This window comes from Vulpes lagopus, chromosome 3 (genome assembly GCF_018345385.1).
Source record: "Vulpes lagopus strain Blue_001 chromosome 3, ASM1834538v1, whole genome shotgun sequence".
Taxonomy (NCBI): Eukaryota; Metazoa; Chordata; class Mammalia; order Carnivora; family Canidae; genus Vulpes; species Vulpes lagopus.
In genome coordinates, this window is record NC_054826.1 from 35,851,452 (window position 1) to 35,923,540 (window position 72,089).

Here is a 72,089-nt window from a genome sequence, read left to right on the forward strand (position 1 = left end):
GCGAAGTGTTGAAAAGTGACTAGCACCTACTCTTGACATGTAAGCATACTTACATAAAATAAAAAAGGGAGGCACAAATAGTGTGCTTATGTCACTGCCAGATCTGACACATTACTTATCCAAAACTTCCAGATTTTAAGTTCATTTTAGAAAAAATGTATTAGTGCTCAGAGAAATCAGGTAAACTGATCAAGGTGTCACACAGATATGCATGCTTGAAACGGGCATAGACCTGCTTCCAAGTCCATGCTCTTTCCACAGTGCAATGCTGTCGAAACACAAGAGTTGACACACAAAGCCAGTTTATCTCAGAAATTTACTGGGTGTGCTCTGTGCTGAGGACAGCTAGCTTTATTCTACCAATGTATTTCATAAATGAGAAAAAAACATTACTTCTCCCCTTCAAACAAAATAACTATAGGTCACAACTTACTACCTCAAACCCAAAGCATTATAGGTATCATTCAGGCCACTTCTTATAAACAAAAAGAAGACCCAAAGTCGCATACAAGAACATTTAGGATTCCTTTAGATTTTATTAGAGTGGTTAAAAAAATTTTTTTGCAAAAGGGAAAAAAGTGAAATCTGGAGTTGGAGTGGAGACCCACCTGTAGATTTTGAGAACAGTAACTACTTGCCTCTCCCCCAGAAAAAAAAAAAAAAAAAAATTAGGCAGAAGCCGTTTGAAAAGGTGAAGGGATTTGGGTTGGGCAGAAGGGAGCCCAGATGACTATTTAAAGAGTACTTTCCTGCCTACTCCAATTTGGGTATTCAGACTTTTCTTTGAAGTATCACTTGGTAATAACCCTTTCAGAAACAAATCATTACATGGTATGGATCCCTTAATGAGGCAATTTTTTTCCTTTCATGGGCTCTGAAACAAAATCCTGGTAAGACAGCAAATTGTATGTTGAGGTGCCATAATACAGGAGATGGGGCTGGTTCCCTTCTGTCTTCAGAGATGTAATATAGGAAGGATGCGGCATAGTACAGAAAATGCTTTAAGATAAATCTTAATTTTATTAGAAAAGAATTAAAAAAGAATTTTTAATCATAAAAGTTTAGAAACAAAGTATTTTTTCCTCCAAGAATCATATGTATTTGAAAATGTGATGCTATACCTCTCAGTTTAATGAAAAAATTCACTTAAGATTACGGGTTTTAAGTATTAGTGAAGATATTCTCTATGCTGCCACCAGAGCCTGGCTTGATTGCTCTGAAGTAACAACACTTGAAAGCTCCTATTCTTTGAAACTAATTTAAACACACTGAATTGTTGAAAGATTAAAAACCACAGTCAGCTAATTACACTCTCTCTCATCTCTTATTCAGCAAATGAATCACTTTTCATTACCACTTAGCTGAAGTACATGAATTTCTGCCTAATTAGAAATGTTGTAGATGGAACATTAGCAAGAATGGAGCAGGTCAGGATATCTTTGCTGCTTCATTTTTAATTCCTAACAGTAGAGTCTGAGACGAAAGAATAGAGAAGTCATTAAATAATTTTAAATTATTTATAAAAATTACTTTGCCCAAATTATAATTATTTTTCCCCCAAATGGTCTCAAATGTCTAACAAAATGAAAGAAAAAGCAGTTCAACATTGATTTTAATGAACATTTTAATGTTATGTATAACAGAACATTATGAATACAATGGAAACAAAGTTTTATCAATTTAATAAAAAAAATTTCAACACAAAGCGGGGAGGTAATAATTTGATACCTATATTATAGTATTTATTTTTAAAAATATTCCCAGCTTGAGGGTGAAACAATTAATTTTGCATTCCAAACTCTAGAATCATGATTTTCATGTGAGCTTAATGCAGAATTACAGCAGGAAAAATGAAAACATTTTAATTAATTTCCTTTATTTGCCATTAAATCAATAAAATCTTTGACTGCTACAGGTCTCCTTTAATAATATATATTTAACTCCTCTCTATTGGAACCATATTGCTAATGCCATATTATATACACTCAAAACCGAAACAAAACAAATACTGTATAAAATCTAAAAGCCAACATTGCTGAGTTCTAACATTTATATTTAACTTAAGGTTTTAACGAATTTTTACTTTTCAATTTTTTGAAAAGACACCAAAAAAATAAAAATAAATATTTTCCTCTTTTAACTGTTCCTGACTGATAAATGGTGACTACAGGGATAAACACAGAAGGAAGCCTTGCCAAGTTAACCATTGCAAATTGTAAATAATGACTGCTAAAAACAAAAATACTGGAGGGGTTTTTTTTTTTTTTTTTCTTTCTTTTAAAGGAAACCATAGAGCAGTCCTGAAAAAAAAATTTTTTTTCCTAGCTCTGCAAAGGATAATTATAGCAGAAGATACGGGAAAAATCCCATAGCTATCACCAATCGCTTGAAGAGGTTCCATTACAATAAAAATTTGGATAGTATAATAGTAATAGCAGTGTTGCTGGAACATTAGCAAAAGTATATACATTCCAGTTACCTTTGATTTAGCCATAATCACATATGTATGCCTTTTTTGGACAAAAATATATATTTTTATAAAAAACTGATCATCCAACTTTAATGATTTCATTTATGGACTCGAGAGTGGTAGTAAAAGGAACAGACCCAATTATGACAAGGCGATTCAGGGACAGAAAAATCAAGTTCCTCAGGAAAAGAAAAGTATAAAATTAGAGATTCAAACACATTTATTCAGCCCTATTTCAGTCTTCCCACAAATCATGATGTTAAATGGGCTCTTCAATTTATAAAGGCTTTCAAGGTCTCATTACCCCACTTGTGGCCTATTCTCACTGGGAAAAATGATTTTGACTGCCTCATCTGAAGTGCCCTTGCCTGGCCATCGGAAATACTAGATATTTCACTTTTATAAAACAGCCTTTTTGGTTCTTTATGTAGGTTTATTTTAATTAATTGATAAAAGAAAGGGGAGTTCATTAGCATTTTCCATCCCAACATCACCTATCTTTACCGCTAAAAATCCTTCATTCAATCTGCTCCTTTACAATCTCTCATTTGCTAAAGTTGGCGAAATTTGCAAAGGCATCTTGCTTGGGTTGTACAGTTCCAGAAGCCATGGCTAAGTTGGGCATGCCCATTCCCATTGTGCCTGTGAGGCCCATCCCAGCAGTTGACATCCCTATGTTCATGTTCATGCCCATCATGCTCTGGTTCATCATTGGAGTATTTCCAAGAGGGGCCATTCCCATGGAGCCAGTCATCACACTGGGCATGCTCATAGGCATGGGGCTCCCCATCAAAGGGTTAGTTTGGGGCCGGACAGGAATTATGTTTGATGGAGAACTGAGGTTCACAGCTCCAAAACTTTGGGTCATCACATTCATAGGCTGTTGCATATCTACCAGAAGAAAAGAGACAAAAGAACTTCATGTAAGATTCATCAAGCAGAAGAATACAATCTTCCTGACTATTAACACTTGCAAGCCCTAATAAAGTTCCTTTATAGTAATTTTACAAGGTAAGTCAGTTAACTTGCACTATTTGCTCTAGAAAAATACTCTGGGGCTGTTAACTCTGGTTTCCCAAAGATGTAGAAACAGTTAAAAGTGGGCTGGGGGAAAACACGAAGCACTTTAAAATCATTCCAACAAAATTTATTGTTGAATCCAACCTAAGAAGTTGTCAGGAACTATTGTGTATCAAAAGCCTTGAACAACTTTATACCCTTTGACTTGCTCTATTTTTATAACATTACATTAAGGAAAAAATCATAAGTAACAAAGATTTATATAAAATCCCGGAGTTATTTATAATAGCAAAAACCTGGAAACAACAAAAATAAGCAACAATAAAGAGGTTGTACACTGATACAATGGATAACTATAACTGTCTAAAAATCATTTTTCCCTAAGAATATTAAATATAGTAAATATGGTAATTTAATACAGAATGACAACTGCAAGAAACAAAACAATATAAACAGAGTGATTTCAAATATTAAAAATATGGTTAGAAAAAACAGAAAGAAATATGAATTAATGGTGATTATCCTTGGATTATGGAGTTAAGATGATCTTTCTTTCCTGGTCATATTTACCTATATATAAACATTTTCTACAACAAATACATATATTTTTAAAGATTTTATTTTATTTATTCATGAGAGACACAGAATGAGAGAGGCAGAGACACAGGCAGAGGGAGAAGCAGGCTCCATGCAGGGAGCCCGATGTGGGACTCGATCCCAGGTCTCAAGGATCAGGCCCTGGGCTGCAGGCGGCGCTACACCGCTGTGCCACGGGGGCTGCCCATACAACAAATATTTTTAATTATGGGAAAAAAATCATAAGCAATCACATAGTTGCCTTCTTTAGTACAGTCTGTCATGTATTCTTATTTCAAGGCTTAAACTAGTCCTGGCATCAGGGTAAAGATTTCAAAAATACAAAGAAGCAGGATGTCTTGGGGTAACTTACTCTGCTGTTGAATCATGGTATTGAGCGATGGCTGTTGGGGCTTGGAAGGCTGCATACCAGGTAATAAGTTGTCTAGGCTGATGTTTACACTGGGGTCAGACCAAGTAGACGGCAGGGTTTTGCTGACTGGCTTCTGGACCATATCTGTATTCTGATTATAGAGAGGATTAGGCTTCTGCAGCACTGTGCTAACATTTTGCAAAGGCTGGAAAATAGAAAAATGCTCTAAAAATTAAGCATTTGATCTACAAAGGTTATCAAATGGCAATTTAACCACAGTAATTCCAGATATACACTAGACTTAGTAACAAACTCCTGAAATCAAAAAGAACCAAAAATGTTCTAGGCTAAGTTATTTAAGCTGAAGCTGAATCACTACCTTCCCTGAAAGGTTCCTCTGAATCCCAAATCATATTTGGGGTTAAAAAACCAATATATTTACACGAACAATTACCCTCCCATCACCCAAAGCCTAGAAGCCACCATCCCAGGGCAACTAACAACTTCAGATTAGTATAGCTTTAAGGAAATATACAAGTGGGACTTATTACAAAATGGAATCAAGGTATGATTTCTCATGTTATAAAAAGCAAAACTATCAAAGCCACAAATTATATTGCACAAATCCTGACATTTCCTGCTCCATGTAGACTTCTATTGCCTAAAATGAGAAATATTAGTGGAACTTGATATATGTGGAGCAATTCAGGAGAAAGGAGAAATTCAGGAGAAAGAAGCAGTTTATGCCTCATAGTTACTAAGGATAACCATGAAAAGATAGAAAAGGGGAAAGGAATAGAAATTGGAAAAATAATTTAAAATGTACCACTGTAAAGAATTACAACATAGCTGCAATTAAGACTGCAAATACATAGACTGACTTTATGTTTAGACCATATGAAAGAAACTCAAAAGAATAAATTGGCTTGGGCTTGTTTGGTGGGGCACAGCTCCATTTAATGGTACTTGTGTGCCTTTCAATGTCCTTTTTTCTTAATGTTAGGTCCAACTTCTATTATACAGAACAGTCACTTTTCTGCTTCTTTCTTCTCTTCCTCCATCCTAACACCCAAAAGAGGAGAATCTACACATTAAAATGAGTAATCAGCATCATAAAAAATATTCTAAATTGCTTGAATCAAAAACAGCAAGTCCCTGGTACAACTCAGACACATATATTCTAAGCCTGTGTTATCTGAATTCAAAATTAGTATTAGGTAATTTAGATTTAACTGTAAAAAAGGTGAATTTAAAAATTCCCATTTAGTTGTTTTCCTTTATGAAAATGAGAGTTGAAAGAACAGCCTATATAAAAATTACATAACATAGAGCAGCCCCAAATTGGGAATAAAAGCATTTGTCATTTTAGAGAATGATTTTCTATATTGTTACCGATTGCTTGCAACCAGTATGTGACACTTCTTTAAGGATCAGAGATTTTACTAAATAAATACAGGCCACGGAAGCAGTATCTCTATTCCTTCTTAAAAACAGGTTTTAAAAAAACTGCTAAGTACCAAATTGTTTATGAATTCAATAAATTCTTAGCAAGTGCCGCCTCTGTCCAAAGCATCATGCTTGGCTTTGCATGGACTACAAGATGGGTGAGAAGTCCTTGCTCTCAAGACCCAAATGACTACACCATGGGAAAGAGTTTAAGTAAGGTAAATGCAATGTGCAAAAATAAACTATGTATGGCTTATTTTTCTTTCTCACGCTAATCTACCATTACGTTAGTTACACAATCTCAAAGATTTGGCATTGGAGTTTCCAAGGGAGGCAGACAACTTACCTGCGATCTTGACATGGGCAATCCGAGGCCTACAGCATTAGTGCTCATCATAGAGAAATTCATGCTCTGGGAAGATGTCATGGTTGCTTGGGATGAACCCATAAGATCAAATAGGTCTGAAGAATTTGAGGCAGCTGGAGCTGGGCCTAAAGCTGGTTGTGAGCCACTGACAAGTTCTACAGCTGGCTGTGAGGCACTGCCAAAGAGCTCACCACTGGAGGCAACAGGGCCTGAAGGGGCTTGGTTGAAGGCACTCCAGTCACCAAAATCTCCGTTCCCACTTGTTGCTGTAACTAAGAAAGACGAGTAAGGTTAAGAAACTTTCTGAAATGTGCAAAACAAATCCAACAATCTACGAACTGAAACAAATTAGAGCTGATCTATGTCCATCCAGATTAGCATCTGCAGGTACCATCTCCATCTGGACATTATTTTTTTCTCATGAATATTCCACAAATGTTAACAAAGTGGCAAAGGAAAAAAATCTACATGTAAAGTAAAATCCACTTCTTAGCAAGTCTGAAGTGATATACAGAAACTACAATCAAAACTTTCCTTCACATTTCTTCTCCCTAACTCTGGGAAACGAACTAGGGGTGGTGGAAGGGGAGGAGGGCGGGGGGTGGGGGTGAATGGGTGACGGGCACTGAGGGGGGCACTTGACGGGATGAGCACTGGGTGTTATTCTGTATGTTGGCAAATTGAACACCAATAAAAAATAAATTTATTATTAAAAAAAAAAAAACTTTCCTTCAACCTAAGATTGTGGATCCATCAAATATGCTGCCAGCTAAACAAATATGAGTTAGCCTAAGACCCTGAAAAGCAAGAAAGCTTAACAGGTTAAACTTTTTGTTGGGAGATCGAGAATCCTCACGCAAGGAGACACTCCATAAAATCAGAGAATACAACTCATTTCACCCATTCATTATTTGGAAAGGCTCAAAGAGAAATCAAACTACGATTTATATGGTCTCATGTAAATAAAATTCCAAATTCATGAGATTAAATTTATAAAGAAATAAAAAAGCATGGAGAAAAAACTCTGTAAAATTAAGAGTAGGGTTAGTAAATTTCTGTAAAAAGTTCATTCTCACCCTTTTGGCCATGCGTTCATTGACTGCACAAGGGCTGTAGCTAGTCACGGTATAACCTTAGTACGGTGCTTGCTTTAAATGGGACTGTTCAATTTATTTATTTAAACAAAAAAGTGGAGTATATTTTTAAGAGACGAATTCAATGCTAATATTAAAAAAGGGGGAGGAGGAACTCATCACTACATTAAAAGATAATTATAACAAGTTTAAGATTTAATGCATTCAATAAACTAAAAAATTGATTATAGGTTAATTATATAGTGTTTAAGAGCATGGATTTTGTACCTTACTAGCTGAATGATCCTGGGAAAGCTATATATATAGCCCTTTCTCTGTGTCTCACTTTTAAAAAAAATCTAAGTTGTGAAGATTAATATAGAATAAGTGCCATTTAGGGTTTATTATTGTTACTATGGATTAACTGTGGAAACAATTCCTCTCCTGTGAGGACCAATGGCGCCAAAATCTCTTTAGGTATGCCACAAAAAAGTGTTAAGTTTCTAAAATTCTGCACATATACTATTTAGAACATAAATATAAAGGCAATTGATACCGAAGAAAAATTTTTTTAACTAGGCTATGCATGACTGTAAGTAAATAAACCTTTCTTTAAGAAGGGGACAAACAGATAAATAGGAATTAATGGAAGTTGAAAAAGCAAAGGTGAAGAAGGAGCTACACATAAAGTGTCATCTGAAAGAGAACAGTATATATTTCGAAGTTAATTAACACCATCTCTTTGTACTCCCAAGTTCACTTACAACTTGGAAATATATTTTGTCTAGCCTAAAAAGAAACCAACCACTCCAATACTGTGTCTCATTATGCTAAATATCTAAAGAGAACAGTAACATTAAATCTGTAAAATTATATTTCTCTGTTACCATATTAAAATGTGAGCCCCTTCAAAAGAAAATAATTTAGAAATAACATAGAAAACCTATGCTTTACCAACAATTTAATACAAAAACTGGGCTCATATTCATTACCTCAGGGTTTAACTAAAACAGGTCTTTGATCTTTACAAAAAAGACTGAATTAAGAGTTTCAGTATTAGTTCTATATATTAAACAATTTAAACTAATTTAAGAAAGACTTGCTGGATAAAGATAAACTTTATGCTGATCTCCTATATGCCTTGATCTATAAAAGAGAGTAAGAATGGAAACTGGGGCAAAATGTGTTGCCCCATCTGAAAACTTTATCTGAGATGATTAATCATAGAAGGAAGAGATTTCTAGTGGGGCATATATTGTTCAGAAATGATTAATCATTGTTGCAACAGTTTCAGCCCCTTGCGTAATGGTGATCAGGTTATATTAATCACACGCATACAGATGAAGAGATGTATCACTTAGCAACATTATGATATTCAAATTATTTGCATAGTAGGCAACTTTATATACATAAAACTTTGAGAATCACACAGGCGGTCTATAAAATTAGGGCAATGTTTATCTTCCACTTGATTTGCCTAAAGTAAGGTATTAACCCTGAGAAGACATAACTACACTTTTAAAATGAAGTTCATTACTCCACAATTCTGGTTTCTGGGAATTTACACAAGTAGGCTATCAAAATAACCCCAGATGATTAAAGCCTACGTATCTTTGTTTCTAAATCCTCACAAAACTAATCAGACATTACTAAACAGAAATTTTAATTCAATGAATCTATAGGCAGTAACTCTGCTTGAAATGAGTAAGACTAATTCAACTAAATTACTTTTTTCCCTCATGTTTAAAATTTATAACTAAATTTTCATGTTGTTTCTCAAACTTCAGAGTGACAAGACTTTATACAAAAATACCCACTACAGCCAACCTTTACAACTTAACAACACTTAATAATGAACTTAGTCTCTATTTTACACACCTTTATAGACATGAGTGCTTCTATCCTTATAAGAACATTGTCAGATGGTGTTTCTGATTTTACAAAGTGGGAGGCCCAGCAGCCTTCCCAAAGTTAAACAGCTACCAAACTATATGGCAGAGGCAGTAAGGTAAAAATATTCATAAAGAAAGGGGAAAAAAGACAAGAGCCTCACCTCAATCCTTGATGTTTAAATGTATGTTTCAAGTCTCCAATATCAAAACTTGGTATCTGTATATACGGCAAAGTCATCACTACAATAAATCAAGGGCATTTAAAATTTCTAATCTAACATGGAGGAAAGTTTTGCCTGAGGTTCAGCTGCTCACTCTTTAAGGATGTGTCAAAATGAAGTTGTTTTTACAGAAATGCTCGTAATATATCTAAATTACAAAGAATGGTTTTATGAAGATAGCTTGCCTAATCCGTGTATCCTTGGGATTGCACCACACAAGCTAAACATAGACTGAAACATTCTTCTTGCTAAACTGAGATTATTTATGCTTAATTACACTCTCCATAGTGCTGTCTCACCCCCCCCCCCCCCAAAAAAAAGCTAAACAAGAGTTGTTTATGAATAAGGCCAATTTTATTTAGGTGTGCCTGCTTGAGTAGTCTGCAACTAAATTAATTCATTTGACACATTTAAGACAATGACCCAATAAAATACCTTTGTGAGTAAATTCTTTAGGATTTAGGAATTATAAATACTAGAAGGAGTAAGACACCAAAAAGAAGCTGATTTGGTGAAGGGAATTGTTTGGTCTTGATAACCTTTTCATTGTCCCTAGACTTCTGGCCAAATTGTATCATACCTTGGGAAGGGAAATTGCCTGATGCAGCAGCTGAGCCAAAGTCAGCAAATCCTCCAAATAAATCAGCTGATCCTCCTAGAAATTAGCATGAAGAAAAGTTAAACTGTTAAAACCATAGAATAACCAGTAGCAATTTCAGAAAGCCAGTTTAGCACCACACTTTAAAACTACCTAATATTAGAGGCTCCAGACCCATCATAGAAGCTAGTTTATTGATCTAAGTTTTCCTGCCCCCATGTTCCTTTTAAGCTACCACCTCTTACATTCCTCAGTTCTTTATCTTCTAAGTAATTAACACTACATTGTGGTTAAAGTTATCCCTCACTTACATTGCCCAAACACAGTGTGGACCTGTGGTTTATCTATCAATTACGTTCTTTATAAGAATCTTCGGTGGATGCTAAAACCTGGGTAATATGTTGCTAGGGAATAAGATACTCACATAATCGCTAAACATCACCCCACAGATTACTTAGTAAATATGAAGAAATGAAGCTACTTTTACAATGGAGAAACTGAATAGATATCAACCTAAACAACTGATCAAAATTAATAACACTGATAATCAGAGAAAATAGCATTTATGGGCCTTTTTATGCTGAAGGACTGAAAAGGAGGTCATCACTGTGTTAAGAATTCCAAATATTTAACCTGAATGTAATCATGAGGAATGAATCTGAACAATTACAAATTGAGGGACATTTTGCAAAACAACTCTCAAGACTCCTCAGAAGATGTCAACATCATAAAAGACAAAGAAGACTGGGACTGCTACAGATTAGAGGAGCCTAAAGAAAAATAACAAGTAAATGAAATACATGATCCTTGACTGGATTCCGGATTTTTAAAAAGTGCTATCCTGAAATGACATAATTGAGACATCAGGGAAATCTGAAAATGGCCCGTATATTTGACAATACTGTTTAAAATTTAAATTTCCCAAGTATGACAATTATATTGTGATTATAAAGGAGAATTGTCCCTGTTTTAAGAAGATATATACTGAAGTATTTGGTGGGCAAAATGCCCTGTTTTTTCCAATTTTCTCTCAAATGGTATACAATAAACAAACAACAAAAATGATCTAGAGAGAGATGAAGAAAATGTGGCAAATTTTTGTAGGTTTAAAATTTTTTTAAATAAAAAGGGAAAAATATTTGAGGTTGATTTGCATAAAAATCGGTTTTAATAGCTATACAGGAAGAAAAATGAATGCAATGATTTTGGTGAACTATTCGTTTTCTATTGTCTATTCCATGAACAGGCAAATACTTGCATTTTTAATACATGAAAAAATAACAGCTTTTTACTACTTCTAGAATGGCATTTTTAAAGAGGTGAGATCCAAAGGCTGCAAATCAATTTCTGTGCACATAACAGCACATTCTCCTACAAATTTTTATTTGTAAACACTATGTGGATAATAATATTTACTCTTACCTATAATTTGAACAATATTACACTAAATATTAATATTCCATTTCTGTCCAATTTGGTTATCAATGAAACAGCAATAGCCAAAGGATCTAATAAAACTTTAAATAGCTATCCTTATTTTTCTTTGTCCTTAAAGATTTCACCTCATAAGAGTCACAACCTTAGAAGTTTAGAGCAGCAGTTCAATTATGGTGCTTTTAGTGTTATGCGAACATTATATAGGTTACATCACAGCTGCTTAGCCTGCAGTGCTTAGAAACTAGCCAGGTGGGACTGGAACATCTGGGCTGCACTCAAATACCACCAGGGACGGCTTCCAACATCTGGTGCCATTTCTGAATTGTCTTATCGCTGCAAGACACTCTGCCCCATCTGCTACACTCAACTGGGTTAATTAAACTAGAACCATCTTCCCCTCCTAATAAATGGCCAGCAGTAATAAAAGGAACAAATCAGTTTCTGATACATGTATACCTGGTATTTCTATTTAATGCACATCTACTGTTATCAGCAAGCATAACAAATTTCTAATTTCTTTACCTCACTTCAGATGCATATATTCACATATGTCCTTACTCACCATGCACTATCTCCCACCAAGGCCAAGGTTCTCCACACTCCTACCAAAACTAGAGCTCATCTCACTACTTTCACTTTATCCAAAGGATAATATCACAGTGATTTGTTTTTCTCTTTTTCTCTTTATACATAATCCTGATAAAATGTGGTGAGGGACATAAAAGATCAATGACCTATATTTTTAAACTATATAAACAAACACATACATTAATAAAAAACTAGCAGGGAAATGAACATTGCAAACGGTGCTTTATATTCATAAGTTTGTCTTCTGTATTGTTCCTTCATGTTAAAAATATTGATCAAAGTATACTGCTAGGTAACAGAATGACAGTTAATCATTTACTAAAACATTAAGGGATTTGAAAATTGGGGATTATTTTAATTTGCTTCATCCAGCAGTGAATAAACATCAATATGCAATTTATTATGCTAAACAAGCAAATATTACACCTCTCCATTCACACTGTAGGGAGTTTCATTTCAACATAACCAATTTAAGAATACTGCAAGTAAAGAATAAAAGCACACATAAGTATTTTACAATAGAAGCCACCTTTTCTGAAAAGGACTTAAGTTTTCTCTCATCTTTTGAAGTGCCACAGATTATGCTTCTACTTGGGTTTTGCACAGAGTTTTTAACTCTGAAAACTATCTTAACAATTTAAACTTTCTATTTTTCTCTTTTAGGAAAAGTTGCTCTCTCCTAGGAGGGACTATCATTACCTGTATGTGTGATGTTATTCATACCAATGCCGTAAGTCCAACAGAAATTTTCAATACTGAAGCATTTTACCAGATAACCTCTATCTAATGGAATTTAAATAAAAGAGTGTACCAAAAATTGCTGCATGTGGAAGACGGCTAAATTTCACAAGAGCTATCCTTCAAGATTCCCACATGAGAGCTGTCATTATAAATGAACCATTTCCATCTGCCTTTTCAGGAATAGCAAGGAGGTTATTTACAATCACCAGCTGGGAACATGTATTTTCCAAAGCAATACTGCAAACAGGAAAAATACAGCTGAACTTCAAATGAAAATTTTCTTCAACAAAGAATTTAATCTAGATTACATTATAAAAAGCTGCTGCAAGAATTTTAGTAAATATAAAAGAAATGACAAAATGCAAAAAATTATAATGTATGATAAAGATTAATATATATAAGAAGTTTAAATATAAAATAATAAGGATAAATACCCCCACTAAAAGAAATGGACAAAAAAACATGAATAGACAAGTTACGACTGGCCTATAAAAACATGAAAAGTATTCAAATTCAGGCATCAGACGAATGCAAAATAAAATGAAATATTATTTTCTCCTTACCAACTGGATGGTTTTCAAAGATGCTATTCCAGTACTCTAATAGAGAAAAATTTGGAAAACAAAACAAAACCTAATCTCCACCCCGCCCCCAAATAAGAAACTGGTTAAATAAATTATAGTATATCTATACAATGTTAAGATATAAAGCAATTACAAGTCTGTGAAAAAAATATCAGTGATCATAGGAAAATGGTCATGAGAACTTGGATGAAAGGTAATTCACAGAAAAATAAAAGCCTTATCAAAAGCCTGAAAAAGATCTGCCACGTAATAAATACTTAATATACTGACTGAATATATAGAAAGAGTAATTAAAAAAAAAGAATATTCACCCAAATTATTACTCATCCAAGTCATGGTGAATCACTTGCTTTCCATCAAATTTCTAAAATGAGCATGCATGACTTTTAATTAGTGAAGAGAATATGTTAAAAAATATTTATTTTTAGTAAACTTGGCCTAAACTGAGACAACTTTATGGAAATTCTAATCTGTAAATCAGTGTACTGAATATGTAACAACATGGTTCATACTCATATAAATATCCTCAACAAACTTGTGTGAGTACTGTGTACAACGTAACAGGTTCAAATACAAATGTAATCAACATTTTGGATTTGACATACCTTAATCTTTAAAACTATTTTTAAACTAAAAAAGAAATTCAAAACATATTGCAAGTCACACGTAATACCCTCTGTTTGTACTGACTTATGGTGTATTTTTCTCTTCAACCTCATTTATTGCTATTAGAGAGAACTTACAGAATGTATGTTAATCAAGACCTAAATTCCTTAATGAGAAAGGGACAAAGGAGACAATGTAGATTTTTACAAAGGTGAGAAACAATAAAAAAATGAAATGGGATGTTTTTGGCATTCTAGTTTTAACTGGCTTATTTTCTAAATACTGTAATTTATTTTTAGAATGTTTACTTAGAAATGTACTATGTGTAAAAGCCACCAAAATATCTTTAGAGTACAGATCTTAAAAGAACATCACCATAGTAGTGATGAATTCTTGGTGAATGGGTTTCACACATATATTTAAAAGTTGGAAAAGACTCTACAGTGATTTTACCACACATACTTTTGAAGATGTTAGCAAAAAAGGATGTAGTAACATACACACACAAAAAAATCTGAGCATATCCTCAGAGGAAGTATTTATCTGGTGAGAGGTACAGATGCTGTCGTATCTCCTTAGGTTTACAGTTCATGCCCATATTACATGCATGATGGTAATATTATAAGGATAGGCACATCTGGTAAATGACACCCAAATGGCATACCAAATAGCAACACTTAATATGGTAGATTCTCAGACTTTTTCATGTGTAGGTTCTAAAGATTTAATATCCAATATTTTTCCACTGCTGAAGTCAATTTAAAATACATCGCTAAAGTATTTAAACAGAGATTTGGGATAACAAAATTTATGTACTGATAGAGGGGTTCTACATAAACTAGTTAAACATACTGTTTCAAATAGAAGATAACTTTAAAAGATAATTCTGATGTAGACTCGTTTGTTTTTACAGAAAATTATGATAAAACAAACATTAAGGCAAGAAACCTCCCAAATTTCATGTTAGACTTTGTCTCAATTACTGTATTAATATTAATTGCTACTTCTATTTAATTAGTCAATCTACTGTTTGCACTGGAGAAGAAAAAGCACTCAATGGTTCTTGCCAAGCAAAGGAAGCATGCTGGTATTTAATAATTCTCTCTGTTCAAAGTAATCTTGATATCACTGAAGAAAAAAGTTACATCACTCATCTGACCTTCCTAGTTAATTCTTCTCTGATTGCTCCATTAAAACTTTCCACAGATGCATGAAAGGGCTCCTTAATATTTCATGTCAGGAATTCCAAAGTAGTTGATATTCTGTGACACTATATCTGTATTATATGACTACATGCTAACTAACAGTTAACACTACAGTTAGGATTTTAAGCATACAAAAGGATGGTGCATAAATTGTTTTTGGTTTTTGTTTAGGTTTTATTTATTTGATGGAGAGAGAGAGAGTGGGCACAAGCAGGGGCAGGGGCAGGCAGAGTGAGAAGCATGCTCTCCGCTGAGCAGGGAGCCAGATGTGGGGCTTCATCCCAGGACCCAAGGATCATGATCTGAACTCAAGGCAGATGCTTAACTGACTGAGCCACCCAGGCACGCCAAAGACGGCAAATCAATTGTTAAACAACTGATGCAGTTGTGGCAGTGGGCATGACAGTTTAATGAACAATTATTCTGTTAACAGAATAATTTTAGGAACCGTACGAGTTATAGAAAAAAGGGAAAATAGGAACTGAAGAAGCTCAGAAACTTTGTTGAACCAGATGCCCCATGAAATTCAATCCCAGTCTAAGAATTTTATGATAGTGGGTAAGAAGGAGAAAACAGAAGACTTTCTTTAATTACATGTACTATCAATGAGAAATAATTTCCATCACAGACTTAAGCACTAACGTAATTTTTTTTCAAGATTTTATTTATTTATTCATGAGAGACAGAGAGAGAGAGGGAGGCAGAGACAGGCAGAGGGAGAAGCAGCATCCCTGCAAGGAGCCCGATGTGGGACTTGATCCCAGATTCCGGGATTACACCCCAAGCCAAAGGCAGACGCTCAACTACTGAGCCACTCAGGCGTCCCATCACTAATGTAAATTTTAAAACAATTGTTTTGAAAAATCATTACACATATCTAGGAACAATAGATTTACTTTGCATATTACTTATGTATCAATCTTGTTATCTACATTTTAATGTGAAATAAACTTTGAATAGGTTGGGAAAGTTCATCTTTAAACAGAAATTATATTTCTTAAGCTGTTTTGACTTGTAGCATAGGACTTTATTAGAACTCCATAATCATCAAATGCAACCTCAAATACCAATTACCTTGAAAACAATATATAGGGAATTACTTAAATCAAATCCGGCATATACTAAAAATCTAACTGAAGAAATCATTAATCCTATCTCTAAAATAATCTTGGTAAAGCGACTATTCTTTTGCTATAGCCTCCTTAAAATATGTCAGATAGATGGTTACATACTTTCATAGAATGCCCCTTTCCTCCAAAGCTCTCAGCATGTTTATAACCAGGTAACTATTTGTGACTCCTGATTAATGATTACTTCTTCCGCCTGACCTTCCTATGAGGGCAAGAACTTTGTTTCACTAAATATTATACCTTGAGCACCCACCCAGACCAGTGTCTGATTCAGTAAATACTTGCTGAATAACTGAATGAAAAGTTTATATAAACTCTACCATAGCTGATGTTGAGAGCCAGAAATTAAGATTTAAGAAAAGACAATAAAATGGGCAGAGCACAGTACATTTTGCTTTTAAGAAAGCAAAGGACTCCATATACTCAGTACTAAGAAGTTAAGGAGACAGAGAGCTATTACTAAATTACTGGTCAAATATTTAAGCACTCTTCTTTATTTCAGGCAATTAAACAATTTTTCCCAAATAATGCTCAAGGCTCACTAATTTCACATTAAAAATAAATCCAATGCAAAAAATTATTTTTCATTGTATCCTTTATTTGGCATTTTGAAAAATTACTCTGAAATCAAGGTTACTGAAAAGAAAAAAGCCAATGTGGAAGCTTACCTGTTGATTGGCTGGTGCCATCAAACAGGTCAACAAGGTCACCAGACGACTTGCTGCTAGGCACTGAAGTCTGAAAACACAGAGAAATTAATAAGCTTATTCTACTATTTTTCCTAAATCTGCTCTAGTCATCTCTGATTCTCAGCTGAGACCCAAATACTTGTAATATAATAAGAGTACATTTAGTTTTCTGAAAAAAGAGAAATGACCTTGAAGTTTTATGGAAAGAGCACCATTTTCAAGTAATTCTATCCTTAGCACTGTTAAAATCGCTAACATCTACACTGTTTTCCCCATTTCTTTTCCTACTGCATTTCACTCTGGAAAGCATACCTTCCAGATGCCACTCAAATCTTAGTGTTATATATCAGAATCATATGAGACCAAGATCCTATCCAGCTCTAAAATTCCATGATTTAATGACTCTTTGATTACTGTTTGTACATCACACAAGTCATTCCATGTTGTTTGATATACCTTCACATCTAATTGCTTCACATTTACTCCCCAAACTAAAATGTGGGGCTGGAGTTTACAATGATTTTTCTCTTCCCCATAGTCCTAAGCGCCTTGGTGCAAATGTCCTGTATGTTCAATACATATACAATAAATTACAACAGAATTGCTAGGCAATAGGGAAACACCTGCTCCTACGCATGTTAATTTGAGCCCTAAAGATGAAAACCTATATGCTGGTTCAAAAAGGTGTTGAGATTGAAAGAGATTAAGCAGTTGACAAACTTTCCAAAAACTCTGGCCTTTTTTTTCTTTTTGGAGGAAAAAAAAATTGCAAAGCTTACACTATAAACTGTTTATGGCAGAGTGAAATGTATTTAGGCTATACTACAAATTGATATTTAAAATCTTTTAATATACAAAAATATTAATTAATCATTAAAAAAAAGTTATACAGTGTGGCTGATTTTCCTGTGCAACCTTATATGAGTTCTCTCTTTAACAGTTATATGTACTGAGGCTTTAATTGTGACTATCTACCAGACCCTGTACAGTCGTCAGTAAGCTAACTATCTACAGCAGGGGAAATCTAGGACCACAAAGGACAGAGTCATTTCCCCTCTTTAATAACTACGATTAAAGTTGAGTTTTAATTGAAGTTTTCATCAAAACTAAAAAGATGGGTACAATTATACACAGATGATATCTGGCAAATCTTGACAGAGGAATTGTTCTTGCCACTAAGTATGACTAGCTTTATTTTTAGAGTTAACTATAATTTGTAGGACACATACATTAGAAAAACATTTTCCCTAGTTTTTTGCTACTTCTGACGCAAAGACACAAGTTGGGTAAACACTAGTGGGGAAGACTGACAAAACACTAGCTTGTGGCCAGGTATCTAGTAGGTGGATTTCATTTCTGTGGGTGAATAAAAAACAAATGAAGAAGGTAGAAGGCAGTGCTGCTACTAATCAGTAGTGACCATCAGGCAAATAAGCCTCCCTTCATAGGCAACATCTCTATATAAAAATGAGACCATTTCCCCTATATATATATCAATACTTGGTCCTCTTTTGTCATTTCTTACATCTTCTAAATACTCCTCTATTTTCCTTAGTAAATCTCATCATGTTTGGCAACCAGTAATAGTGTCTTTAAGGAAATAAATGCACCATATTCCAACTCGCCACCTTTCCCAAATGAACCGAAAATGTCATTTCTACTTTCATAGAAAGTGCATACACAATCGTGCAGCAACTGGACAGGTTTCTTCCCCCAAAGAGATTTCTTATTATTAATGACTCTCAGTAATACAGGCCAGATGATCTATAATTAATATGATTGCCTAGGAATGCCCAACCCTATTAATGCAGTAATTCTAGAAGTAATCTGTAAGAATAAAACTGTGTAGAGTGTGTAAACTTGTGCCATTCCCACCTTCAGTGAAGACTGAGGGGTATGAGTTGAAGCATTCTGATCCGGACTTGCTTTGTCCCCTGTGTAATGTGCCGCTGCTCCAAGATCAATGGTTTTGGAAGGATTTGCTGTGCGCTTGTGTCTGGTTGTGGTGGTCTCTGTGGCCTGTGTGATATGGATATGCTTTGTCGTCACAGTTTCCTCTTCATCTTTGAATTCACCTTTGGGAGATCTGCCTCTTCTTGCTTTCTTTTCCTCATCACTGTCGCTAAAAGATATTAAAAATGAAGCAAAATAATAAGACTAGGGATTATTTTAAAATGGAGCCCTCAGTGATTTGAGCTAAAGAATTTCAAATGCAGTAACTCCAAAATTCCATACTCTATTTGACAGGGATCAACAGAATGTTATCTAAGTTATCTGAATAATGATATGTGATGGGGAGAGGAAATGAGAACCCGTTCAATTCCCTAGGTAAGTCTAAAACACTGCTACAAAAACAGATTTACATAAATGTGTACAAATAAAAAAAGTCTGAAGTAATTCAAGTGTTTATGTATTATAGATTTAAAGTTTAATTAAAAAATAAAATGACATTATCATGTCAGAATCAACTGAAGAGATCCTGTGAGCTCAAACATCTGCATTTGATGACCATTTTCTTGAAATGGATGGTGTGCAAACTACAGTCCCATTTAAATAACAATTCTGTCACTGACTTATACACAAATACATCATAAAATATTACAATTTCAGTGGACATATTTTCAACACTATCCTAATTAAATTTAAATGATTAAATGCTCACCTGTAAATGCAAAAAAATATAAAGTATTGCACTTTACAAGATTAGTGCTCTATTTTACTATAGTGTAGGGAGATGAAACTTTTACCTAACTATGAAAATTGTTTTACAGGAAGCAAGTATACTTGAAATGTTTTGAAATAATTCCTTTTTAAGGCATATTCAAAACAATTTTCCCCCTTTTTTAATAATGCAAAAGAAAAACATACATAATAAAAACTGAGTTTTTCACATGCCACAAATTAAAAACGTCAGCACTAATTTGTTCTTCAGTAATATAGGACTGAGGTTCTTTTCTGGTACAAGTAAGGCAGAGAGAAATTACCTGAAATATGTTCCATTGCCTACATTACTTAATTTTAGAGTAGATGACTTAATTTATAAATATTCTAAAACAAAATGCTTAAAATTCTCCTTAAAACTCTACTAATTTATCCCAGACAAATCTAAAGCAATTTCTACTTAAATATAAATCAATTTGGAACCTCTATAAATCAAGGATCAAGAATACTTCCCACACAGAGCAAAAGGGCTAAATGTATTTTTATCTATTAGCATTTTAGGGAATCTACAAGTTCTGATTAGGTGTTCAAAAGCCCTTGTCTCTTACCAATTTCTCAGCAACAAATGACTTAAAGGTTCCCATCATCAGCCCTGTAAGTAAAGCTAAATTTCTTATCTTCCGGAGGTCCAATTTGATTTCACTGTAAGTTAATTTCTTTATATGTTGAGAATATAAAACTGACTAGCACACAATGAAATGGAAGCTTGATATCTGATCAATGTTCAAAAATTCTTGAATCTAATAACAAACTAAAAATAAGTCTGTCATTCTGGTAACATCCCAGAGGTCTCATGCAACTCTGTCTAAAAGTCTACTCTTCTTTCACAAATACTCAGATCCCTGGTGTGCTCTTCAGTTACTATGATAAATAATACACACTACATTTTTACTCTTAAACCTGGATACTTTATGTAAAAGACTTAGGAACTATAGCAGAACTTGTCATAGAGGCAATAAGAAAAAAAAAAATCAAGGGAGAGACAGAAGAAAAAAAAGACAAAGCAAAGAAAGAAAAACTAAGGGTGGCAGAGTAAAGCAACACACAAGAATGTGCATAGTTAGATCTCTAACCAGCCTACCCCAACCCACCTGATCTCCACATCTCTTCAGGAAATAGCAACAGAATCTATGGCCACTATGTTTTCTAAACCAAACTAAAAACATAGACACAGAGGCCATGAGAACAATCATGAGAGAAAAAACTGAATATTCACAGAATATTTGAGTAGGCACGGTTTCCCAAGTTTAGTGTTTGTTATTTTAAATATATATAATCTTCAATATAAATGAGCTAGAAATGTAGTTGTAAAATAGATATATTTAAGGTACTAAAAGTAAATTCTGGCTCTTCAAAGATTATATTCCAGCAGCAGTCTTAAAAAAGACAGGCATTTGAGAAATTTAATAAATACAGAAACATATCGAAAACACTAAACACTAAACAAGTATTTTAAAATTGCTTCAAAATTTTCTTTTTAATGACCCCTAAATCTGAACCATGAAGATTTTTTCTTTTTTTAGCAAAAACATAAAGGAGAGAGATGGTACTTAGTTATAAGAACTCACTTGAAGGAACAGCTCCATCACTAACCGTTACTTTAGGAAAGTTCCACATAGCCTGACTAGGCGTCAGGTTTTACTTTTAAAAAATAAGAGTAAAATCCTTGATCTAGCCTTTCTAATAGAAATACTCTGAGGCAAAAATGACAAAGAACTTGTAAAACCTGCCTTGCAAATAAAGTGCTATATATATTACCCTTTTAACTTTTATATAGTTTATAGCTATATGGGTAGGTAAGAACAAAAAGTGAATGCTGCAAAGTTCAAAGTATTGTTCTACATAAAATGAAATACAAATGCTCTAACATCAAAAAATATAGTTTATGAAAATATAGATCTACACTTGAAAACATTTTAGCTTAAAAATTCATTTGAATTTTTTTTCCTTGTATACACTGGCATGGAATCATTATAAAATGTCACAGAGTTAAATTTCAAACCCTTTAACTTTTGTTTAAACTTATTTAGTGAAGTTTATTAATAATAAACTTCATTATCCCTCAGCAATAACTTAGAGACTGGGTGATCCGATGCCCAAATGCCAAATGAGCTATGAAAGTTCTTACTGGGAAAATTCTTTTCAATAAATAGCCTGAATAAAAACATACAGAAAATGTGATCAACTTTAGAAATAAATGGACATACACAACATGGAATATATCAATACTAATTACAAATAATGTTTGACCTAGCATCTTAAAAACAGCTGCAGAGTGTCACATCAGCAGCAAATACACTAAAACTGGAACAACACAGAGAAGATTAGCATGGCCCCTGTTGAGGGAGGACATGCAAATTCATGAATCATGCCATATTTTTATATAGAGCATTTTTAAGGGCAGTACGACTATCTTGTATGGTTCTATAATGCTGGATATTATGTATTTCTCAATTGTGCACAACACAATGACCCCTAATGCAAATAACAGATTTTATTTAAGAATAGTATATCAAGATTGGTTTTCAATTGCTAATAAATGTACCACACTGATGCAAGATGTTAATAACAGGAGAAATTGTGTGTGTGTGTGTGTGTGTGCACGCACACGTGTGAGCACACATGCATGCACAAGGTGGGGGGTTAACATGGCAACTCTGTTACTTTATGTACAATTTTTCTGTGAACCTAAAACTGCTCAAAAAAATAAAATCTATTAAGAAAAAAGAAAAGTTGAACTTTAGATAAACAAAAACCCAGCTGCATAAATTCAGCACCCTTTTCAAAAGACCCAGGAGACAAAGTGTTAATACCTGCATCTTTCTGGAGAGTCTTCTCTATCTTTCCTCCGGAACTTGCTGATGGTGTCATCAATTGTGCTTCCAATTTTATCACTCAGTTCACCTAATTTATCACTGAATGGAAAAGCACTCTTGTTTTTATCCCACTCTTCATCCCATTTTGATTTGGGTTCAGGATCATATCTTTCACCTATATAAAGCATTAAAAAGAAAAGCAACTTTAAGGACATTAAATTCAAAAGGTGTCTACAGTCCTTATTTCTGAAGCTTTTCCTCATAATAAAATAGTTTTCAAAGGAAAACAGAAAGCTCCCACAGTGCTGAATCAACACAATTACAGCAAGGCACAGCATGTAGTGCCAGTCATTAAGTGGCAGGAATGCAGATTCAAAAGGTTTTGTTTATGAAAACTTACACAACCTTAATGCACAGCACAGCATTATCTGTAAGTTCTTAAAAGAGTAGAGGAAAACACAAAAACCAACACAGGCTATATAAGTCAAAGAGAAATGGAAATCTTTTTGTTTTTACAAAAGTTGTATAATACATATTTCATTCTTGTCTCTTAATGGTTCTTCAATTATTAGAAAAGTATTGGACAGCAACAGTCTCTTAAAAAACACCAACTATAGGACACAACACTCTGAGTGCTACATGTCCCAATATGCTGAAAATAACTATTATTCTTTAAGTGTCAAACTAGAAAAATAACGGATTTTATGGCATGGGAAAGCATCTTTTAATTATTATAAAAAGAATATTCTAACCACCCAAAACTACACAGACTAGAATCATGAAATATGCTCAAGCAGTTCAGAACAGTGATGATCTTTCAAACACCAAGTCTAAACATATGCCAGGATGGCGAAACCTAGGGTGACTCTGTGTGAAATTTGAGAATGAAAAGAATAGATCATGGTAAACAAAAACCCCAAAATGTCAAAATTTGTTTTAGACCTTGACCTTGGGGGCCTATCCAAACTCAACCAAAAAGCCAAGAGTAGACAATACAGAGAAATCACATGAGGTTAAAAAGAAGAAAACAATGAAAATTAAGGCAGGCTAAAAAGAAAAGGGAAAAGCGCAATGACAAATAACAAAATAATAAAAAGGTAGCTGAGCCTTTGTGTTCAACTTTGGTGAACTAGTTCTGGTGGCAAAAAAAAACCCTTTGGAGATTGAACAAAACCATTCTGTAAACTGCCTGCTAAAACTGCCAAAGCCAAAATTTTCTGTAGGAGGATTTTAAGATATGTCCACTAGATCTGAAAGTGACCATCAACTTAAAAAGAATATGACAAAATTTTAACCAGATGGCTTTATAAAAATGAGTGGTTTTCCAATAACATGAATGTACATTTCAATGAAAATGTGATAAACTAGACTTTGAAAAGACAAATTTATAGGAAAAATGAAAGCAGATGCAAACAAAGCTGATTAGTGTGATGAACATATTACAAAGGTATCAGATTACTGGTAAGACAACATCTAAGGTGAATGAAAAGACATAAAATAGTTGAAGTTGATTAGTTAAGTCTTTGAACAATATATACAACATCACAAATATAATTTTAAAAGAATGTGATGCAAATATGTAAGATGTTCAAGTCTCTAATGTAGATGTTGTAATTAGTTCACAGAGACTGAGACTTTATTCAGTTTTCTAAATCTAATTACATAAATTATATAAATTGTGCTGGTAAAAAAAGGGTTACAAGCAAGTAGAATGAAGAAATGAGTTGCAAATAGCAATTTCTCCTCAAAAAACATGTTAAATTGCTCCTGCTGCTTTGAAAAAGCTAAAGAATAAAATAACTACTTAGGCAAATAATCCAAAAACTTGTTACTCTCCTAAAATAAAAATTCCAAAACTTATTTATATGATTTAAGAGAAATATTTTTCCTCAATTCAAGAACTTTTTGTGATGTTTTGTCATAAAAAGAAAGGAATTTTCCTGTTAAAAACGTCCTTTAATAATTTAGTATTTTTTCTTTGAGAGCAAGGAAGCAAAGCAGCGAAGGAGTGAAGATATTACTTTGTAGATAATCACAAGAAATAGAAATTTTTACATGGTTCTAATGCAGGAGTTAAGATCCCAATGTAATCCAAATACAAAAAAACTTCTGATATGAGTGGGAGGTAGTTGGGAAGTCCCAATCTGTGGCTGAGTATACAGAGCACTAGCCTGTCTGTATATATACAAAATGACCAGGAGATGGTCAGAGTTTACAGAAGACTGAATGAGTCTAAAGGGACATGATATAACGGAGTTTTCTTATTTTCTGTGCCTGTTTCAAGTACCTAGTAATCTATTTTTAGGGAAACTATATTATATTAAAAATAAACATAAGGAGTCAATGTTACAGCTGCTCTTAAACGTGTGAGGAAAAATAAAGTGATAGGCCTAGGTGAAAAACTGATAGTACTGTCACCTTTTTCTGTGTTGAATTAAAGTATTGCTTAGTTAAGGGAAGAGACTGAGGCAGAACTAACTTATAGGAAGCTTACCTATTTTTGGCCCAAAACAGAGATAATGTGTTTCAAATAAGGAAGATGAAGCTCTTTATCAAACTTCATATTTTTATGCTCTAAACGGTGAGGACAGAAATCTTTTTTCTTTTTAAATCAAGAGGGAAGGGTATATATCTGTTTTATTGTGTCAACTTAAAGTTTATAATCATTTAATTAATGACTAATGGTTAAAATAATATTCTTGAACCCACAAAAGTAAAAAATAGAAAAGAAGATCCCTAATATCCATATAATAGAAACCAAAAAGAGTACTTCATATATTTTCATATCCTATTTTTTGGGGAAAAAAAGGAAAGTTATTTTGGTCTTTTGTATTTTTAATGATTCTTAAAATATATCCAGGAAGCTAAATGGATGCATAGGTGTCAGTTTGTCTTTGATACTCACTGTATCTGAATCCTCCAACACTGTCTGAGGAAACCCCAACATATTTGTCTTTGTTCTTCTTTGCCTTCTTTCGCTCTTCACGAAGCCTGTCGTCATCCTGGGCAAATTCAACCAATTCTTTCACCTTCTGGCGAATATTTATACCTTGATCTTTGCCATGCTCATCTGTGAGGATGGTAAGGGAGAAACAAAACCTTAAGAATTAATAAATATCAAACCCTTTAACACAAAAAACAGACATGAAAATTTCAACATAAAAAACCAACTTCAATATTTAAAATTAACAAAAAGAGGCAAATAGTGCTACTGAATTTCGTCATTTTCTCATCAGCAAATTCTAAGTCTTGAGATTCAATTCTGGCTTGTAAGAGCATGTAAAAGTGAATTAACAAGAACCACAGATACTGGTGCTATGTAAGATAAATTAAAGAGCTACTAAAAAGCATTACTAATGATGACCATATGAAAAAGACTTATATCCATAAATGTTTTCTTTTCCTACAGTAGTTTAACAACAAAAGATTCACTTTAACGTTTTAATGACTAAAATGTACCCAAATGCTTTGGTTTCCCCAATACAAGTTTGGAAACACTAATTACCAGAATTTAGTGTGTACCTGAAAAACTGAAATTTTAAAGTGCTTTCAACTGGGGTACACAACAAAATGAAATGTGGTTTATTCTGTATCCTCGTTCACATTCAAAACACACTCTGGCCTTGCTGCCTTTGCACAGTAAATATTATTTGGTGGGAGGAAAAAAAAAACCCAGCTTCAAACAGATGTGTGTGTTTTGGAGCTCTAACCTTTTCTTCCCATATGATTAAAGCTATTCCTTTATGGACACCACAGGGGACCAGTCTCCAGTGCATATTTTAATATAAACCCGAACACTCATGTTGTGTTGGTTCTGTTGTTATTAGCCAGTCTTTTCTGCAAGTTCTTGTCTTCACTAATTAATACTCTAGGGCCCCACGTCTTGGATTCTGCACTCGTCACACAACCAGCAATAGTCACATTCTAATTAGAGCAGAGAAGCTTCTAAGCTGGTTCAGGTGACTGACAACTCCAACTACTGTTTTAATTTGCTTATAAGGTTTTTCTATTGCTCACCTACAAAGTGGTAATTTTCCAGGGATCGCAAATCATAAATGTGTTCTCTGGCACTTGTAACAACACGCTCTGATCCATTCCTTATGAGGTAAGCTAGAAGCAGCAATGACTGTAAAAATACAAAGCACAAAATGATTTAACAAAATAAATTCTGGTAGAGCTTTGGTAAATGGTTAAAAAAAAAAATTCCAACATTAGCAAATAATCTTTGCGGGGGTAAGGGAGAGGGCAGGGGGAATGTCTTTACCTTATACTGGACTTTAAATACATAGTCAATTTGAAATTCCTCTTGTAACCACGGTAAATAATTATAAGCTGTCCATTGTTACCATGTGTCAAAAGATTAAGAAAAAATAGCTCTCTGATGTTAAGAAATACCTGAATGTATGATACAAATAAACACTAAGCTTCTAGAAAGTGGCTCAGTTTTTACTTTTCATCTAGGCAGTACAGAATGGTGAATTGTTAGAAACATCAGTTAAAGAGAACAATTATTTAGTAATTATATGATCCCATAGCCTTTTCCCCAGATCAAATTAAATTTGGAAGTTAATGATGTGACTTTTGTTTCAGAAACTAGCTGCCAACAAATACGAGAAAATAAAGGTTTTATGGGATTTCTTTTTGGGGTGATGAAAAAATCCTGGTATTAGGTAGTGGTGACTGCTGCACGACTTTGTAAATACACTAAAAACCACTGAATGATGCATTGTGAACTTAACTTTGCTTGGAACAAACCTCACATAAAGAAATAGCAACTATTTTATCACAAATATTATATAAGCTAAAAGAATGACAGTGAATGTTTTCAGAAACAAATAACATCAAAAACATGAACTAAATAAAGCATTGCTCTTCAATCCTGGAAGTCAAAATGTTGCTTTCAAAGTTTCAGATATAAACATTATATGCCATTTTGAAAGCACAGAAATCTGAGTAGCAAGAAAATATGGCGGGTTTGGGAAACATGACAATCTTTAGAATTCTACATTAGGTATCTGATAAAAAGTACATATTTGGAAATTTACAATGTTAGAATTTTAATATGTTTTAGAATCTCTATATTTTAAACTAACATTTCTGGTGCAGAACACTGTGTTAAAATTATTATAAATTAGGCAAATTTTATGTAGAGATGAGAAACCATATTACACTGTGGTTTTCATTTTAATTGCTCATACACTAAATATGCATCCAACTGTGGATTCATTACTTTTGATATGCAAATATATTTTTGGTAGGAAAAATCTTAACTACTAAATGAAGATATTTTTAAGTATTATTAACATTAATTTTAAACATTTTACATTCAGAATAGTTGTTTATGGTGACTAGCAAATCTTCTTTTACCTGTTTAAGAATATCCTAAGATTTAATGTCCTTCATAATCACTTATGTATGCATATCTCAAAATTTCAAGCATTTGTTTTCAACATGTCAAGTAATAAAAACAAAATGATGTCCATACCTTGTAAACTCTTCTCCAATTTTTTTTGTTGTCTTTTAACATTCGTGACCAAAGCATGTTCATAAGTTCTGGAAATTGTTCATACATAAATGTAGCCCTGAAAAAGAATAATTTTCCTCAAGACTTTGCAATACATTAATTTTAACAGTAGATGGCAGACTTGTTCTAAGTTACTGTGTTTTCCCAAAGAGCTTAAAAAATTTAATAAGCTTAATACAAAAAATTTAGATATGTTTCCATAAAATATTTTTCTCATAGTTTGTACAATGTCTAGGACACATGTAAACCCCACTAATTAATCTCATCCTTTACAAGTCCTTTACTTACCACGATGGTGGTCTAGATGCTCATCAAAAAAAATTTCCTAACTTTATTTCAAATTATTTTATACATTTGTCAAAATTTTATAAAAAGCTACAGTAAGTCTCTAAACTTCGTTGAAAAATTTGGTAATACTTTTTCGAGCTAATTTTTAAGGGGAAATGGGACTCTGCGTAAAACTTCCTCCATTAATATCTGAATAATTATGCAAAATTTGTATCTGGCAGCTAAACTGTTTAAAACTGAAAGCAAATTTTGTATTTCTATGTAAAGATAGTTGGATTCTTTCTGCACTGCTGAGTCAAATTATCACTTACTTGGCAATCTCTCCCATGAGTTGCCCAGAAGGTCCCCAAGGATCATCATTCGTTGCTTCTCGAACCTTAGACTCGATCTCTGAATAATTCATAACCACATTGGTGCTGCAGAGAAAAAAAAATGCACGCACATACACACAAAGATTAGCATCAAAACTGAGAAACACATGAAAACTTAATAATGACACTACTGGGTGTCCTAATGAGATACCTCTACAGGGTGGGAAAGAAAACATCTTTTGTGCATAAGCTATTTCGAGGATACTATAAAACACATTTAAGTTATATTTAAGAAAATTTTATTATTCCATTAGCCTCCCAGAATACAGATGAGAGATTACATTAGAGCTGGCATAAGTCCAGTAAAAAATGGCTTTGGGTCAAATTAAAAAGGAAACTGAACATGCTAGAGTCTATTATAAAACTAAGTTGTCACTTTTCCAACCAGATCTGGTTTACATGTACTCTTGCTTTAACAGAATTTCTATAAGTTAATCAGAAAAATTATATAAGAGCAGAATATGGGCAGCCCCAGTGGTGCAGAGGTTTAGCACAGCCTGCAGCCCGGGTTGTGATCCTGGAGACCCAGGATCGAGTCCCACGTTGGGCTCCCTGCATGGAGTCTGCTTCTCCCTCTGCCTATATCTCTGCCTCTCTCTCTCTCTCTCTCTCATGAATACATAAATAAATAAAATCTTAAAAAAAAGAGAGAATATTATCTGTATTGCATTAAAAAAAGCAATGACAAACTTCTAAAATTCTAGAAATTCTAAAAATATTTAAAATTGCTATTAAAATTTAACTGTAATCACTTGGTCTTTTTTCACTTATTTTTTAAAAATTAATTAATTTATTTTATTTATTCATTCATGAGAGACACAAAGAGAGAGGAAGAGACACAGGCAGAGGGAGAAGCAGGCTTCCTGCAAGGAGCCCAATATGGGACTTGATCCCAGAATCACACCCTGAGCCGGAGGCAGACGCTCAACCACTGAGCCTCCCAGGAGTCCCTTTTTTCGCTTATTACATCACATACATTTCCTATGTCACTAGTTACCATAAGCCTCACTTTTGATGGCTACATAGTATTCAATCAAGAGATTGTATGATAACATTTAACTTTCACTTAAGACTTCAGTAGTGGTCAGTCAAGAACATAGGTTCTAGGGAGTCAGAAAGATTAGACTCCAATTACTCTGTGACTTTTGGCAAAAGTATTCTTTTTTTTCTCTTTTAAGATTTTATTTATATATTCAGGAGAGTAGAGAGAAAGGGAACACAAGCAGGGGGAGCAATAGAGGGAGAAGGAGAAGCAGGCAACATGCTGGGCTCGATCCTAGGACCTTGATCATGACCTGAGCCAAAGGCAGATAGATGCTCAATGAACAACCCAGGCACCCCTGGCAAAATTATTCTGTGTATATTCCAGTTTCCTCAAATGCAAAATGGGAGTAAGTAAGAATACTACCTCAAAGGGTAGCATCTCAAATGGTTTCTATTAGCACAGCATGAGACACACTGGAATTGCTCAATACAGGTTAGCTGCTATTACTATTATTATTACAGACAACAATCACCTATTAGAAGAATTTAAAAATATTAATATTTTTATAAGAATGAATTAACTTTGAAAAGGGCACCTTAAAATTAAGATACAAGATGGCAGCAAAATGTTTGCTTATTAAAACAATTTCCATACTCCTATGAACTTAAGAATTGAAAGACATTCTAAGGAATAAAGAAATGCTGTGGAAATGTGACAAACTGTAGCAATATTCATTTGACATCTAAAGCTCCTATTATTACTGAGAGCACTTATAATAGATGCTTATGAATATGGTCATTCGAATCTTCAATTTTAAAGCCTTCAATTAAGCCTTAGAAATAGAGAAAAATCAGAATTTGTTAACTATTACATCCATATACCCTACTCTTGCTGTATGGTTTTTCAGCTATCAAAAACTTATATTTTTTTAAAGGAAGAAAGGTTTGATTATAATTGGTATTCAAACCTGTTTCTCAAATATAAAGAAATACGAATTTTAAATTCATTGCAAACATTTCCCTTTCTTTGCCCTTAAAGAAAGAGACTAATAAATGGTTTTGGGTCAAATTTTAAAGGAACCATTACACATATAAATATGACTTGCCAAATCACAGAATAAATCTAGCTTCTAGATTTACATTTGGAATACTATTCTACTAAGAAGAAAAGTGAAATCCTATTACTTTCTTTTAAATTTTGGAGAAAGCTGCCTCCTAAAATATCAACTAGTTTGATAACAAATACAAATTGTTTCCCTGTGACATAACTTCTACTGCCTCCTTTAAAAATTAAGGCTATTAAAGAATGAATTTTCATAAAAACCCAGTAATGATTCTATTGACAATAATTTTATGTATAAATACAAAGGACTAACATTTTCCCTAATTTCTTCCACAATGGAAACAAAATAAAATCAAGGCAGCCAATGACATATGCAATTTAAGATGCCACAAAATGATGGATTTCAAAATGCTTTTGTTTATCCTAGTGGCTGAAGAATGCGTGGTTTAGGCTGTTATAAGTGTCAACATGCAGCTGTGGGAATGAACAATAGCAATTAGGATTATAATTCACCCAAGCATTTCATTACCAAGAATGCACTTAAAATCTGTTTGCATTGTTTAATTTGCTAGAGAACAAGATGAAAGGAGTTAATCTCTAGTCCATGCACATGAAATATTTTTACTAGAGCCTTCATAAATGCTGTAGCTTTCAGAACACTACTTTCCTTGTTCAAGCTACAAAAGCCCATGGGTCAAATGAGAAAGGTCCTGTTTCTCTAACCCTTCACAAGATTCTTAGCTGAAGGCCTGTGTGTTTGAGTGCTGTGTGTTTACAGGGAGAGGTGGCAGAGAGCCAATAATTTAAGAATCTCCTTATTTCTTTGGTTGAAAAACAATGGGAACTATGTAAAATGACAACTTAGCATTAGAACACTTACAATATAGTTACAAAGTGTATCCACAAAAAGATATGGCAGTAAAAACAAACAGTAACAAAGTTACAATACTTCCACAAAGAAAATCAGGCTCTATTTTAAAGACATTTTCCAGTGAAAACTGCTGCTTCAGAAACTGCAAAGAACTCTTAAGATGAGATCCAATGGCCATAAAGAATTCCAAAACAAAGTATTTTTAAGCTGTACCTAATTCAGAAACAAATGTAAACTAAAACAAACAAAACATGACACTGTATAGTTTGGCCCTATTCCAGCTCACTTAAAAATAACTATTTCTAAAAAGGTAGAAATGGCATTTTGATCCTTCCTTTCCCATGTTTTCTGCTGCCCTCAATCCACACACTACCCATAATTCCAGTGACCTTTTCAAAAAAGGAGAATAACCCCTTCCCTCCACCAAAAAAAGAAAAGTAAAAAAGAAATTATCTCCAGATGTGAAAGGAAAAATAGCTAGTTTAATTCCTAAAATTTCTGATTGACAAAAAAAAAAAAAAGGTTTTAAAAATACTTCAGACACTAGAGGGGGCTCTTCCAACAGTTTTTTAACGCACAAAACTCAGACAAAGGTCTAGGATGTGTTCTGCAAACAAAATTACAGGAAATTATCAGGAAATAACCAAAGAGTGAAGAATGTAAGAAGCTGCTCGTGTTCTGAAGATTTTACCTTAAAGCAATATTGAATCACTGCTTTTTACAAAGTTAAAATCCACAATTAAAATCGTTGTCTGTATTAGTAAGGTTCTTTATTGCATCTATAAGTGCTTTTACATTTGCTCCTCACAACACCCCAACAGGTAGGACAGGACTAAGGGAGTCCCCAGTGAGAGTACTCAACCCTGGACAACTCAGCATCGCTCACTCACTAGATCTTTAATGCTAAATGCTGAAAGTTACTGCCCTCAAATTCTGTACATATGCTTCTATGGCTGTGTCCACATAGCCAATGTTCAATTATTCAAGGATTGATTATTCACTTTGTAAATTATTAGTGTTCATTTTGGCTCTCCTCTTTATTCCTCATTTTCTATTTATTTCACCTCTCTCTACTGATAAAATACCAAGAAATTTTATTTAACAAGTTTGGGTCCAGATTTTAGAGGCAAGACTCTGGTTGAAAGTAAAAGCTAAAATGGGGCTTCTTTTCTTTCTTTCTTTTTTTAATTTATTTTTTTAATTTTTACTTATTTATTTTTTTAATTTGTATTTATTTATGATAGTCACAGAGAGAGAGAGAGAGAGGCAGAGACACAGGCAGATGGAGAAGCAGGCTCCATGCACCGGGAGCTCGACGTGGGATTCGATCCTGGGTCTCCATGATCGCGCCTTGGGCCAAAGGCAGGTGCCAAACCGCTGCGCCACCCAGGGATCCCTAAAATGGGGCTTCTATTCATAGATGATCAATGCTTCTTCTAATCTGCATTAATGAATGACAAGAAAAAATTTGAACAGACCTTATTGATATTTGTTCTTGTTAAAAGTTCAATATGTTTTGTTAAAACCAAACTATACACCAAGAGAAAAGGTAAAGCTTAGGTATTATTCAGTTCTACCTGCAACAAAGGAATAAGGAAATTGAAACAGACTGATTTAAGTATTTTTCCTAGGTTGTCTTAATTTTACTTCCTTTTCAAAAAATAGAGTCATATTTTTAATGTTTTCTTCTTTTAGTTTTAAACATATTATATAAAGACTTCATTCTGAGATCAGGAAAATATTTCGCAGTTACTTTCTTTTAGATCCTTAAGTTTAATTGTATGTATGCATATGTATATCCATCCACACTTGCAGACAGAGTCCATGTAACAGGAAAACAGGCAGCAAGAGACAGAGACACAGTGTTAAAAGTAATGGTTTTAAATGGTATTTTTTTTCTTTATACTTTCCTGTATTTTCGGAAATTCCTCCCATGAACAGTATACTATAATCAAGTGAAAAGTATTAAATGCTCCTAAAAATAAAAAGTACTGTATCATCAGTACATGTATTGTCATTAGCAACTTTTTAACTCTTTATAGGCAAATAAGCATCATGGTAGACCATGGAAAGTATAATTTATACTTATAAAGTTTCCTTTTATCAGGCTAATAAGGGCAGCGAACTAGTAACTAAAATGTACTTATACACACTACAACATGTATACCAAGTGCTGCATGTGTAAAACTACAGGAACAATTTAAGTGCCTAATATTAAAATTAACATGTTTTTAAGAAACACTTCTAGAAAAGAATGATTCCTGAACATTAAAACTTATATTTAAAAGCCACCTCTTTATCTCAATGTCACAAAGGTTTCAGAAAACACGTTTATGATACAGGTAAAACTATTATGTTCCTTGTAAAGTATCAATCTTTCAATAAGTTAAAAATAATAACACACCCATAAAATAAACACTGAAAAAGAAAGTTTCCTCAGGTAACAAATTTTTTTTTATGCTCGTTCCTTTTTTTTTTTTTAAGCTTCCTGCCAAGACATTAGGAAAATAGTTTTAAGAATACTTGCTCTAAAAGTTTGATTGTAGACCATGTTATATTCATTTTTCATCAAGGGATGGCTTTTACCATATTACCCTTATGTGCAAGCTGAATATTTTATTCAGTATAATAATACTCTTATTATTTTTTAAAGATTTTATTTATTTGACGGAGAGAGAGAGAGAGAGAGCACAAGCAGGGGGACCAGCAGGAAGCCTAATGTGGGGGCTCCATCTCAGGACCCTGGGATCATGACCTGAGCTGATGCTTAAGCGACTGAGCCACCCAGGTGTCCCCAATACTCGTATTTTAAAATTAAGTAACATGTATTACAGTCCTGTGAACAGAATCAGATTTGTGATCAACAACCAAAAAGTCTAGTACTCCTAAATCTAACAAATCCGTAACTCTCATTGTTATCAGAAATCTGAAATTGGTTACATAGAACAGTGTGAGGAGGTGGAAAAACTGATTCATTTGCTTGGCTGGATATTTGCTACCCATAAAAAAAAAAAAAAAAAAAGCCTTCTTGATCTGAAAAAGCAATAAAAAATCTTAACACAAGAAATGGTTCAGTAGAAGAATTAATTTAATGTCACTAAAGCAAATATTATCATACTTGATTATATAATATCTTAGGTAAAAAATAAAGTAATATAAGGAATCAACTACAGTGCTCCCTCCACACCAGAAGAAGAAACCTAATAAAATAAATATTGGAAAGTAGAGAAGAAAAACTATAACAAACCTAATGCTGGCCACTCTCTCCAGTGCTGCCATGCTGTCATTATCAGCAGCAGCCCCTTCTACCAAATAGAAAAAATGAGTGAGCAGAGAGGAAAAATATATTTTATAGCAACTCATTGGTAGAGAAGTTAAATAAACTCACTCAGTAGCACATGATTAGTAAACAACTGATGTTTAAATTCTTCTAGGTTTCCTAATTTCAAAGCCCATGTTCTATTATGCCACAATTCCCTAAAATTAGAGAACTGGGTAAAATCATATGACCTAAAAGAAAAACTTGCTAATTAATACATTAAGATGTCATCTGGGCACCTGGGTGACTCAGTCGATAAGCGTCCAACTCTTGATTTCAGTTCAGGTTACAATCTCAGGGAAGTGAGATGGAACCCCCATCAGGCTCCATGCTGAGTGTGGAGCCTGCTTAAGATTCTCTCTCTCCCTCTCCCTCTGCCTCCCACCCCCCACTTTCTTAAAAAAAAAAAAAAAAGATGACATCACAAACTGTGCTACTAAAAGAACTAAATGTTGATTTAATCTCTAAAGAAATATATTACCAATCATGGAAATTACATTTTCTTCAGCTTTACTAAATCTTAAATACAAAGTATCCCAACTGCAAAAGAGGAAGCCAACATGCCCTACCCAAATACAAATTCTCTTAAAAGCAAGGTAAAAAAAATAGTTTGAAAACTGAAATTGAAGACATCAAAAATCTGAGACTCTCTTATCCATTCTTTTGAAGTAACAAGATTTCAGGAGAGTAACCTGGTTACTTAAAAAACATGCCCTATTTCAATCCACTTATATCATAAATATGTGGGATGCTCATGTGCATATTATTTATGACTTCACCTATTTACACAAAGGACCACGCTGGATTATGCACCTTCTGTTTTCCTCTTTACTTTTCAAGAGGGAACACTAAAAGACTAAATGCTGAAACATGAAACTCTGCTTTTAAAAGAGCCATCAAGAATCTACACTGAAATACTACACCTCATCCTTTAGCCATCATAGGAAAAAAATATTAACACCAGATAAATATTAAAGAACAGTTTACTGACAAGTTTTATGAGAAAGGAGAAGAGTTCCACAGTTTACTTTTTAAAGCTCCAACTTTTTGAAGTTCTTTTTAAGGTAATTCTGGATACTCAAAGATCAAGTTAGATACTGTAACTGGGTACCTACAGCATTTTAAAAACATAGTACAGACAAAAAAGCTACCTAATTCCAAACACAAACTGCCTGCCTCTGCTGAGAAAACCACAGAAAATGTACTGATGTTCAAAAACACCCTTTCAATTTTCCTTCCCCATATGATATGATAATAGAAAAGTACCTCTAGCTGATGTAATTCTAACTGAAATTCTAATTATTTAAAGTTGTAAGAAAATTAAGGGCTATAACATACTCTTTGCGAAGCCAAAAACTATTCTTCCATCATTCTACCACCAAATTCTGTGATCCATTCTGATTGATGTTGGCTTTCAATTTCAGTAATAGTTCCATCCAGTACTTTCATGGGGTTGGGAAACTGAGAGTACAAAATTGAATCACTCTTGACGTTTTCCTATTATTGAACATTTTTAATTGGTAACGGCTCAACATTCTTGTAATCGTAACTCAAATTTTTAGTCTGCATTTGTACTGTTTATAAAGTAGAAAGATAAATTTTATAAAAATATATTTTCATTTTTTTGCAGGGGACAGGAGCAAATTAAAATTAAACACTAAACATACTCTGCTGGTAGAAAAAACTAAGAACAAACCTAACATTTGTTAACAATAAAACCTTTGTTTACTATCAAAATTATGAACACAAATGTTTGTACAGACTCCTGATAGTCTTCCAGATTCGATCAAGAGTTTTAAAGTATTCTGTACACATTACACTTCCCCAACACAGGGTAACCAATAATTAAATTCATCAAGTTTTCTTTCTTAGGTATGAAACTTATGCATGGCAGAAAACTCATAATTTTTTTTTTACCGATTCCATATAGATTTGATCATGTCATCAGTCCAAGGTACTACCAAACCCAATGAGTTCCTCTCTAAACACGCTTTATAAAGCTACTATTTTTCATCTATTAATCATCATTTTCTTAGGCTCTGCCACATTCACTACCAGTACTTTCTTGAGTTGTTTTTCTCAAAGAAATTAAGTTACAACAGCCACAGAGCTGCCCCGTGGATTTCAGTGCCTGGTTTAGCTAAGTGACTCGTTTCTACACATGTAAATCAGATTTGGATCATAACAAAATTATACATTATTTTCTGTTAACAACTCTAAATCTGTTTTAAAAAGTCAAAACTCAACAGAGAAATCAAGAATCTTCGGCACCTGAGTGGCTCAGCATCCGACTCTCAGTTTCAGCTCAGGTCACAGTCTCAGGGTTCTGGGATCGATTTCCCTGTCAGCTCCATGCTCAGCTCAAGTGTGCTGGAGATGATCTCTGTTTTCTTCTCCCCCCAACCCCCACTGGCCCACTCTCTCTCTTTCTAAAATAAATCTCTAAAAAAAAAAAAAAGAAGAAGAAGAATCTACTGTATTTTAGAAAGGAGAATGGTTACAGCGTAAGAAATGTAATGCAAAAAATATTTAAGAACTTTTATCAGTAACTGGCATTAGCCAACTTATGACATATTTTTTCTTCTAATCTGAAAATATGCCTATTACAGATCATCACTACTCCAAACGAGATCCTTATCTAAAGATTTCAAGCTTTGGGATGCCTGGGTGGTTCAGCGGTTGAGCATGTCTGCCTTGGGCTCAGGGCGCCATCCTGGAGTACCAGGATAAAGTCCCATATCAGGCTCCCTGCACGGAGCCTGCTTCTCCCTCTGCCTGTGTCTGTCTCTACCTCTCTCTATGTCTCTCATAAATAAATAAAAATAATAAAATAAAATAAATAATAAATAAAATCTTTAAAAAATAAATAAATAAAGATTTCAAGCTTAAAAAGTGGCATTCCCACTCCATACAATTTCAAATTGTACGTTAAATAAATACTTGGTCCCTTGCTTATGGAAGATGACCTAATATTCCAGGAGAATTTCCAGTACTGATTCTGTTATCAGTTTACAAAAGTAAAAACTAATCACTTACATCTAAAATTTCTGGGATTTCTAACCACTGACACATTCATCACTTAAATGTAAAGCTGTCATAAGACGTAACTAGCAGAACTAATGCCTTATGAACTTTTTCCCAAAAAACACCACAGAAAATCATTATTTTATGGTTTATATAGAATGCAAGGTCAGGAAAGGTTACACAAAATGAGTAAGTCTTAAAGGAGTCAACACTGCAAATTTAGTTTCCCATGGAAAACTATGTACCAGATTAGAATGTATATGTAAATTGATCAAAGATAAAAACTTATGGAAACAGTGACTAAAATACCTTTTCATATTAAAAAGTCATTAATTATTTATAGTCCAACATAAAGTCTTTAGGGAAACACTAGAAGCCGCACATAATTATTCCAATGCTTCAAAAAATTTAGGAATTGATCCAAAACAAAAAATACTTAAAACCAGGATGGTAGTTGGATTTCTGCCCCTCAAAGTCTGTCGTTTAATTCTCTTTTCCAACAGTTACGAACCTCTTGATCACTATTAAGTGTGACTTAAACTGGCCATTTTTCAAGGAAATAGTTTAGTAATTTATGTAACAGATGTGCAAGAAAAACTACATGAATGAGAGTAAGCCAAGAAAAACATCCTGATGTCCACAACTAAATTATGACCTGTGGGAGGAACTATAAAATTATTTCCCTTTCCTTACAACTTCAGTGGTTAGCAATACCAAATAAAATAATCCATTTGATAGCAACCTATTTTCAAATATTAAAATAGGCCCTGGCTCCAGGAACTGTTCTAAAACATAAAGCCACCCTATCGGAAAATACTACACATTTATGTATTTTCATAATCTACTTCAGCTTTTATGGCTATTTTGTAGAAAAGCAAAGTAATATGTATATTAATTGACCAATAATTTATTAGAAATTAATAGGGCCCAGGTGCTTGGGTGGCTCAGTTGGTTAAGTGTCTGCCTTCAGCTAGGTCATGATCCCAGGGTCCTAGGATTGAGCCCCACACTGGGCTTCCTACTCAGCAGGAAGTCTGCTTCTCCCTCTCCCCCAGCTCATGCTCACATGCTCTCTTTCTCTCTCAAATAAATAAAATCTTAAATTAATTAATTAATTAAAGGGCCCAAATGCTCTCAGATCCCTGGACAAATAACCACTTTGTGTCTTAAGCTCCTCATCTCAGATAGTTCCTATGTGTAAAAGAAATGAAATGAAAAGTGTACCTACCATTTAGCACACATCGTTATTTTTCTATCAGTATTTAGTTTGAAGATATTCTTTATATGGCCCCTTACAGTAAACTAGCATATTACTCACATCTCATTCATTGTTGCAGAACTTTGTAGCCACTGTAACTAGCAGCCTATCTGACCCACAGTATAGACACTGAAATGAAGATTTTAAGGACAGAAGTATATAGCAAGGCATAAACAACTTTATTATTAAGAAGTAGCCAAAGGGAAAAAAAAAAAAAGGTAGCCAAAGAACTGAAAATGAGTATTACTAAGAAATAGGACAAGTATTCATTAATACAAGCCCCAGCACAGAACTGCTATTTTACACTTAAGAGAATTTGTACTTTGAAGTTCATTCTCCTTATTAATCTTGGGGGACACCTGGTGGCTCAGTGGTTGAGTGTCTGCCTTTGGCTGAGGGCATGATCCCAGGGTCCTGGGATCGAGTCCCATACCAGGTTCCCCGCAAAGAGGCTGTTTATCCCTCTGCCTATGTCTCTGCCTCTGTGTCTCTTATGAATAAATAAATAAAATCTTAAAAAAAAAACAAAACCTTGGAGTATACCATCTACTGTGAGCTACAGTTTTATTTTACATAAAGTAGCAATTTCCCCTTTAGTGGTAATCTGAACATCAGCTGATAAAATAAAAAGTGTCTTTGGGATTCACTAAGCTCATTTATATCTACTACTGGAGTTGCACATCCCAAAGCAAATTATACCAAAAACAAAGACTTCTAAGCTATTATAATAAGAAGGGAAATTATCTAGCATGAGGTTTTAGGTCTACAAGTCAGGAATATCAGAAGCTGCAGAATTCTGAGCTTTCAAAATGCCAAAAAAAAGGTCATATAATTCACTCTATGAGGTGGCTGGCTGAACAAAGCATTTTAGAAGGGCCACGATACCTGGTTTCTATATCCTGTTTCCTCTGCAAGAACACAAATCATTAAACTAAGAAATATCTGCCTGTTAATGTGTCTTGATGCCTTATATAAAAGTCCTTCTATTCTCCCTGTATCACAGGTGCTGCTGCTACTATGAGCTAGGAAGCAGATGACAGGCTTACAAAAAAGCTGTCCCAACCACTGGCTAGATCCATGATGCTGAAGAGTTATTTTCCAGAGAAGAAGTCTGGTGGGAATAAGATGGGGGAGGGAATGTTCTATAGCTGGCAAAAGAAAAGGAGATTGTTAGGTGGTTCAGGAAAGCAGGATAAAAAGCTGTTTCCAAAATTTGGTATTAATGGTGCTTGGAACAATATAGCAAGAGAACAGGAAGAGGCTGCCATAGTAGAAAATACTTTCCTTTCACTGCTATAGAAAAAGAGCTCTCAAAACACAAAACTTATGAACACTAACCACTATCAACTATGTAAAAACAATTGTGCATGTGGACAAAACCTAGAAGGAAAAAAACCCCACAAAAAACAGTGTGTGAGGAGATACGTTTGTTTAAAATTTTATAGAGTGAAAAAATTGATCTTCTTTTAAAGAAAAGGAAAACAGCATTTGTATATAAAACCTCTCTTGTCCCATGGCTGAGCTGATTTAATTCTGCTGAGGATCAGTTTCCGCTCCCCTGGCTCAGCAGCCTGTATGTTATATCAGTGCCCTGTCTGCAAAGATAAAAGCTTTCTCAAGACCGCTTTGGATGAAGGACCAGAAGGGAAGAGTGTCATGTTGCTGTCTTTTGGCTAGCTGCAGAACAGTGCTGGAGACTATTCCCTAAGAATGCCAGCCCCAACCCAAATCTATTTTCTACTTCCTGCTGATTCTTTTTTATTGTCTATCTCCGTAACTTTTAAGATTTCCATTTTTATTTTCTTCTAAAACAGTACTTTAGTTATCTTGTGAAACATGGTAAGGTTTGGGAGATGTTATGTAAAACAAAGGCAATTTTTATTACTATAGCGCTTCCCAGAGACTATATTCTAACATGCATTGAGAGTCTCCAAGAGGGGACTATATCTGCATCTTTCATCCCACCACTCTTGTTTTTAGTATCTGTTACTTATTTTTTCTTGATGGATAGCTTTTCCTTTAACCTTTTTTATTTTTATGTCTTTAAATTCTTACCTGATGGCTAACTTTCAAGCCTTTCATCTTGTTTACATATCACTTATTTTTATATTAAAAAAACCTCCTGACTGATCCTTACTATCTTGTCTCATCAGTTTTACTTTTTGTGCCTTTTCCACTGGGTTTTAAAAAAAACTCTTAAACTTTATTCCAATCTCTTCAAAGTTCCTATTTTTAGCTTTAACTGTTGTTAATTCTTAAACCTCTTTTAATAACCCTATATTAAACATCTTTCCTTTTTTCCTGTATGTCTTATTTATAATGCACTGCTGAATGACCAAAACAGAACAAAGAGCTCAAGAAAAGAAAGGGATTGCTTCTTCTCATAGTCCCTTATCCTCATACTGACTGCTGCTTTTCTGGGGCCCCTGATGTGGGGGTAACATTTTTTACAAGAATTGATAAAATACGTATATGAGATACTCAAAAAGAAATTAGCTTCATCAAGTCCCAAGGGTGAAAAAAAATTCTTCTTACAAATTTGAGCTGCTTTTTATTTTTATTTTTTTTTAATTTTATTTTATTTATTTATGATAGGCACACAGTGAGAGAGAGAGAGGCAGAGACACAGGCAGAGGGAGAAGCAGGCTCCATGCACCGGGAGCCTAACGTGGGATTCGATCCTGAGTCTCCAGGATCGCGCCCTGGGCCAAAGGCAGGCGCCAAACCGCTGCACCACCCAGGGATCCCTGAGCTGCTTTTTAACAATAAAATATTAGTTTCCATGTATTTGTGAAGGAGAAACATGAAGGCAGCTTCATAATTTCTCATCCTGAAAAATTATCTGAAGGCACATCATAAAGCTGGGTAGGCTGTATGCAGTTGTTGGATGTTTGGAGTTATCTTTGCAAGCCTTTTCCCACAATGCCTACTTCCTGTTAATTTCCAAGACCTGCTCGTTCTGCATTAAAAATACAGGTACTCATCTCTAGCCTAGACTTTGATAAAAGCCTTTTAACAATCTCTCCATCTGTGTGTATTCTCTCTTTATTCATCCTTAAAACAGTGACTAGATTCGGTTTCCTAATATTTAGTGTTGGTCATGTTGGTCCACCACAAATTCATCAACACTTTACCCATTTTCCTCTTCATGTATCAGTGGACAGTACCATCTACAGTTACGGCTTCAACATTGTAATTGATTACTTCCCTCCCTTCTTCTTATCCAGTATCAAATCCATTCCCTGGCTTTTTCTCCTCTAGTTCATAAGTATCTCTAATATATCCATCTACTTCTCCTTACCCACACTACCACTACCTTAGACCAGGGTCATGACCATTTCTCACTCAGATTATTGCCAACAATCTTGTAATTAATGTCTCTGCTTCTCCTCTATCTCCCATCAGGTTAGGGCCAGATCAGCTCTTGCTGAAATACAAATCTTATCTAAGCTCTCATTTTAAATCCTACAGTCTTCCTTATTTACCTTCAAGATGAAGTCCAAATTCCTTAACACAACACAAAAAGGTCCTTCATGCAAGGGATCAGCTTACTTTTTCAGTCCCATCACTGTCAATTCTCACCTCTAGGCCTCTGTACAAACCATTCCCTGTCTGAAAAGTCTTCTGCCTACCAATTCCTGCCCTGGCCTCACTTCACTTTACCATCAGGTTTTGGTTTAAATGTCACTTCCTCTAAGAAACCTTTAACTCTGGGGATCTGCTGATATGCCCTTCATACCACCCTGTTCTTTATCTTGACCGGAAACTAAAACTAGTGTACTATAACAGGCATGTTTGTTTTGTCTCCCTCCCTCTCTAGACTGAAAACATTCAGAGGACACAAACTATCTTTCTCACTTAAAGATCCCCAGTGCCTATAACAGGCTTGGTGATAGCCGATGCTCAATAAATATATATTGAGTAATTAAACAAATAGCTTAAATAACTTCTTTCCTGACTACACATGTCCTGGTGATCAGGACATGCCTGATCTGGCCTCCATCTACCTGTCTAGCCTTTCCTCCCATTACTTGTTTCATTTCCTTTATGAGATAAATTATTGTATTGTATTGTAATAATTACTGTGTTACTAACTGAAATTTAAATATGCCCTTTCTTATCTCAGTAACTGTTCACTCCTGGAATCATCTTCCAGTTAAATTCAAACCCAGTTTTTAACAAAGATACAAAAATGAAGCTTACCTGATTCCTTCTAATCCATGGATTAGAACCTCCCCTTCCTATGATGAAATAAACACTGCACTTATAATTCTTCTGAATTATATTGTGCCCTGTATAATAGCCATGAACTTAATTTCCCCTTAAAACATTAAGTTTTTAAAAAACAAGTATACAGTTGATTCTCTTATTTGAGGATTCTGTGTTTGTGATTCTGCTCACTAAAATGTTCTTATAATGCTAAAATCAATATTCACAGCACTTTCATGGTCACTTGTGAATATGTGACTCAAAAAATTTGAGTCATCTGTGCGCACAATCCCAGGTGAGGTCAAAAAGGTGAAGTTCTGCCTTGTTTTAGTTCTCATACTGTAAACTAGTATCCTTTCTCCCATCTATGCAATGACATGATTTTTCACATCTTTGTGCTTTTTATTGGTGATTTTGCTGTTTAATGACCCTCAAGCCTGGTGCTGAGGTGCTGTCTGGAGTTTCTTTTCTTTTCTTTTCTTTTCTTTTCTTTTCTTTTCTTTTCTTTTCTTTTCTTTTCTTCTTTCTTTCTTTCTTTCTTTCTTTCTTTCTTTCTTTCTTTCTTTCTTTCTTTCTTTCTTTCTTTTTTTTTTTTTTCTGTCTGGAGTTTCTAAGTGTAAAAGGCTGTAAAGTGCCTTGCAGAGAAAAATACCTTGTCAGATAAGCTTTGTTCAGGTATGAGGTTGTTGGCCCTGAGCTCACTGTCACTGAATCAACAAGATATATATTAAATGAGATGTGTTCATATAGAAATAGACACAAAACATGGTTATGCATTGACTGCATGATGAAAATGTGAATAGAGGCTCACAGGAACCAAACTCGGGAACAATGGTTTAGTATTTGCTAATTCAGTGTTTGTGGTGACTTTGTAAAACCTATGCAAGAAATAAATGCCCGTATCATATATTATGCATTTTTATTTCCCTCTCAGTACCTAACCATGAATACCTCATGTAAAATGTGTATTTAATAACTGACCAGTGAATACATAAATGGAATCTGTAGTCTCTTAGTAACAGAGAGGGGGATGGAAGACAAATCCAGATTAAGATATGAATACAGGGAGCTAAAATAAACACCCTCTGACCAACAAATATACAGAAAATGACATGAGCAATATCATCGTCACAAAAATTTTTTTTTAAAAGGGGACTGGACCAGGGGTGGGGGCTGGAGGTGGTTCGGCACCTGGTTGGCTCAGTCAGTAGAGCATGTGACTCTTGATCTCAGAGTCTTGAGTTCAAGCCCCACATTGGGTCCACGTGGAGCCTACTTTAAGAAAAAAAAAAAGGCTCTCCTATTTTAATATGAGGTCTTTTGAAGGCATAGCCAGAAAGACTTGTTAATTTGCTATATCCCCTAAAATTAACTTACTGACTCCTAACAAAAATTTATAAAGTTAAGACACATTGGCACAAGAATTCTCTGTCTACAGAAACATGTAAAGAGCTAAATACTGAAATCTAAGTTAAAAAATACTTCAGGGGCACCTGGGTGGAAGTCTGCTAGGCAACTGCCTTTGGCCTGGAGTCTTGGGATAGAGCCCCATGTTGGGCTCCCTGCTCATGGAGGAGTTGGCTTCTCTACCCATACCCACCCCCACCTGGATCATTCTCTCTCATAAATAAGTCAAAAGTCTTTTAAAAAAAAATACTTTAAACCTTCTCATGCTCAGTGTCAACTATGGATTAGTGAGCCATCAAGAGCTTCCCCTCTACAGATGCTGTAATTCTTATACAAGTAGCCCTTGCTTTGCATGGCACCTTGTTAATCGAAACTTGTATACACTGAAACCGTGTCTTTGCTTTGCACAATATGTTACCACAGAAGAGCTGTGCAAAGGAGACTGCACAGCAGTAATTCTTGTGTATTTTTTCCGAAGTAAGGCAAATAGCACAAGCAACTGAGTACATTTTATTGCCCACTTCACATTTTATTCCATAAGATGGCCTTATTTGTTTATTGGTTTTTAAACATTTACCTAATTCACGGGCCAAGCAATGTTCTAAACCCTTTAAAAAATATTCATCTAATCTATCAACTTTATGAGGCAATTACTATTATTCTTCCCAATTTATAGATGAGGAAATTGAGGCACAAAGAGGTTAAGTATCTTTCTCAAGGTCATACAACTATTAACTGGTATGTTTAGGATTTCAGCCTAGGTAGTCTGAATCCAGATAAAGGTTCAGAGCTTTTGCTCCTAACCACTTATGTTATAATCACAATTTTAACCACTGCCCTTTTCTACTTGTCCCCTCTTGATCCATTATCCAACTGTGCACCAAAAGTAGCTATATCAGTGGAATCATTTCACTCCATTACTTACTGAAATTCTTCACCAGCTTCTTATTACACTTACAATAAATCCAAACTCCATGCAATGGCTGAACATTCCTTGAGACTATCTTCTTCCATTTCTTTCCATACTGTTTCCTTTCTCACCAGCTCTTTCTCCACTTTGTTTATTCCATAATCCCTTCTTTCTGGAAATCTCTTTCCTCTACTCTCTTTAAAAATCTTTTAAGTGGGGATGCCTGGGTAGCTCAGCAGTTGAGCGTCTGCCTTCGGCTTAGGGTGTGATCCTGGGATCCGGGATCGAGTCCCATATCCGGCTCCTTGCTGGGAGCCTGCTTCTCCCTCTGCCTGTGTCTCCACCTTTCTCTCTCTGTGTCTCTCTCCACCTCTCTCTGTGTCTCTCATGAATAAATAAATAAAATCTTAAAAAAAATTTTTTTTAAGTGTTAACATAAACACCAGGTCTTCAGAAAGGCCTTCTTCTCCCATTCTATTTAAAATGGTCGCATTTGGGGATCCCTGGGTAGCTCAGGGGTTTTGCACCTGCCTTTGGCCCAGGGCGCGATCCTGGAGTCCCGGGATAGAGTCCCATGTCGGGCTCCCGGCATGGAGCCTGCTTCTCCCTCTGCCTGTGTCTCTGCCTCTCTCTATGTCTATCATAAATAAATAGAAATAAATCTTAAAAAAAAAAAATGGTTTCATTCATCATTCTCTCCTTCAGCTCCTTTTCTTCACAACACTTAAAAAATATATTTTTATTTACTTCTTTTTATTTATCTCTTTCCACCAAAACTTGTTTATAGCTACACTTCAAATACCTGAAAGAGTTCCAAACAATCAATAAATATAATGAAATGAATAAACCAGGTCATCCTGTGGCTTCCTGCAATCCTTATTACAACACTTCATTCTCTGTCATATGGATCTCTGATATGAGAGGCATACCTACAATTTTAGCCTTCTTATCAGAAATTATATAAGCATTAATATAATCTGTTAAAATCAAACACAGTGTTGTATCTCCAACAAATTTCTCAAACTCTTCTACTCTTAATGTGCAGCTTACTTTTATTTGCTTTATTTAAAATGTGTAATTTTGCTTTTTAATACATACACACACAATTGGTTTTTTAATTGCTGGAAAAATTCTCTCAACATAATAGCCAATTTTTTTCCAATTTAAGTCAAAAGGATTTCATATTCAAAATGAATTACATATTTGGTTTGCAGATAAAGTCTATACTTGAGATGCCTGGGTGGCTCAGCAGTTGAGCGTCTGCCTTTGGCTCAGGGCATGATCCCGAAGTACCAGGATCGAGTCCCAAACATGGAGCCTGCTTCTCCCTCTGCCTCTCTCTCTCTGTGTTTCTCATCAATAAATAAATAAAATATTTTTTTTTAAAAAAAGTAAAGTCTACTCTTAAGATATACATCCAATTATCTACAGAAAATTCTCAATACTTATTTCCACAAATGTTTCATACATATTTTACACTTGTTTGCTAAATGAAGTGCCAACATCCAGCATTCTAATTAGAATAGTGTTGCCATAATTGAGACTTAAATTACTTAGTAATCAGTTGCTAGCATAAACAATCCAAAAACCAAAGAAGAATTATATTGTGACAGAAGTATATGAATTACAGGTAGATGATGTAATAGAAAATATCACTGGAAAAATACATTCTATGGAAGCATTTTATTGACATAATCAGATTATCTACAATATATAGACTTATAAAGCATGTTTTGATTTCTGTTTTTTTTTACACTAAATTGATTTGTGGAAAGCAAATTACACTACTAGAAGTGGGAAGAGGAGGGGGAGAACAGCAATGTAGTATTCTTCACATAGCTTAAATTTAATAATATGAAAGCAAAATCTCAATTATTTAAAAGAAAATCACCACTATACTTCAAAAAACCTCTTTGTCCCATGTGCCAACTCTACTGAAGGTGTTTCTATAAAGAATTCTAACATTTTAATTATAATAAAAATCTCTCTATATATAATCTATCCTATAATCTTTATTTAAAAAATCTGCCTCACCACTAAAAGTAACCAAAACCAGAGGTCCTCAGAGAAATGTCTGACTCCAGGGCTGAAGAATAAGCCTGAAACACCTCATGCCAGAAAGAAAGTGCTCAAAAAAAACAAACCAAAACAAAACAAAACACGTATCAAAAGGATATAGGCCTGCTTTACAAGGCTCCCATTGGTCAAATCTGTGACAATTTGAAGACTGAAATAAATAAGGACAGTATGGATTACAATCTACTGAATAAAATGCAAATCCAAAAGGGAGGGGTACATGGAAGGAGGGGAAATAATGAGAGCTCTTCCTTACAGTAAACTGATAAATACATACAAAGATGGAATGTGGGGGAACAGTCACCAATTGTAACCATCACACTAAAGACTAGTTCAAGCAAGAAGCATCAATAAGTGCTAAATCCAAGGGGGAGTTCGATGAGGAGAAATTTTAGAATATCTTCCCCACAGACTGCTTATTAGTCACAATGAGACAACACCTTGACTTAGTGCTCAAAATTAGCAGAGCATGCAGACCTGTGTTCCTACTGAAAAGGACAAGTTATTACTTAATGTAATATCCTAGCTCAGAATACATACCTGAGGAAACATCAGCTAACCTTAGATTGAGGAACAACCTTAAATATAGAAATAAAATAACTGGCCTATAATCTTAAAAAGTGCCAACATTATGAAAGGCAAAGAAAGGTTAAGGAACTCTTCATTAAAGGAGACTAAAGAGTCATGATAAATACATGATCCTGCAAAGAAGCCTACACTGGAATGAAATGACTGACACAACTGAAATATGGATTAGAGAGAGATAGATTATTGTTTCAATGTTAAACTTCTTGAATCTGATACCCATATTGTGGTTAATAGGAAAATAATCTCTTCTTAGGAAATGCACACTGAAGTCTTGAGGCAAAGGTGGAATGTAACGTACTTTTAAATGTATCAGAAAAGTTTATGTGTGTGTGTGTATGTGTGTAGACAAAGTGGAAGAGGAAGAAAAGAGAGAACTTCAAGCAAATACGGTAAATTCTTAAAATTAGTGAACCAAGATAAAGGATATACAGGTGTTTCCCCTAGAATTCTTAGAATTTCAGGATAAAAAGTTATTTAGAATTTGCCTAATTGCACAATATAGTAAATGTACTAAATGCCACTGAATTCAGAACTTTAAAAATGGTTGATTTTATATGATTCTCAACACACAAAAAAATTTTTTTTTCACTTGTCTAAGTAACATACATAACTTGGAACGAAGTCAAACATCATGAAAATGGTTGGGTTTATGACCTTTTCATTCTGAGATATCATTTTCTTGAATCTATAATTTGGAGAACATTTAGTTCAGTCTTGAACTAGGCAATGACTAGCTTTTGCAAGTGCAATCATTCTTCCATTAAAACATCAAAGAGTTTGGATGCAGAGTGAATGTTATGCTTTCAGATACAGAATGCAGAAGTTTAAATGTTAAAGTTTATCAGAGTTAAAACACATGATGAGATTTATGCATATCTGACTTTTATAATTAATGTCATTTTATATTTAATTTATAGAAAAAGGAATAATTAGTAATATAACATATGCCTATTTTATCCTTCTGGTACACCAAACACCACATCTCCTCCTCCAAACCATGTTATTAGCATGTCATGCAATCCTTAAGTACTTATATGAGTAAAAAGTCCTAATGGTTAAACATTTTGCTCAACTAATAAACAGGCCAAAAACACCCCCAATGAAGCTCTTAGAACTATTCTAGTTCCAAAGTTTCCATGTAACACAGTAACCTATTACCATATTTAATGACAAGTTAATAAAAGCTAGCAAAATGTTATATTTAGATACAATCATGATAGAAAATTTATGACTCTAAATAACTAGGACATCCATTCCCTCTTGCTAGAAAAACTTTTAGTAAAATATTTAGCATAAAATATTTATTTGAAAGTTGTTTGGAAATACCAGTCATTACAAATTCAACTATATCCTGTGGTACACATTATCAATTCAAGTACAAGTTCCTCAAGTGCAATTTCTAATAAATTTTAAAAGCCTAACCTCCCAAGGTAATAAATTTTAAAAGCCTAAGCTCTCAAAGTCCTGTTGTTGTTTTTTAAGTATGGAATATTTTATCTATTCAACAACTAAAACCACTCCTACTCTGTACTTAAAGCAACTTTAGACTTGCATTGTTTTGTATGTAAGTTTAATGGTGAAACAAGTTTTCACTACTGATGGCAGTTGTTTAAGGCCTCTTGCACAGGTGAGTTAGCAAATCAAATTTTGTTTTATAAAGAAAGGTCAGTGTCATGTTTTTCTTGTCAGTAGGTATCATATATTAAACTGGTTTCACAAACAGATCAAATATCCAAGGTATTAAAAAAATAAATATAGTGTTAAGAATTTTATTTGTGTTATAGATCCCAATTCTAGTTTTTACAGGTATGGATAAAGTAGCTACTAAAATAATTTTAATAGTAAAAGTTTTACTGTTAATGGGGCTTAAAAGTTTATTTAAAAATTTCTACCAACTTTTAAATCTCTATTAATTAAACTAATCTAAGGGATAATAGTCTTTGTTCATCTCTTTTAATTTTGGGTTATCACTCTTCAAAGCTGCCTCACAATGACAGAACTAAATAAAACAAAAGCAATGAAGAATTTACTGAGAACACAGTGATAATATTTCCAGAATATATTAATTCATTTAATTCTATTAACAGTCCTGGAAGGCAGACCTTATCCCATTTTATATAGCAAATGTGGACAAAACCTCTTATCACGCCTCCCTTCCAATTACTCCTTCTACCTTTCATTTAAAGATTTCTTTCTTTAAGAGAGGGAGAGAATCTCAAAGCAGACCCCGTCTCCCACTGTGTGGGGAGTCCAAGGCAGAGGGAGAAGCAGACTCCTTGCAGAGGCCTGATGCGGGACTCAATTCCGGACTCGGGATCACAACCTGAGCCAAAGGCAGACGCTTAACCACTGAGCTACCCAGGTGCCCCAGCAGGATGTATCTCTTTCATGAAGATTTTGCTGTCTTATTCTTTTTATTCTCTGAATTACAACAGTATTTACATCATGTACCTGAATTTTAGATATCATATTATCTGGTATTATTCCCTATTTCTTTTTTATGTTCTTTTCATGTATATCTGCTTGATAGAATCATATGCTATCACTGGAACCATAAGGTTTCTCTCTCATCTTATAGTACTCCACAGCGCGCATGGCAGGTATTTATGAGCACTCAATGAAGCCAAGATTATAAAGGGACAGCCAAGATTAGTAAGATTACCAATAATGTATTTTCAGTTACTACATAACACTTAAATATTTAAAACCTATGCCAAAAACATTGTACTTGAATAAGTATACAACAGACTATGGAATATATTCCTAAATGCTCAATCTGAAGAAAAAGTTGGACATAAATTACAGATTAATACAACTAAAGGGATAGCAAAGACCACAACCTAAAGATCAAAGGATTATGTGAATTTATTAAAGTTGTGGAAGCTGGTTAGAGAACTACAAATTCTAAAGTGCATAATATGGCTCATAAATGTTACATTTTTTAGGATTAAGTAGTGAGCACCTTCACTACGATAGTTAAGATTGTCTTTTGCACTACACAGACATCTGTTTGCTTCCCTTCTTTGAGGGGCATTATTGACAATTGACAGACATTATTGACAGACATTATTCAAAGTACTGCGAGAGTTCAGAAAATTTTTCTTTTATGACGGTATATACAGGGGAAAAAAAAACACTCACTGAATTTGGCTCACAAACTTAGGAATTATGAATTTCTTTCCAAGTAATTTTTAATTTTATAAGGTATGTGCTAGTGACTCACCTTTTATTACAATAAAGCATCTTTTTATTTAAATAATGTCTTGTAAAAGTTAGCAAATACTGCTTAATATATGTCCTGAAAACAGACAGCTAGATTTAAATCTAGACTCTATTTTCTAGATGTGGTACTTTGGCAAGTTTCTGGACTTCTTTGTGGCCCATTTCCTCAATAAACTGAAGATGACATGTACAATTGTTTTTGGCACATGGCAAATGCTAAATAACTATTAGCTTTTATTAAAAATAAAATTTAAAATATCGTGACTTAGGGGATCCCTGGGTGGCGCAGCAGTTTAGCACCTGCCTTTGGCCCAGGGTGCGATCCTGGAGACCCGGGATCGAATCCCACATTGGGGTCCCAGTGCATGGAGCCTGCTTCTCCCTCTTCCTGTGTCTGTCTGTCTGTCTCTCTCTCTCTGTGTGACTATCATAAATAAATAAATGACTAAATAAATAATTAATTAAAAAATTAAATAAAATATTGTGACTTAGAAGATTCACTTGGTAATATAAATTGGCTTATCAGATTTAACATAGTCAAAAAATTTATTGAGCACCTACTATATGTCATACACTGTTCTAAGAGCTAGAAATATAGTAATAAACAAAACAAAGTCCCTCCCTTTAAGAAGTTTACATCCCAGAAGTAGCAGAAGAATACACGTAAATAAGTTAAGCAAGTAGAGGGGAAAAGAGTGAAGTAGGTCAAAGTATGCTATTTTATATAGAGAACACACAGGATCAGGCAGTTGGTGGTAGATGAGGTCAGAGGGGGCAGCAGAGAGGCAGTACAAATGCAGGCTAGGAGGCAGTGAGATGGTAAGTGACTGAAGAGCTCTGAGGCAGATCTGATTTAGTATTTCTAAAGAATTACCAGTGCTATGTGGAGAGATGATAGGGTTAAAATTTTTATTTGGCTTTGTGAAAAATAAGCCATACTTCAAAGCCCATTCAATACCCAACTTATAAATATAAGCCAAAAACATGAAACTAAGGAAGATATTATTTAACCACTGTGGTTTAATTGTAAATAAAAATAATTTTAATCGTAAAACCATAAGTGGAAGAATGAGTATGTGAAATATCAAGAGAAAAAAAAAACCCTCAGTACATTACATTGGTCTTTAATGATTTGCTAAAAATACATGAAAACAAATCATGAGAGAAACAAAAAACTGGATTTTGAATGCATGCATTTTTTCTATTTAAGAAATTTAAGGCGGGCAGCCTGGGTGGCTCAGCGGTTAGCACCTGCCTTCGGCCCAGGGCATAATCCTGGAGACCCATGATGGAGTCCCATGTCGGGCTCCCTGCATGGAGCCTGCTTCTCCCTCTGCCTGTGTCTCTGCCTCTCTCTCTCTCTCTCTCTGTCTCTCATGAATAAATGAAATCTTTTTTTAAAAAAATTTAAGGCTATCTAGATGAAAAAAATTTTTAAGTTTTTATTTATTTGAGAGAGAGAGAGAGAGCGCGCGTGCGTGTGTGGGGCAGGGGGCAGGTACAGTAGGAGACTGAGCAGCAGACTGCCCACTACGCAGGAAAGCCTATGCAGGGCTTAATCCCAAGATCTGGGATCATGACCTGAACTGAAGGCAGAGCATACCCGACTGAGCCACCCACCCAAGCTCCCTTAGATGAGAATTTTTGAGTGAAACGTTTCAAAAGCATGCATACACACTTACCACATAGCGGTGAATTTATGTGGATGTTAAAATTATTTACATTTGAATTATGTAGAACCTAAATACTCAACTAAGAATTTAACAACTGAACAAAATTCATATGTCAAAAGACATTCTAATTGGCACACTTTCCTTAAGTACAAAACATGCCTATTTATTGCACATTAACAAAATTATTCATATCTAATAGTTCATTAGTTAAATCTATCCATAAGTCATAAATAGCTATAAATTGGTTCCAACATGGGAATACAGTACATTCTTTTACCTGTATTTTGTTTTTAGGCTAAAGAGCTCCGGTAACCCAAAAAATGTTTTGCCAACTTGGGAGAATAGGTTGAAGAATTGGAAAGGCCTTTCTGCAATGTGCTTTCCTTGTAATATATTGCTCATCTACTGTCAGAGATCACAAATTTGATATATTGTAAAGGTTTCTTTTTCTTGATACTATTCAGTTTAAGAATAAACCATCAACTTCAATTTGCCTTCAAAAAAATAAATCTTTTTACGTTTTTACAAGGAATGTTTATATTAGCCCTATCTTTGAAATCTTAAAAAAATACAAAACAAACTGAATAAAAATCAGCAGATGGAAATTGCAGGACGTCTTCCCAAAGACTCTTCCCAAAATATCTTTTTTTAAAGAGTTATTTCTGTAATATGCCTTACAATATTAAAGTAAAAGCATTTATAACTTGGTGAAAACAACACATGGCATATGTATTAGAAATACTTATGAGTTTTCCTATATGTAGGTCAAGATGTCCACTCAGATGAAGAACTTTATGAAAGAGTGCCCACTGAAAATAATGATTCATGGATTAAGACACAGTTTTTACATACTTCTAAATAATGTGGTCTGACAACATCTTCATTCTTTTAAATATTATATCCTTTTAATTTTTTCGTTATAAATTTTCTGTATTACATAATAACAGTAGGCATTTCAAGAGTTTATTTTATGTCAAATAATATGCTAATTGTTTCACATGAATTTACTCCTAACAAGAACCCTGTAAAATAAATATCATCTCCAATTCCTAGGTAGAAAAATGTAGAGATGTTGTTCCAATGCCCAAGACCACTGTTTCTTAGCAGCAGACCTAGGATTTTAATCCAGTTCTGATTTCTAAACCAAACTGCTTCACAGATCCATCAAATATCACCTGGAGATATAGTTGGAGAATGTGTTTTGCTAGCAAATTACTATAAAAACATAAGGATGGACAAACACACATAAGTAGACTAAACAAGAAAAACTTACAAAGTGACGCCTTAAAAAAAAAAAAAAGTTAAATATATTGTCCCAGAATGTTAAGTAATGTCAGCTGAGGCTAAAATGTACTTTTTAACAGCTAGATATATCTTAATATGAAAGATAAAATAGTAAACTTTCTTCAAGATTAAAATGTTACTTAAGCAACCTATACTCTTTTTTTCCTGGAAGAAATGTTAAATAAACATTAGAAATAAGAAAATAATACAAGAGCATAGAAAAAGGTTCAACTGTGAAGCCACACTGTAGGAACTGTGAGTACTAGTAAGTGGTACTCAAAATTTTAAAAAAGCCAAGTACTTTTAGTGGATATATCAGTAAATAGATGAAAAGCTATTTGTAAACTAACACTACAGGGCACAGAAAAACATAAGAGGCAACTAAGTAATTTTTAAAAGCATTCTGACAATAGTACTAAATAGGCTAATTTAAACTACAGAAATGCTGGCAGAAGATAAACTCTTCTTTCTTTTGAATTAAATTCTAATATCTTCTTATAACTACTTACTAGAAGAGAAGGATAATTAATTATTCAGCAATAACAATTCTCTGTATCTGGTTCCCAAAAAGTTAATACGGGAAGACTGAAAAGCTGACAATCATGTTTGCTTTCAAATTCTAAGAAGCACACAGAACAGAGATTTACTGGTAAGATAGGGAAAATAAGGGGGAAACCATCTGTGACTAAAAGGCAAAGCTGGTAAGTTCAAATTGTAGCATATTTGTAATGGAAAGTTCCTTGAAGGTAGGTATTGTACTTTTTGCAAGTTCAGAAAATACAGTACTACTCCAAAAAACAATTAATGTATCATCTGTTGAAAAAACTGAATAAACTATTTTCTATAAAAGCCGAAAGTTCTCCTGCTGGGGTCTAAACTAGAATAGTAATTTCGTAGGTCTATTACATAAGCTAAACATGTAGGAGCTAAAAATTCACATAACATCAACAAAGATCAACTTATGGGGGGAAATGCAAGCTATGCTTAAGAAAAGGACTTAAAATGGACTATCTATAGCAGCTGCCTATGTATAGGAGTTAGCCAGCACTATTTGAATCACTATCATAAAAAGAATAAGGGCCACTGATAAAACAGAGTCACCATTAATATTACTTCCTGAGATGAAAGAAAAGGATTAGCGCGGCTTGAATAATAACCAGGAGTTGTGATCCACCACTATCATGTCACTTTCACTGTATCTCCCAAATATGGAGAAAAAGTAGATCAGAACTGCAGCAACTTTCAATTTATACTATGTATGGGCTGACAAAATATAAAAGTATCCAATTTTATTACAAGAAGGCAGGTCACACAATGGTCAAGCTAGTCCTAGTTGGTGGGAGTAGTGCCACTTATCCTTTCCTGCCACAGCTGCCTTTTATGCAACTTGAGTACAAGCGGGAGGAAACTGGTCCTCTAAGCCCCGGCTGGCCGATGACTTTATCTGCTTTTCCTCAGTGTTCTGCAAAACAAGCCATTTAATACTACCAGGAGGTGCAACAATTGTGGAAAATACCTCTTCACTCTCCAGGTCCTCAAGCTCTCAAAAGCCAATATTTGAAATACATCATTACACTTCAGAATGCCGCCATACTTGATCTAACTATAGCTCCAGGAAACACATTTTGAAAGAGTGTATTTTTCTTTCTGAAATAAACCTTATTGGGTAGGGATATCTGCTAAACAAAAGTCCTAGTTTTCCTGAGTCATGGGTTGCACTTATTTACTGCATAAAGCATTTAAATATAACATTTATTGATTACCACTTAAAAAAATTCCCTTTTCAGCTGAAACTGTCTTTGGAGTATAATGACTTTCCAAAATCTATCTGCTATTATGAAATACTAGTTCCATTTCTTTCCCCCCAATGGAAATTCAGGGGTCCTAACAGCCACTGAGGTTGGAAATAGTCTTTCTCTATGCCAGTCCCCTCATTTTACAGATAAGGAATCTATAATCTGGAGATTTATTGTGATTCTCTCTAAAATTACCCTTATGGCTAGCTTAAAAGGCAGTATCAGAATCTGAACCCAGGTTTCCAAAACCCCTAACCAGTGCCCTTAGTCCAATTTTTCTGAGGAGTCCTTAATCACTTCGTCCTTTCTTCAAGTTCCCTCAGTATATTATCCCTCTAATAATCAAAGTGGCCATTCTATAGATCTGTGCCTCCTCCATTATGGCATTTTAAGGTGAAGAGTCTAACTGGACACAGTGCCACAGGTAATGGTTCTGTAAGATGCTTATATTTTGAGGGAAGAACTTCTCTCCTGCCAGTGAAAGATGAAAATTAAATTCTGAATATTTATCAGTAAAATAACCTCATATCTTAATATGTGTCAGACATTCACAAAAGCTTTAAAAAGCACTTGGTGGCAACATTCTTACATGTTCTTGAGTAACTTGGTTCAAGTCTCCATTTTCAATTGGGTAGTAAAAAGGAAGATAGATGTTCTTTATCAACAACCGTTCTCCCATAATGACTTGATAACCTACTTTCCTGGCAAATTTAACCTGAACACTTGAAGATTAATAGCATAGGTGATAAAGACAAACAATATGAACTGTACAAGAACAGCAAGAACATTGTCTTGATTTCCGTCTCTTGAAAAATATATATAGTTTCTGCAATTTGTGAGTACCACAAATTTAGTCCTCTAAGATAACAAGGTGTTCTTAGCAGTTTTCTTTTGCTGTTCTCTGACTTAGAAATAGCTTTGTAGAGACTTTTAAACTTTTAAAAACTATTTAAGCCAGTATCTAAGTCTTTGTATCATATGTTAAAAAACAACCAATGATCCAGTAGGGCATGCACAGCACCCATAGAAAAAAAAAATTGACAGATAAAGAACTAATGAAACTAGATCTGGAAAAGAACCATGATTTTATCTTTAGAAAGCAGAAGGCATATAAATAGCAAAATAAGCCCAAAATACATGTCTGAAGGCTTAACCGGCGTCAAATGAATAGTTTTTAATTTAAATTCAATTTGCCAACATATAACACCCAGTGCTCATCTCATCAAGTGCCTTCCTCACTGCCCGTCACCCAGCTACCCCATCCCCCCACCTGTCAATTGAATAGTGGATAAAGGAAAACTATTAAAGCAGACCATTTTCAAATGTGGACTTCTCTTCCAATGTTTATCTCCCTCTCAATGCAGACATCTGCTACGGTTATCAAAAGTATAACTGATCTAAACACACCGTGTTAAGGGCTTGATATGTGAAACCTTTAGCCCTTAATCTTCACAACATTGTAAGGGAGGTATCTATCATTTTTACACTGCATCTGAGAGAACTGGGGCACATAATTGAGTAACTTGCCAAGGTTACACAGCTCGAACCCATCTCTGCAGGTTCTGAAACCTGTGTTTCTTCAGGCGCTCTACTGCCCTGGGGGCACAGCAAATTTGAAAATACGGTCAAACTCTTCAAGTTCTATCTGATGCATTATTATCCAAGCCACTACAAACTTGTTTTGTTTTCTTTCAGGGATTTTTCTGGTGTCAAGAAAGACTCAAGAGTTTGCCATCTACACTTCCTGATTTTAGGCTGGGTCAATGTCACAAACGTTTCGGTCACCACACGTTGCCTAATGGTTAGAACCCAAAACGAAGAGGGCTGGTTAAATTCCTAAACTTTATTTCCTGCCGGCCTAAAGGAACTTACTTAGCCACTGTTGTGTCCGTTAGGTGTTAAGGGTTTCTTCAGCGTAGTGACGTGAGGCATTAAAGTCATCGCTTAAGTCTTAATGGAAATCATCTATGTTATTAGTCATTTTACCTGTCAGAGCAGTTCAAAGCACATCAACAGGACACAGACCTGGGTTGTTGCCTTCTTTAGGGGAGATTTCTTAATGACCTGTTAATTAAACCGAATGGAACAAGCAGCCCTCCAAAAACGAAGTGTCGTGGAAAAGGAAACAACAGAGGGAAAGAAGAATCACAAGTCGGGCGGTGATCTACTTTCACTCGTCTTGGGAAAGCCAAGAAAGGATGAACCGCTCCTCTTGAGCAACTTCAGCCTGACCACAACGGCCACTTGTTACACCTACCACCCACTCCAGCACTTCGGGTTCAGGAGGAACCAGAAGAAAGCCAGTACCTCGAGCACACGACCCGACCCGGCCTGCGGCTCCGCGCCGCACCGCGGGGCACACACAGGGTCAGCGCGCGGCGTCCCTCACCCCCTCACCCCCAAGTCCCCGCTGCCGCCCCGAAGGCAAAGCCCGCACAGCCTGGGGCCAAGTCAGTCCTCGGACGGGGCAGTGACCCAGCTCTCCACCACCCCGCGCCCTCCCGGGGCCGCAGGCGCCCTGCCTAGACGGACGGCGGGAGGAGCAAGGCGAGGAAGGCCCGCACCGCAGGGGAAGGGGGTCCCTTCCCAGCCTCGCCGGTCTGGACGCGCCCCGGGCCGGGACAGAGCCGGCCGCCGCCATGATGGGGCTGGCCGAGCCGGGGGGCGTGACGCGGGCGGCCCCGGGCGGCCCCGGGCGGCGGGCCAGGTCCCCCTCCCCCCTCCCCCTCCCCCGCGTGGGCCCCGGCCGCAGCTGACCCCCAGTACTCACGCTTTGTCCACCAGCTCCCGCACCTTCCACATGTTCAACATCGTGCCCCGCGCGGGCCGAGCCGCCGCCTCCCTCCCCTGATCCCCACGGACCCCGGGACACTTCCGAGCCGGGGCAGGTCCAGGCCGGGGTCGCCGCCGCCGCCCTCCGCCTCCAACTCCCCCAGTTGGGTCCTCCTCTAGCCACAGCCGCGGCGCCGCCGGTGACACGTCGAGACGCGGGGGCAGAGGCGCTGCGTGGAGCGGAAGCGCCCGGCTTTCCGCCCGCTGCGCGCGGGGCACGCCGGGACTTGTAGTTCTCTGCGCGCCTAGCCGACCGCTTAAGCAGAGAGGGTTGGTGTGATAAGTTTGGTACTATTTGCGTCAGGCTTTCCCAGTCCTTTGCACCCTTCCCGGGGCCTCTGACCTTCGGAACCAGAAGCTCGGGGAGGGGGAGGGGGAGACGGAGCAGCAGTCTATGCTTTAACGGATCCTCAAGTGTCAGAAGCAGCACTGGTATAGGATCTAGCCGCACCCAAACTCTGAAATGTAGAGCATTGCTTCTCCCCAGAAACAGTCCACGGCGTGCTATGATTTTGTACCTTCAAATTGAAGAGATTTCCGTGTAAAACAAGTCTTGTTAAAATATTACCTGAGAAAATACAGAACAAATCATATGCAACCAGTCCAGAAAAAAAAAAAGAGAGAAATATAAAAGTATTGCAATGTTATTAATAATGACTATACAGAAACGCTATTGCTATATATATGCCTTCCTCATTGACAGAAGCATCACTGTATTTGGCTCCAAATATACTTTCTACTTAGAGCCTGAATTTTCATACCTGTAAGTTGAAGAGGTTGTATTCTAAAACTTATTCCATGCTACTATCCCACTATGATGCAGTGGTTTTATATTTAGAAGGCTACTTAATATCCTCTTTAGATACTTTATCATAAAGCTCAGAAATTTAGTTCACACTCTATCTGGAACTAGAAAGGCAACATTAGGACACATCCAACAACTTGACAAGCATTTATTCTTAAGCCTAAGTATACACATACATACCGCATTGGACGTTTTATTGTAATGGCTGCTGTCACTTCATTTCTCATTCATTCATTTTTTTTAACAATGTTCATGTTAAAGTTGCAAGAAACCTTAAAATTCATTTGATCCAACTGCCTAAATTTTACAGTGCTTTTCATTCTACAAATACTTATTGAGAATTTTCTGTGTGCTAGGAGTTGGGAACAAGACCTACAAGCCCTCAGCTCTCTAGGATCTTAAGGGTCTTTGGAGCAAATATAAAAATCAAGGAAACATTTAAGGTAATTGCAGATAGATAGTGGTTGAAGAAAACAAAAGATAATATTATAGGGAATGATGTTAGAGGAAAATAACAGGGAGTATTTAGGGCCTCTTTGAGGACACTATATTTAAGCTAAAACTTGAATGATGAAAAGGAGCTTGCCATAAAAAAAGATCTGCAAGAAAAGAATATCTGGTGGAGGGAACAGATGAAGACTCTGATTCACAAGGGAGAAGGGAGATTAATTGCTGCCAGTTATGATGCATGTTAACAATGATCCTAAATCAAGAAACCAGAACTTTTGACACCTAGTTCCTCAGGTCAAGTCACCCCTTCACACTGCATCCACTAGTTACTGGAAGCATCTTTGAAAAGGGTTTCAATACAGCTTTAGGATTAAGGCCTTAAAAAAAAAAAAAAAGAGGATTAAGGCCTAAGAGAGACAAGTTGAAAGAATTGCCAGACAGAAAAGTATCAAAAGCAGAAATTGGGACAAATCTATCTCAAATCTTTGTCAAGATAGGAGTGCTTGGGCAGACATAAAGTGAATTGGATTGGTGGGGGAGGAGAGGCAGGGAAAGATGAGCAGAGATAGGTGGAGAAATGGGGCTTTCAAATGAGGAGTTTGTTTCCTGTAGAAAGGACTGTCCAGCCCGAGTGAGATTCAAAGGATGGAATGTGGCCAGAGGAGATAAGGAAGAGAACTACCTTGCAAAAACAATAGCTCAGCAAGTTAACTTTCAAACAAGCAGGTCCAGGGTACACCAACAGAATGGGCCTGGCATAAAAATAAGCATCTTCCCTGCCCCGGGCCTGTCTGCACATTCATAGCAATTCACAATCAGCCTCACTAGAATCACCTTGAGAGTAAAATGTCACTGTCTACCTTGTTTCAACACCAGGTTTGGAAGTGCCTAGACTTATTCCCCGAGTTGTCATGCTGGGGCTAGAATGTAACACCGAAAAACTAGCCTGTCTAACTTTGATTCAAGAGAGTCCCTAATGGACTCAGGAGAACCAGACAAGGAGAGTTTGTTAAAAAGTGGTCTCCAAAGACTAACCATTTGCATGTCAACAAAGTGTTCCATTTTTGCCTTATATCTTGCAAGTTTGGGAGCAGTTTCCATAGTAACTTCTTTGTGGCAATTTAAATGTGTCCATTGTAGAAAAATAAATGAGAAAATGTCCCACTCACCCCCCCTCTTCAGGAAAACATATTTTTCACAAAATGAGCTGACGCTTTTAGTACAGCCAAGCCAACACAAGGTTTGAAAGCAAATGTCCTCAGATGTGTGAGGCACTGTGGTAGGTGCTGACTGTGTATCTTCTGTGGTTGGCTCCCTGGTGTTTCCTTCTGAGAACTTAATTCCTGTTACACAGGTGTGGCAGCTATGGGACGGCACAGACCAAGTCTCTCTTTAAGAGAACCAGTTACAAGGAATGTGGATGGCTGACAGCTTCCAGCAGCCACTCCTCAGGGATCAACCACAGCATTGACACCAAGGCCATGCTCTTACTGGGCTGTTCCCAGGCAGCGAGTGAGCACGTTGGGGTCAGGCCATTTCTCCTCAGTGCAAGACTTCTGTACTGGGCAAGCTTGCCCTGGGCTCCCCATCAGCCTCGCCCAGAATTCCTTCAAGTTTCCTTGCCATCAGGCGGTCTTCTTACCCAATCTTCCTCCCTTCTCTCTTCCTTAACAGGTGTCAGAACTTCCTTGAGGTCTGAGGCTGTCCCCACCTAGTCTTGCTCCCTCTTCCCTTTATTCTTCATAGGTGTTTTCCCCAGTTAATCTCTTACACTTCTAATTCCCCCTTGGCTTTTGCTTCCTGCAATAACCAAATTGACAGGACAGGCAAACAGTTCTACTTTGGTTTCAGTATGTGGCTCAGTGAGTCCTGTTTTTGGTCACACCTGACTATTCCTCTCTAGTAGTTGAGATACTTGGTTTCTAATCATATGAAAGTTGCCACAAGAGCCATGCAGATTATACATTGCATAACCCCAGGGGCACCATAGCTGAGGACTACCATGTACTGCCAGAAAGGAGGTATAAAGTAATGGTTAGAGAGTAGATTCTGAATTCAGACAAACCTAAGCTCAAACTGCATCTGCTGTTCAGTGGCTTGGTCATTTTGGATAAACTAATTAAACCCATATACCACAGTGATTACGAACTAGACTTTGGGGCCAGATTGCCTGGGTTTGAATCTTAATATTGCTACTCACTACCTGTGTGACCTTGGGGAAGTTATTTGACACCTCTGTGATTCAGTTTCTCATCATAATGGACAATAATAGAAACCTGCAAAGGCTTTTTCAGACAATTTTAAAAAGATAATGTTTAAAAAGAATCTAGAACAATACTGTATACACTCAATAAACATTAGCAATTCTGCTATTACCACTATTATTACTACTAGTCATACTAGTAATTGTATTACTCTGTAAAAGTATTCAGTTGTCAACAAGTATTTAGTAAGATCCTGCTATGTTCCAGGGACTGTGCTAGGTGGTGGATATACAATTGTAGATAAAACCACAGAGTATACCACAAATAGATGTAGTAGACATAGTAAACTGAAAGTAAAATGAGGAACAAATAAAATAACATATATACCTCAGTTCACACTGGGTCCTACATGTAGGAAGTGCTCACTAAATTCTATTTCATTATTGTTATCAAAACACTTATCTTATGTGGATCTCAACTTTTTTTTTCTTAGTAACTGAAGTATTATTTTACCAGAATATCCTAAACCTAGCCATACATCCGAAATTCCCTGACATCTTTAAAAATGTCAAGGTTTTTTTTGTCCTGCCCCATGAGTTTCTGATTCACTGGTATATTATTTTCTATACTTTTGGTCACAAGTGACAGAAACTCAAAACTAGCTTATGCAGGACACAGGAGACTAGGGAGTTCAGAGATAAAATTTGCCTTAGGATCTTAGCAAATACTGTCAGAACTCTTTCTGATGCTCATTATCCTTTATTGCAGATAAATTTCCCCTAGTTGGCAGGAATAGAGGTACCACTTTGCAGAGAACGGGTTCCATTTTTTCAATTAGACAACCAAGGGTGAAGAGACACTTTGGTCTTTCATCCAATAAGTCTAATAACACAGGGAAGGACTCTGATTGGCCCAGATTGAATCATGTATCTATCATAGGACCAATCACCTCTAGAAAAGTGTATATTACAGAATTGGTAGACCTAGGAGAACCACACAGAGTGGGGGGAAAAGAGTGCTCTGGAGATACTCTGAAGAAAACCATGCCTTGGCAGACAAAAGTGCCAGTTATTTACAATGGTAGGTCAAAGAAATCTGTATTTTTAAAAAATCTCTTAAGTGATTTTGCCAGGGTTTAGGATGCCCTGAGTTAGATGACACCATGCCCTTTCTGGGTCTGACACCCTTTTTTCTCTTTAAGGTCTAAATTACACAAAATTGAGGTGGGGACAGCAAAAGAGAAAAAAATACCATGAGTGATAATAAGAAAAAGAAACAATGAAGAAAGAAGGGATTAAGCGGATTGCAGCGTTATGCAGCAGGTAAGCTGGTAGCAGGACACACTCTTGCTAACTCTGTTCTGCTGATGGTTGGGCTCTCTTGGCTGAGATTCTGTTTCCTTTCAAGTCTGTCAGCAGGGCTCAGGTGGACCTACTCAGAAAGCCTGGTAGGTCCTCCAAAGGGCTAACACATTCACAGTCCTTCTTCAAGAACATGCAGACACTGGCCAAAGGTGAGATGAAGGTAGAAGTGCTCTTGGAATCATTTCCCTGCCTCCTGGGATGCTCTGTCTCCCTCTGTCTCTTGACTATAGGTGAGTCCAGAGTAGATATGCTGCTCCTAGTGTCTAGGTTTCTGAAAACTCTATTCACAGGAAGCCAAAGTACAGTCATTAAAGCAACGAGGCAGCTCGTTATATCCACATGTTGTGGATATCAGAAAGGATGTGCTGGTGGGTTTCTGAGGCAGGGTCTTTCTGGATAAGGACAAGTATCTTGGGAAAGCCCACAGGTGTCCAGAGTTCACACAGAGGCTCTGCTAGTCCTTGAATTTCATCAGTTCTTCAAAAGAATTGTACTCTAGAGGAAGAGCTCACTGAAATAGACATCTGTTTAACCCCACTGCACATTGCTGGTGCCCAACAAACATTGAGTGTTGACTCTTTCTTAACAAGAAAACATGCTTTATTCTAATGGACACCCCCCCCCCCCAGTTTTTAGCCAATTCATTTGCTTATAAAAAGTAGCAGTCAGGGTGCCTGGGGGGCTCAGTTGGTTGAATGTCCAACTGTTTCAGCTCAGGTCATGGTCTCAGGGCCCTGGGGTTGAGCCCCACATAGGGCTCCACGCTCAGAGTATAGTTTGCTTGTCCCTCTTCCTCCCTTTCTGCCCCTCCTCTTCCCTCTGCTTGCACACATGCTCTCTCCCTCCCTCTCTCAAATAAATAAATAAAATCTTGAAAAAAAAAAACAAACAGTGGTCTGTCCATCAGACTCCTTTGATGTCTAAAACCTGTGTTACCTATAGACCTTCTAGTCTAATATGGAAGATAGACATACAAACAAAAACCGCAGCAAGATGTTTAAGGAGGCAGTGTAATGTGGGGTAAAGGTCAGAGCACTGGCTGTGGTATCAGTAGGACCTTGGTTCGCATCGTGTAGCTCTGGAATGTTGGCTAAATTAGTTGGCCTCTCAGGTCTTGGCTCCCTCATTGGGAAAATGGGGCTAATAAGGGCCCCTGACTCATGGTGTTGTGAGGAATGAATGAGACGACCCATTAAATTGCTTGACATGTAACAAGGACTCATTAAATAAGATTTATTATCATTGTTTTTTTTTTAAATTTTATTTATTTATTCATGAGCAACACAGAGAGAGAAGCAGAGACATAGTCAGAGGGAGAAGCAGGCTCCCTGCAAGGAGCCCGATGCAGAACTCGATCCTGGACCTCAGGATCACACCCTGAGTCAAAGGCAGATGCTCATCCGCTGAGCCACCCAGGCACCCCGATCTATTACCATCATTAAACTGTATGCACAGATCATGGATGATGTGAGGGTGTTTAAGCAGGTTCATTAAATCTTTCAATAAACTTATATTTGGTCACTTAACTCATTGCCAAGAATTATACTTTGAAAAACAGACAAAATTCCTATTCTTGTGTATTTTGCAGTGAGGGAGGAAAGAGGTGTATAGCAAATAAACCTTCCCCCAAATCTATCACTTCAAACTATGATGAAAGCTACAAGAAGAAAAGAATGGGGTGGTATGAGAGAATGTGGAAGTGGTATTTCATTCATATTTCATTCCCAGGGAAGTCCTCTCTGGGGAAGTGACATTTAAGGTGAAGGTGGAAAGATAATTCTGAGTTAATGAGGTAAGAGAGAGAAAGAATATTCTAGATAGAAACTCCTGCTCTCTTAGCATTCAAGACTCCACAGTCTTCTTGTCTTTCCTGTCTTTCCTACATTTCAGGCTCATTACATTTTGTTCCTCTCCCCAGTTTGTAGATATTGATGGGCTCTTTAGAACTTACTTTGTTCCTTCTCCACTGCCAATGCCAACCATAACCATCTCTCACGTGAACTAAAGGTTTCTTAATTTGTTCCTCCTTGATCAAATCATAAGTTGGGCCATGTTACTATTTGCACTGAATACTTCAACAGCTTTTCATGGCATTTAGAATCCAAACTTAACCTATCAGAAGTCCATCCCTGGTCCAAACCACTGTTATTCTGGAGAAAGACCGATACGGTTACCCTCATGTGGGGTAAACTCAAGGTCAGTTCTGAGTAAAAAGGATGTTGGGGTGGGAACCATGGGCCCAGAAAGTACCCCTAAAATCTGTCATTGGCAGCATGGCAGTCCCTTTTTTTTTTTTAACATTTAAAAATATATGTATATTCCAGCCAGTGCTTCCCAAGGATAGGTCTTTGTGGTATTGAGTGGATTATTATAGCATCTTGGGCTTTCAATTTAGATCTGGAAATTACTATGGTTTGTTTCACAGTTTCACCTTCCTTGCTGTGAGGTTATTTCTACTACTCTCATTTTTTTTTAGATTTATTTATTTATTCATGAGAGACACACATGGAGAGAGGCAGAGACATAGGCAGAGGGAGGAAGCAGGCTCCTCATAGGGAGCCCGATGGCGGGACTCGATCTTGTATCCCAGGATCACACCCTGAGCTGAAGGCAGATGCTCAACTGCTGAGCCACCCAGGCGTCCCCTCTACTCTCAATCTTGATGTGTTAATTTGACTAGTTTCAGAACATCCTCTTTTCTTTTTCTTTTTTTTAATGCTAACTATCTATTCTGCTGACACCTTGTTATAGAAGTATCATGAGTGATCTCTAACTGTGGAAGCTGATTTCCTAGGTGTTAGCAGTTTTTATGGTTTCTGATGAGTGGTATCTAATCATAGTTCTTGTTGAGCAGGTGTAACATTAAAATTTCCCCATCTTTGATAATTTACCCTAAAGAGTGGTGGGTCATTGACCTGGCCTGGGAAGCCTAAGATCTGATATACCCAGACACCTATTGGGAAGGGAGGGAATAGGAAAAAGATAGCAAGTATTATTATCTTTTTAAGATACAGACTCATTCTCTTTCTTCCAATTTTTTTCTTTGAAATGTTTTATTAGTTTTTTTTTTTAAATAACAGAAGTAAAAGATGTTCATATATCCTCATGTATATATCCCTTGACCTAGCAATTCAACTCCTAGGTAATTATCCAAGAGCAATGGAAATTATATCAAAATTCTCATGTAGGAATGTTCATAGCAGCTTTATTCAGCATAGCCAAAATCTAGAAATAATTCAAGTGCCCAATTGATAGAATATGGACAAACAAGTTGTGTTGTATCATTTGAATGGAACATGATTTAGCAATAGAAAGGAATAAACTATGAATATATAGAACAACCTGGATGAATTTCACAGACATGATAGCAAATGAAAGAGGCCAGACACAAAAAGTTATGACTCCATTTATATAAAATTCTAGAATAGGCAAAATTAATCAAAGGTGAAATAAATGAGAAACTATTGTTGCCTGAGGTGGAAGGAAGGGTGAGAACAAGGGAATTAAAAATAAAAGTTATAAACACCTTTTTCAACAAGTGAAACAATCCAAAAATGCATAAGGAAAAGTTTATCCTTTCCCATTTATTTTCACCCCAGTATGGCAATCCTGTTAAAAACTTGCTGGTACTTTTTCATACTTTCTCCATGCTTATAAATATAAATAAAAATACGTGTGTACATATGCAGGCTTTGCTTTAGGATCGTGCTATACACAGTACTTGCTTTTTAAAATACCTGTTTGAGGGGTGCCTTGGTGGCTCCGTAGGTGGGGCATACACTCCTGATTTGGCTCAGGTCATGATCTCAGGGTCATGGGATTGAGCCCCACATCGGGCTCTGCACTTGATGGAGAGTCTGCTTAAGATTATCTCTCTCTCCCCCTCTCCTGGCTTTCTCTCTCTCTCAACTAAGTAAATCTTTAAAAAATAAAATATAATATAATACCTATTTGATAATGCATCATGGATATCCCTCCAGCTGAATAAATATAGATATGATTCATTCTTTTAAATACTGGTGTAATTCCTCAATATGAATAGACTGTAATTTATCGAACCATTTGCCTAGCGATGGCTAGTTAGGTTGTTTCTATTTTTGGTTTTTGCCACTATAAACAATGTTACAATAAAATATATCTCTGTACATCTATCTTTGCATATGGTGTTTAGATCTCAAAAGTAGGAACAGGGAAGGATAAGTGTTTTTTATTTAATTGGATATTGGCAGATTATATACCAAAGATATTACAGCAATTCTCACTCTCACTAAGCAACATATTGAAAAGCCCATTTTGTCATGTCTTCACTAGCACTAGATGCTATTGCTCTTTTGAATTTTTGCCAATTGTATTGATAAAAATATGTTGCCTTAATTTCAAAGTAGTTCTAACCAAGGTAAACCTATGCTTTCCTACCTTGTATAAAAGTCTCTTTTCACATCGCTCCCATTTTTCAGTCCTGTTCTTGGTCAGTATGGATCACATCCCTCCAAATGGTACTATCAAATACATTGGATGATAGAAGGCAGGCCTGGCCAAAAGGGAGCTATCCCATTGTTTGTTTGTTTTTCGACTTAAAATATTCAGCCTAATGGGAAGAATTCCTTATTCTGTCATTCTTTCTCAGAGCAGCCTGCTTATTTTCATCCTGGTACCAACAAGAATCTGTGATTGTCTATTTATTCACTCGTATTAGGCAGGGTCACAGAACTTAGAACAGAAAACAACTCAACGCAAAAGCGTCTAGTTGAAGAGAATGAAGCAAACAAACTATTTATGGATGCAAGGTCAGGGTTAAGGCTATTAATAAGGACATCAAAGCACGTGGAAGTAGCACTGGTGAGGAGTCATTACTATCAGTTTCAATTATTTATTGCTGTGTAACAAACCGCCCCACAACTTAGTGTCTTAAAAAAACAACCACCATTTGCTTGCTCACAATTCTTCAATTTGAGCAGGGCTTGGTGGAAATGGCATATGCCCACTCTGCACTTGGTGGAATTCTCTAGAGCAACTCAGCTGGTGCTGGATGAGGATCCAGGGTGGGTTCATTTATACACCTGGTGCCTCTTCTGGAGTGGTTGGAATGGCATGGGGAGAGTTGGGTTTGTCTTTCTTTCCATGTGGCCTCTCATTTAATAAGTTAGGGTGAACTGTTAATAGGTGGCTAGATCCCCAAAAAAGTCAAAGTGGAAACTTCCAGGCCTTTTAAAAAGTTGTCACAGAACTGGCCAAGCATCCCATTTACCACATTCTATTGGTCAAAGCAAGTCATAAGGCAAATCCAGCTTCAAGGGGAGGTGAATCTTTTTTTTTTTTTTTTAAAGATTTTACTTATTTATTCATGAGAGACACAGAGAGAAAGAGGGATGCAGAGACATGGGCAGAGGGAGAAGCAGGCTCAATGCAGGGAGCCCAATGTGGGACTTGATCTCGGCATTCTGGGATCATGCCCTGAACTGAAGGGAGATGCCCAGCCTCTGAGCCACACAGGTGTCCCTAGATATTACCTTTTAAGGGAGGAGCATCAGTTGCATATAGAGTTGAGATGAATCATTAGTAACCATCTTTTTTTAAAAATTATTTATTTGACAGAGCAAGAGAGCGCATGCACACGTACATGCTTGAGCAGGGGGAAGGAGTAGAAGAGAGAAGGAGAGAGAGACTCCCAAGCCGACTTCCTGCTGAGTACAGAGTCTGACACAGTGCCTGGTCTCACCACCCTGAGATCATGACCCGAGCCAAAATCAAGAGTTGGTTGCTTAACTGACTAAGCCACCAGGCATCCCAGTGGCCATCTTTGCAGATAATCTACTACATATGCTTCAGTACAAAACGGCAAAAGGAGAAGTAGAGTTTCCGGTGAGATCTGGTACTGTGGAGGAAGGTCTGTCCTACAGGAGATGTAGTAATTGAAATCTATTACCAGACTGTGGGGCTATGGCAGGGGAAGACAGGCAGAAGTACCCTGATCTCTTTCTTCCTGCTTCCTGATTTCCTGCCAGTAGAAGGCAGCCTGGTGGATATAATTCAGAGGTTAACCCCACCTCTCCAGAAAGCAAAGCAATTCAGAAAAGGCCACTGAATGGATTGGAAATAGACTGGGCCATTGAAGAACAAGCTTTTATTTTATTATTATTATTATTATTTGTTTCTTAGAATTTAAGTTTCATTGGGGGAAGAGAGCATCCATCCTGATCACAGCTGATTCCCTGGAGCTAACAAGTGTCTGGTACTTCCAAGGTACTCAATAAAAGTTTTGAACTGACTTGTATTTAGTTATCTGAGGAGGAGTCATAAATTTGACCTTCCTTCTTTCTGATACTGCAAAAGAGACCCCTGAAAGATGGCAAATGGGGGGGGGGGAGTTAAATGACAAATATGACCAGCTTGATCCTAAGGCCACAGTTTCACTCTGGGGCTAGTCATGGTATAAAATGTGAATTCCATTTCCCTAGAGTCTGACATAGTGCTAGTAGAATATGTTTTGGTCTCCCTAGTCATTGTCTGAGCATTGTGCTTTTCTTCTTTGGGTCTGATGATGGACTTAGGTGCCCTGAATTAAGTGATTTGTTTGTTTTCTATTTAATGTAGTACTACGAGAAGCCAGAAGTTATGCTTTTTAAAAAAATTGACATATAATTCACATACTATGTATCCACTCTTTTCAAGTGTGAATTCAAATTCAGTGATTTTTTTCGGTGATTTTTTTATATATGTACAAAGTATGCAATCATCCCACTTATCTAATTTCAGAATATTATCATCATCCCTTACCCCAAACCTGTATTCATTAGCACTCACTTATCTTCCCTTTCTCCTTCCAGCCTCTGGCAACCACTGAGGTACTCTCTGTCTTCATGGATTTGCCTATGGTGGACATTACTATAAATGGAATCATACAATATGCGATCTTTTGTGTCTGACTTCTTATGCTAAGCATAATGTTTTCATCCATTTATAGCATATATCAGTATTTCATTTCTCTCTCTCTCTTTTTCTTAGATTTATTTATTTTTTTAGAAAGAGTATGGGAGAGAGCATAAGAGCATCTGCACACACAGGAGAGGGGCAGAGGGAGAGGAAGAAAATCTCAAGCAGACTCCCTGCTGAGTGTGGAGCCGGCTGTAGGGCTCAGTCTCATGATCCAGAGATCATAGCCTGAGCCAAAATCAAGAGTTAGATGCTTAACCAACCGACCCACCAGGTGCCCTCACTTCTCTTTTATGGCTGAATATTATGCCATACTATGGATATACCATATTTTGTCTATCCAGGCATCAATTGTTGTATAGTCTTTCTAAAGTTTTAATTACTTTGAGTAATGTTGCTGTGAACATTGTGGACAAACTTCTGTGTGGACATGTGTTTTTAATTATTTCAAGTGTATACCTAGGAGTGGAATTATGGAGTCATATGGTAATTCTATGTTTAACTTTAGAGGAACTGCCAGAGTATTATCCAAAGAAGTTGCACCATTTTATATTCCTACCATCAATGTAGGAGGATTCAAATTTCTTTACATCCTTGTTAGCACTCGATTATAGCCATTCCAGTTAAGTGTGTAGTGGTATCTCATTATGATTTTGATTTGTGTTTCCCTGATGGCTAATGATGTAAAACATCTTTTTATGTGTTTATATGCCATTTGTATATCTTTGGAAAATTGTGTATTAAAGTCATTTGTCCATATTTTAATTGATTTGTTTTTATTGTCAATTTTGAGAGTTCTTATATATTCTCAATATAAGTCCCTTATCAGATAAGTGATTTGCAAGTACTTTCTCCTATCTATGGGTTATCTTTTCATTTTTTTTTAATAGTGTCCTTTGAAGCACAGGAAATTTTTAATTTGATGAAGCTCAATTTATCAATTTTTTTTTCTTCAGTTACTTGTGGTTTTGGTATTATATCTAAGTTAATAATGATAACTAGAATAATTGCTGCTTCCTGGCTTACATGAAGAACTTTTGTCTCTTTCCATTTGAGCACTTTTGTTCCAGAGATCATTCAA

General features: G+C 35.8%; 1 protein-coding gene and 1 non-coding gene across 3 annotated transcripts; one reads left to right on the forward strand and one right to left on the reverse strand.

The window, feature by feature from the left end:
- Positions 1-1,606: 1,606 nt before the first annotated feature.
- On the reverse strand, positions 1,607-59,419 carry CLINT1 (clathrin interactor 1). 2 transcript variants are annotated; one of them, XM_041748159.1, is made up of 12 exons: positions 59,191-59,419; positions 28,677-28,781; positions 28,039-28,135; positions 26,571-26,679; positions 25,459-25,623; positions 22,551-22,728; positions 18,892-19,138; positions 16,996-17,065; positions 10,019-10,093; positions 6,232-6,524; positions 4,440-4,590; positions 1,607-3,361 (listed from the first exon to the last, which is right to left on the reverse strand). In XM_041748159.1, exons 1-12 carry the CDS (start codon positions 59,229-59,231, stop codon positions 3,015-3,017), a joined length of 1,878 nt encoding a protein of 625 aa, XP_041604093.1. In that variant the 5' UTR covers positions 59,232-59,419; the 3' UTR covers positions 1,607-3,014. The 2 variants fall into 2 exon arrangements, with proteins under 2 accessions (XP_041604093.1, XP_041604092.1); XM_041748158.1 differs by having other exon boundaries at positions 4,440-4,644.
- On the forward strand, positions 22,016-22,118 carry LOC121488487. The gene has a single exon (XR_005987111.1). It is a non-coding gene; the product is annotated as a U6 spliceosomal RNA (small nuclear RNA).
- Positions 59,420-72,089: the final 12,670 nt, after the last annotated feature.

What these genes read in the sequence shown, in the direction of transcription:
- CLINT1 (XM_041748158.1), bottom strand. Translation starts at nt 59,231, where the DNA reads ATGTTGAACATGTGGAAGGTGCGGGAGCTGGTGGACAAAGC. An exon ending in AGGCAATTTCCCTTCCCAAG is followed by an intron (nt 6,525 to 10,018) that starts GTATGATACAAT and finishes CGTCTTTCTTAG; the next exon opens with TTACAGCAACAAGTGGGAAC. An exon ending in TGCCCATGTCAAGATCGCAG is followed by an intron (nt 4,645 to 6,231) that starts GTAAGTTGTCTG and finishes TCTATTTTCCAG; the next exon opens with CCTTTGCAAAATGTTAGCAC.